The sequence below is a fragment of the Indicator indicator genome, chromosome 3, assembly GCF_027791375.1.
Source record: "Indicator indicator isolate 239-I01 chromosome 3, UM_Iind_1.1, whole genome shotgun sequence".
In the NCBI taxonomy this organism is placed as follows: Eukaryota; Metazoa; Chordata; class Aves; order Piciformes; family Indicatoridae; genus Indicator; species Indicator indicator.
In genome coordinates, this window is record NC_072012.1 from 6,965,713 (window position 1) to 7,037,484 (window position 71,772).

Below are 71,772 nucleotides of genomic sequence, written 5' to 3' on the forward strand. Positions count from 1 at the left end.
TTGCACTGAAGAAAGACAAACAGCATTTTTTTCTTCACACAGAAAACAGAGACTGTTACTTCTGAATATTTCAGTCTGGGTTACAAGGCAACTTTTGTATTTCATATTATGGCTTAGTATCAAAGACAGAAAAAAAAAAAGGGGGGCCCATAATCTTGCTTCTTTGATGTGAGTAATTATTCAGCGTAACATTAAGGTGAGGCTCAAAACATCTCATTCCAGAGTTTCTGGATCAACAGTTGTAGGTTAAAATGCTATCACATCAAGTGCACAAATGAAGCAGACAGCTGCAGTCCAAGTACCAGCCAGCTGGCTAAGGCTCCTAGGAAGCTCTAAGGCTCCTAGGAAGAACCTTAAACTACTCATCTATCTCTTAAGATTTTAGCAGACAACATGACTTTCCATATAGATGCAGTTAGTGAATCATATTGAGCATTTTGCATACTGTTATTGTGCTCTTCAGATTGCAGTGAAACAAAGCCAGACTTTCTCCAAATTAATATCCTTGTTCAAAGGCACTTCATCTGCCTTGTGTCCAACCTCATGATACAAAAAGGCCAATTTGTGTAAGTGAAGCATAATTGGAACTTCCATTAAAAATAAGGATTAGTTATCATTTGCTTGTGGTAACAAGAAAGCATATCTGCTGTCAGGTTCATTTGCTTTTTGGAGCACTCAGCAAGAGCTTCCTGCAACTGGGGAGACACATGGGTGAAGAGAGTTTCATTTTGGCCAAGTTGCTATGGGGATGCTGCAGCTTGAGCTGCAGAAGAGCGGGTTGTCACTTGCCATTAGCTTTGTTTTGATCCCGCAGGTCAGTATGCACCTCAGATACCGCCCGGTTTAACTCCTCTGCTGCTTATGGGGGGAGGGTCAGCTGCTGAGGAAGACAGCCCATGAGCTGGAATATATGCCCTCGGTTCCTGCCTGTGATTCTAAGGTTTGTACCTTAGAATCTTTGAGTGCCAAAGACTCAAAGTAAGAAAAAGCTGTAATAAGAATTACTCATTGTGCTTGAAATTAGGAATCCATTGCAGCCAGACTACAGCATCCCATTGCCAGTACCCACTCTCATTTAATGCCACGCAGTGCACTGGAATAGCATGGTTTTAGCAAAGAAACCAAGGGATGACTAAATTACTGTACTTGGTGTAAGGAACAGTAGTACCTCTTTATATTATTTTAATAACTGTCAATTCTTAAGGCAGACTTGAAAACTTTTGCTTCCAGGTATGCTCCAAGATGTTTCCCTCTCCTGTGCCTGGTCAGAAGTATGTCCACATAATCTAGGAGCTGCTGAAAGAAACATGGCACATAATTAGATGAGAATACTTGGGCTTGCCTTTTACATTACTCATTTCAGTTCATTGTAATTGTGTTTGACACTCAGTGCTTTGTGTGTTTCTACACCAAGACTGGAATGGACATGGTGGACATACCATGGACAACAAACCTGGAACTAAAGAATTGCCAGTGTGGCAGAAAAATCCCAAAGAATACAAACAAAACTGTAAGTATTTTGTCATCAAATTAATGTTTTGTTAAGTACTCTGCTTGGTCTGTACCCAGTCTAAGTCTATGTGGGCATATGAGTAAATCCAGAGAACAGCACAGGATTTTAGCACATAAAGCCCTGTTCTGAATTATATAAGCAACACAATTTTCAAAGATGCTTCTTATATTAATGCTAAACTGGTCTCTTGTGAAATATTTGGCCTCTTCTTCTGAGTAAAAGGTAGGCAAAACGGGGGGAAGGCAGGAGCCCTGAGCAGCCTAAACACAGGACATGGGGCTTTCCACTACTGGCCCTACATAAGCCAGGCTTCCAGCCTAGCTGTACGGCTACCTAGCTATACGGCTGCACAGGGAGCGTCCACTGACTACAGATACCTTGCTGCCCAGCCATTTCACTGTACAACTACCTCGCCCGCTGGTTACAGCTGTATAGCGGGCTCGCTGGCTGGCTACCTAGCTGTACAGCGACCTAGCTTGAGTCCTGGCGGGTCCCCACCTGCGGGCTGCGAGAGATGTCTGTGAAGAGGGCTTAGTGGGAAAGTGACTGAGCAGGGGACACACGTCCATTGTCTGGTCCCCTCCCCTCTGGCCCCCAAACCCAGCTCATCAGGGAACCCGAGGGGAGCGGCAAGGCCAGCACGGAGAAGCTGAGACACAGGAGCCCTGCCAAAAGCGCTTCCCAGCTCACTGCCTCCCAGCAGGGTCCGCCCGGCTCTGCCGGTGAGCAACACGGACTGAAGGCAGCAGCCGGCAGTCACGACGCTGATACGCTTCAGCGTGCGGCCACTGGCGCCCCCGCCCGGCCGCGCGCCGGCGACTGGAGCAGAGAAGCGGTGCCCTTAGCAGTCATGACGCCGGGCTGGCTTCAGCCGGGCAGCGAACAGAGCCAATGAGAAAGCGTCAGGGCAAGGAGCACGCTGTGATTGGCTGGCAGCGGTCGGGCTGAGCGGTTGGTTTGAGAGCTGGTGTGCGAAGGGCAGCGGCAGAACCTGGCGCTGGCATGGAGCGAGCGCCCAGTGCCGAGGCTTGTTGCTTTCCAGCATGGCCTCTTTAGACGAGCTGGTGCCGTACCCCTCCTGCCACCTCTCCCGACTGTGTCTGTGCCTACTCTTGGTCCTGTTCATCAGTCGAGGCTGTCCTGTGTGCCCCAGCAACCTCTGGCATCAAGCGCAGTCATTGCTGTGCTGCTGAGCTAGAGCCTTTCCTCCTCTTTGCTTCTGGTTTCTGCCCTTGTTGATCCGTTGGAGAAAAATGTGCTGGCTCTGAATTTGAACAGCTCTTTGCAGCAGGAACTGCAGTGAAATTTAAGGTTAGGTTGCTCCTATTTTTATCTTACCAAATTACAGACTGTTAGCAGCCTGTAGAGTACAACAATCCCCTCCTGCTAACCCTCAACTTCCCAGTTGCCCTTATGCAACACAAACTCTAAAACGTATGGAAGGGGCAAAGGATGATCATAGAATCAACCAGGTTTGAAGAGACCTCCAAGATCATCCAGTCCAACTAATCACCCAGCCATAAGCAATCAACTAGACCATGGCACTAAGTGCCTCATCCAGTCTTCTCTTAACCATCTCCAGCAATGACGACTCCACCACCTCCCTGGGCAGCCCATTCCGATGGGCAATCACCCTCTCTGTGAAGAACTTCCTCCTAATATCTAGCCTATACCACCCCGGCACAATTTGAGATGATGTACATGCTTGCGGATGTACATAAAGATCCTTCCAGGGGGTTGCCTTGGGTGAGTCAGTCAGCCCTACACATTATGACTGCCTCTGTTAAGAACAAGGAGGCTATCATAAGCAATTCCCTTCTGATGGGAACAGAGGACCAAATTTGCCAACCAGTTCCATCCCATAGGGAAGTCTGCTGCCTCCCTGGGGCCTGGGCTAGAGATGTCACCAGGAAACTCCCTGGTCATCTATTGTCCTCTGACCTGTGCCCACTATTGGTTATGCAGGTTGGCAGCAAAGAGGTTGCAAAGTCCAAATGCAATCAAAAGGGACTTCAGGGGACTGGAGTGACTGGTTGAAGGATCAGGAGCACAGGGAGTGTTTTCATCGATCCCTTCAGTGGCAGGGATGAATACTGAAAGGCACAGCAAACCACACCTACTGGCAATAGATGGAGTCCAGCTATCACAAAGGGGGGAAAAGGATTCTTGAGTTGGTGGGGCTCATTAAGAGGACTTTAAACTAGGTTCACAGGGGGAAGTGGTTAAAACCAGGCTCACTAGAGATGAGCATACCAGTGTTGGGGGTGAAATCAATAGCCCAGCTCAAGTACTACATCTAGAAAAGCTCTACCAACAGCTAAGACAAATGCCACAATTTTTATCATTGCAGCACTCTTACAGTGCAGCAAAGAATGCAGAAAACTCAGTGAAAGATGTGTACTGGAACCATTGTAGCAGGATAATTCTTTACAGTAGCAGGAAGTAAATCATCATCATAGTGCAGAAAGCTTCCACTTGGAGTTTCAAACCCTCAATTTTACAGGGAAATCACCACCTGTAACAGTTTGGATTCAGATTCCCTAGGAGCATCAGACAGCATAACTTTTAAGTTAGCAAAACTCTAAGGTAGTCCAGTTAATGCAGCAAGGCAGTGAATGCTTCCAGTGAGATTCTGCAGCTGGAACAGAGACAAAGCACAACAGCATCCAGTTTTCCTTTTGCAGCTGCCTCACACACACAAAAATCCTTGACAGTTACCCCTTCAGCATTCCTGTGGATCAGTGTGTTTGGTTATTACCACCGTTACTCAGTATGGCTTGCAGAACACGGAGGAAAATGGCCATACCATCTCTTAGTGTGGGGAAAAAAAAGACAAAAAAAAAAAATCTGCAGGTCAGGATCTCATGGGGGAAAAAAAAAAAAAAAAAAGAAGTTGAAAGCCCACTTCTGCCATAGACTCTACAGAATTTCAGACTATTTTCTAGTCAAGAAGTAGATGACAACCATTTCTTTGTTCCCTAGAACCTCATTTAATGAAGCTATAAAAAGTAGTGCCGCAGCCTCTTTGGTCCGTGCGCTTCCTCGCTATTTTCACTCAGCCTCTGGGTGCCACTGCAACTACAGTAAGGTCTTACAACAGGTTGGCTAAGCTCACATTCACCCTCAGAGGGGCTAAAATGTTGCAAAATCCACTATGTCTACATCACCAAGACAGAAGCTAAGTTTTCTAAGCATCACTGAATTCAAAGAGACCTTTTTAGTTCCAGTACTCTTTCAAAAGATGTCTTTATTATAAAAGATATAGAAAATTAGAGTTCAACTTGTTTCTTCCACAATGTTAATCACAGCAGTTACAATAAAATGTTCCAACCCCTAAAGTAAACATGTTTAAGAGCATTTGTACACCAAGAAGTGTTTGCTACTTGCCATTGAACACGGTGCGGTCAGAACAGGCAGCCAGCAGCCCAGGAAACACCTTCTCAGGCACCCCCATGTGCCACACAACAGCACAACAATGCACAACCCAAACTGACAGATTTCAGACTGACTTTGCTGTTTGAAACAGAGGTTCTAGCACTGTGGGATTTGTTCCTCTAAACATCAGATAAGCCTAGTCCCCTCAAACAATAGGTCACTAGGCCTTCACTCCTTAAAAGAAAAATGGCCAGTGAATCATTTCAAAGCCATTAATTCCTTCATATTGTCAACGTGGTTTAACTTTTGACTAAATTCCCAGAGAAAGTTATTTTGCCAGTTTCCTTACAAAGAGTCGTTTCTTACCTACTTACTACCAAGAATTTGAAGTGGTGCCCAAGAACTTAAGTTTCCACCACTAAGGTAGTTTCACTCAGGTAGCAGAACAGCCATTCATCTTCAGGCAGGAAGGACTCTGCACTTAGCTGCTCACACTGGAGGTATAGAGATAATGAGAAGAATGAGTGAGTCACCATAACCTGCATCTAGACTTCAACCATCATTGTGTGAGTGTGTAAGCACTTATATGAAGACCACGATCTGCCATGAGGGCAGGGGTATGTAAAACCATGGACAGCCTCAGGACCGCTTGTGTGTTTACGTGAGCCAAACCCACCATGCTCCAGTTTGCATTTTGAATATGGCTGTTTGATTCACTTTTAAGGAAACAATAAAGCCATCACAGTTGATCACAATCCTCTACTTAACACAGAAGCAGTCCCTTATCTGTTTTTACAACTACATAATGCTTTGGGCACATGCAATCCAAACTGGTAAGAAACACGTTCATTCAGCAAACAAAGTCAGTATTTTGCTAGCTGGATGCTGTTTTCACTCCTTAAAAGGCAAACTTGAAAGACAGATTGATTAAAAATTGTTAGTTTTTCAACCAATTCCAGCAGAAAAAACAAACAACTTGCCATTGCCTACACAGAGCTTATTTAGTTCTTCTATGACAGCACCATCAAAAGAAAGATTATACCAGAGCAGAAACAAGACACAGGCTGTTCAGAAAGCAAACAAGGAGGCAAACCTATAGTGCTCTCTTAGCAGTCATTTCTGCACAGAGACCAGATGACAAGCTTGCTACAGAACCATCCAAAAGCAAGGGAAAAAGTCTTCTTGTTTTGGATCAGGTCCAATTCCTGAGACACACCGTGCATACTTAAAACGGTTAATTCAGTGCAGTTTAAATTCAAGTCGCTTAAGCGTAGCTTGCAAGGTTCAGTAATACTTCTTGGAAACAGTTTTGTCTGCAGCCACACATTTTGTACCTACGTTAGAAGGTGATACTTCAGTTCCTACAAGAACTCCTGTGTATGACCCTTGTCTCACACCTCACAATTTGACGGACTTGCTCCCAAAGGTGAGCTGTATTTCAGCAGCAGTTTCCACACTGTGAGGGAAGGAACCAGCGTTGTACACATGGCTTTTTAAACAGCTGGTCTGTACCTCACACAACCGAACAGCAAGATGACCAACGATAAATACCTGTACATGACCACGAGTACAAGTTTCTGCAGCTAGGCACATGTGTTGCAGCAGACTGAGTGGGCCGCTGAGGAAAAAGTCACAAAAGAGCATAGAGTGTAGCAGACTGGGAACTTCTCTTCCAGGTTGGGTAAATGTGATCCTCACATTAAAGCAGTGCAATTTGGCAGTGGGAAATCCTGCACCACTGGCTGGTTTACTGATGATCACTCATCTCACCATTTCTAGATTCTTGCTCTCTGTTCCCACCAGTTATTTGGCAGGTTACAGAAGTAATGGAGTTCTCTCCCCAGCTGGCTGCTCTTTGTGAAAAAACTCTTTGATATGCAGCAGCTTGTTACTGATCCTCTCTCTTAGGGGAGGAATATGATGGCTAGGGTCCAAGACATTGGTGCTTCTGCGCTCCCTTTCCCGCTTCCAGGTGAGATAGGGGTGTGGTGGGAAGGGCACCTTGCTTCTCTCTTGGCGAAGCTGCACAGTTACTCCACTGAGGGCCAGCATTGTCCACACTGACAAGATAATGAAGTCTGAAAAAAGAGAAATGGACAGATTGTATGTTAAAGGAGAACATCCCTTCCCAAGTACAAACACTGAACAACTTCAGTGACAGAAAGTATTCTCTCTGTGGGCCTAGAACAACTCCCTGCAAAGGCAAGAATGCACATGGAGTTGACATGAACCTGTTCAGTCACTCGACTAGGCCTTTTGACTGCCCACCCTGCAAACTTATCAGCAAGGTGGGAGTCCAGGCCTGAGAACGCAGGGCTTTAAGTCACATAACACCTTGTGCAAAGCTGGTATATTTGAGTCTGCTCAGTAAGGAGGGCTTTAAGCTCGAATTGGAAGAGTAAGGGAGCCACAATCTGTTCCACTGTTCCATTCTGAGGCCAGTGCCAGTTATAGATGCCCTGGGCCTGGAGAAGCATCACAGACCGCCAGCAAATAACCTGCAGGGCACAAGAATGAAATTCAAGCCAGTAAGTCAGCTTCAACAGGGGCTCAATTTAAATGCCTCTGTACTAATGCACGCAGCATGGAAAACCAACAGGAGGAGTTAAGAGTCACATGCATCCCTGCAGGGCTATGACATTATCAGCATCACTGAGACACTGTGGGATGGGTCCTGTGACTGGAGCGTGGGAAAGGATAGATACAAACTCTTTAGGAAAGAGGGGCAGGGAAGATGAAGAGATGGTGTCACCCTCTACATCCATGACCAGATGGAGTCCACAGAACCCCATCTGAGAAAAGACAAGGAACTGAGAGCTTATGGGTCAGGGTTAAAGGCAAGGCAGAGGTAGGTGATACAGTGGGCTTCTGCTACAGACCACCTGATAAGGAAGACCAAGTGGATGAGGCCCTCTATAGACAAATAGGAGCAGCTTTGCATTCACAAGTCATGGTCTTCATGGGGGGCTTCAACCACACTGGTATCTGTTGGGTGAACAATACAGCAAAGCATCAGCAGTGCAGAAGGTTCCTAGAATGCATTGATAATAATTTCCAATTTCCTTGAAGTGGTACAGGAGCTAAAAATGAAAGGTGCTATGCTGGACCTTGTTCTCACCAACGAGGAGGAGCTGGTGGGCAATGTGAAGCTCAAAGCAATCTTGGCTGTGGTGACCATGAAATGGTTGAATATAGGATGCTTAGGACAATAAGGAGGATACACAGCAAGCTCACTAACCCAGACTTCAGGACAGCAGATTTTGAACTCTAGGGACCTGCTTAGTAAGGTACCATGGGATAAAGCTGGATAGTGTTCAGGGATCACCTCCTCCAAGCCCAGGAGCAATGCATCTCAACAAAGAGTAAGGTGGGCAAGAATGCCAGGAGGCCTGCATGGATGAACAGGGGACTCCTGGACACTATGAATTGCACAAAAAAAAAAAAAAAAAAAGACTAAAGTGTGAAAACAGGGACAAGTAACCTATGAGTCACACTAGAGAGAAGGGATGCCACCCAGAGGAACACTGACAGGCAGGAATGGTGGGCCCATGGCATCTTCATGAAGTTCAACAAGGCGAAGTGCAAGGTCCTGCACCTGGGTCAAGACAATCCCATGCACAAATATAGGCTGGATGATGAGTGAAATTGAGAGCAGTACCACAAAAGGACTTGTTGGGGAGCTGGTTGATGAGGCACTTGACATATGCCAGCAATGTGTGCTGGCAAAAAAGTCAACCGCATCCTCTACTGCATCAAAAGATGTGTGGCCAAGCAGGTCAAGGGAGGGGATTCTGCCACTAACTCTGCTCTTGTAAGACTCTACCACTGCATCCAGCTCTGAAGCCCCCAACTCAAGAAAGACATGGATCTCTTGGAGAGGGTCCAGAGAAGGGCCACAAAGATCATCAGAGGGCTGGAGCACTTCTCCTATGAGGACAGGCTGAGGTAGCCTAAAGAAGAGAAGGCTCTGAGGAGACCTTACAGGGGCCTTTAGTACCTGAAGGGTGCCTACAAGAAAGATGGAGAGGGATTGTTTATAAGGGCCTGTGGTGACAGAACAAGGGGCAATGTTTTTTAACTTGAGCAGGGTCGGTTTAGATTAGATACTAGGAAGAAGTTCTTTACAATGAGGATGGCGAGACACTGGGATGGGTTGTCCAGAGAAATTTTGGACACCTCATGCTTGGAAGTGTTGAAAACCAGGCTGAATGAAGCTTTGAGCAACCTGGTCTAGCGGGTGGTGTCCGGGCCCACGGCAGGAAGGTTGGAACTAGATGATCTTTAAAGCCACAGAATGGCTTGATTTGGAAGGGACTTTACGATTGCTTTTAGAGGACTACAATTTATCATCTGGTTATTAAATCTCACTCCATACTTACTGTGTTCTCTGTTTTTCACTTGTACCCTCAATATTCACAGTTTACAATGGAACCAAAGAGGCAGTGGTTTCTCAAATAAGCTTTTTTCTTTTTTTTTTTTTTAAAAAAAGAACAACAACAAAAAAAAAAACACCACAAACCACCAAACCCAACAAACACTCCAAAGAAATCTTAAAGACAGTACTCACCATTTCTTTGAAAAGGCACATTGGTATAAGCTCTGCTGAAGTAATCATTGAGAATCCTTCTGAGCAGGTCTAAGGTGATGTAAGAAAGGCTTGTGTAGACATAACAAGCAATAGCTAGAACCACTGTGTAAGAGCCTACTATTCCAGAGGCCATTATGTTCAGCTAGAGAGGAAGGAAAAAAACCCCGCAACTTTAGGAGACTGATACACACTCTTCATTCCCCACCCCAAAGCAGCACTTTCTATCAGTTCTTTCCCAAGAAACTGGCTGCACAGACCTGTCATGCAAACAACACAAGCAGACTAAATGCAAGTGCGAGTGGATGCAATGCACTGCAAAAAAAAAAAAAAAAAAAAAAAAAAATTCCTTTGCTTATGGACCATTTAATACAAGCATGGCTGAACAGGAACTTTCCAGAGCTCACCCTGTGCTGGGCTTCATGAAGCTGTGGTATCTATCACACATATGCCACAGGATGATGTTTTGCATTAGGAAGTCTGACACCCTTTCCTCCCTCCTCCTGAGGTGACAGTGCAGAGTACTTACAATTCTTGGACAGCCAACAAAAAGCACTGGAATCATCACGGCTACAGAAGAAAAGGTCACCCAGAACACAACATCATCACGGAAGACCCTGTAATCTCCTGCAAAGATACCATATTCCATATGTATTTTACTACTTAGCAAAACATTCATTTTTGTAAGTGGTTGGGGATAAGCTTTTTAGCTCTCAAGATTCTGTAGATTCAGAAGTCTAGAGTCCAGTGTGGAAAAGCTTAGTCATTGAGCTCAAATGCTCATTACAAAGCACAGGTCAAAAGAACAGAAGACTGCCACAGCTGAGTGTAGGTCATGTACTCTAAGTTGGGACAGTAGATCTTGTGCACACAATAAAGATTTTTGATCAGATCTATGTTGCTCGTGCAGTACGTTATGGCTTGACTCAAACACAGATGACTGGAGAATGAAAAACTGTCCCACCAAAACATCCAAAGTAGAAAAGTTTGGGGATTTTAAATCACAAGAGAGAAAGCAGTGTGCCTGATGCTGTGGTGTCCCAGGATTCCAGCTCAGCAGCCTAGCTTGCTTTAAAAGTGTTTGCTTCTCTCTAGTCATTCTAAACACCCTGATGCCAGTCCACTTACAGCGTAGTGCTCCCAGAGCCTTGCACTGTAGTATGGTGAAAGGTAACAGCAAGAACTCCTCTTAATTCATAATGACTTTATGCCTGAAGCCTCCAAGTTAGACTACATATCTTTTTTTTTTTTTTTTACTGGGACTTGTTCTGGATAGAGAACAAGACAGACAACAAGTGCATGCCTGGAGCAGATACGGTGTCACAGACTGCTGAGAGGGCCTGCAGTTTAGGTAGAAGAGCCTCAGCAAGTTCTCTGCAGAACAAGCAGTTTTGTTTTCCCACCCACACAGACTCCCTGAGTAGTTTTAATTACAGCACACCTGAAAGAAGGCTTTAGGTACATCTCTATTGCTCCCAACACTGAAAAGGGGAAGTTAAATACCACACTATGATAAGATAGCAGCCTTGCAGTGTCCCTGTAATACAGTAGAAACATATCACTCAGTAGCTAGAATGTTGCAGTGGAGTATTTCAGTGCATACCTAGTGGAGTAAAGAAGACCACCGATGAAAAGAGAAATCCCAGCACAAGTCCAATAAAATACATACAAAGCAGGACAGACCCAAATCTCCACCAGCTTGCAACCAGCAAAAGCCCTCCAATAATTCCAGCTACTGCTGTCAAAATAAGACGCACTGCAAAACAGAAGGGGAAGTCCAACACTTAAAACTTCAGTTACTGCTATAACACATTTAGTAGCTTTACTTACATGTTTGATTGCTGCCTAATGAAAACTGTCTGCAATAAGCCAAACAAGATTATCAGGATTTGCTTCATGCACTTAATTTCAGCTGCAGCCTGCAACTGAGGATGTGCCACAGGGCTGGAATGAAAGTCTAGCTACTATGTACATTAGTACCTGGAGTTCCCAAGGCAGTTGCAGTTGCAACACCTTAATGCATGCACATCAAAAAGAATGACTATGATGTAGGACAAAAAGGAGTGAAATCTCACTACTCTAACAAGCAGGGTGATCTGAAATTAAGGTCCACCCATTATGAAGGGAGTAGGAAGTAAGTACATTGTAAGTTTCCAGAGCTTATAAAAAGCTGTATCTTCCTTGGACACATGCTCATATTTGTTTTGTACGGTTGAAGCTATTAATTCTGCATCACTGTTAGATGTTGGAAGCAAGATTTACTCTGTTTATTCAGTTATGGTAAACAGAGCTCAGTTCAAGTACCTAGGTATCATCCTCTTAAGCTTCCTAAGGTTGGCCAGCAACAAGGAATTTGTAAAAACAATACTTTGGGAAGAGGATTGGGTACCCTGACATGCCTACTCACCATCATAACCAAGGCCAGTTACCCTTGTAATCAATATAAAGAAGAAGAATGCTGCAAATATGAAGCCCATGAAGAATAAGTCTAAAGAATAAAGGAAAAAGAAAAACATTTAGTATGCTGCCATTTCACTTCCTACCAAGCCCACTTCAGTCCATCTTTGGACATCTTTGTGTTACAACAGGGAAGAAACATTAGCTCACTGGCTAAGAAGCACAAAAGGAAAGACAGCACTTTTTTTGGAAAGAGGTGCCTTTAAGCACAACAAATAGTAAAAAAAGTACATATTTATATCACCCAGCTTGCACTCTAGGTCTACGTTTCTATTCTTTGCATACCATAAGCTTCCTGCTCTGCACTTAAAAAGCTAAGATCCTGTAAAAGCAAAGCAGTGGAATTGGCACAGAATCACTATTAAGTGAATCATAGTAATAACACCACCATTCTAAGTTACAAGTTACAGTTATGAAACTTCAACTTATGAGAAGGGAAAAAAACCAACCAAACAAAAAACATTTAGTACCTGTTTTCCAGAATCTGTGTCCTAAAAAACAAGTGAAAAGACCAAGAACAGCAAGCATAGTGAAGAATACTTTGGTAGAGGGTTTGCCTACAAGGAAAAAGAAAGGGTTACTGGAACATTCCTCCAAGTGGTCTCAACAATAAGACTAAGGGTGCTGTCATCAAGTCTACTGATAATTTAGCTGCTGCTCCTTCAGACACACCATATGAGCAGATCCACAATGCCTGAACTACCTGTTCACATGATAGAATCTCCAATAGAATATTAAAGTAGTTCCAGACTGGTTAGGTAATCAGAAGACTGAAGCTTCCGTAACAATTAGTTAAGAAACTGTAACTAGCTGTTTAAAAAAAAAAAAAAGGACACTTGATAATCAGGGTTACAGGAGCAGTGACTCAGGCAGGGGCTATGGACTTTAGCACTGCAGCCTTTGCCACACTCCCTTTAATATATTTTCCATGCAACAGAAATGACCATCAGCATCCCAGTATGGTTTACCACTGTTCTTATCAAAATTCTTAATGGGTGTGTAAGCTACTTGGAAAGAATGAACCACATTTTTCTACTTTTCTGAATTAAAATAGAGAGCTTTAGCCTAGATAATTTGTCTGACATTGTCATAAGACAACGCTGAGTTTGACATGTTACTTCTTTTATAGTATATGATAGTCATGGGAACAAATCCTACTTTATGAACCATATTCTACTCATTATTCTTGCCCCTTCAACAGTAATAATGAGAGTGGCAGCTTTCTTCTTTCTACTCAAATTCCATCATTATAAAACTCTGCATCTTAGCACGACTTCATAGTCATTCCTCTATTGCTGACGTTATCTTTATGCTTATTTTAGGTGACAATCTCCTTTTAAAATATTTGTAGGTTACCAATTCCTGCTAGCAACAGCACAGCTAGAAAAGTCAGGCTGGATCCTAATCTAGTTCATGTTTTATTACCTTAGTTTCACATGCAATATCTATAGTCCTACATGCAATGTAAGATTATGCTTCCAATTCAACTGGAAAAAGCTACAGGCTCTAGGGAGTTGAACGTTAGATATTTGCAAGCCACATACTAAACTACTATGAAGTTAAAACTTCAATTGCAAGTAGTTCTCCTTAGTCTTATTTTATCACTCTAGAATTTCTCCTCAATCAAGGAGACTCCACTGTGAAGTAAGAAAATACAGATGCTGTAAAACAAAGAGCTTTTTCACACATTTCCAAACCCTCAAATCTCAAAAGCACCATTTAGCATGTTGGAGCACAACAAGCTCAAAAAGTTGATGAGGACATACAAATCCCAGCTTACTGAGAGAAGAGCAGTTATCCACTAAGTCAGCAAAGCTGCAGGCATATGTATGTACAGGTATGTATGCAGCAGAAGTATTCCAAAGAGGATCCCATACTATGACATTGTAGATTACACCTTGTCCAGGAAGTGAGGAAAAGTAGACATTGGTCTTGTCATCAGTTGTCAGCGAAAGCATCTGGAACAGCAAAGAATATTTTTAACTGCAAGGAACTGCTTGTCACTGTTACTGATGGTGTGTTGATGAGGCCATACAACTGAGGCAGCTCAAAGAAGATGAGCAAGAACTCCAGGAAAGAGCTCCCAGGAAGGTGTTTGAAACCCTGTCCCTAGATGTATTTAAAAGATGCAGAGACAGGGTGCTAGGGGACATGGTTTAGGACCACACTGTGATTCTATGCTGAACTCTCAGTATCACCAATTGAAGCCAATTTGCTCACCAATTTGCTCACCAATGTGAGCAAAGGCTCACAGGACAGACTCCACTTCCTCCAGAATTACTATTTTCTGATGGAGAGGAACTTCTCTCATGTTTTGCTCCACCCCCTTGAGGACACAGTTGAGGCTTCCTGCTTAACCTTGGCCTGGCCTCTGAAGCAGGAAAGGCTGCTACTCTACTCTCTATCAAGGCCAGGCAGGTTATGCCCACTAAGACTCTCTCCACTCCATCCTTTCAAGTCTCTTTGCTAGAGGGCAGGTAAACACACAGTGTTCACACTTACATATCAAATCACAGAATCATTCAGGTTGGAAAACAACACAGGGATCATCAAGTCCAACCACTAACTCTACTCTGCAAAGTTCAACTCTAAACCATATCCCCAAGCATCACATCCAAACAACTGTTAAGCACATCCAGGAATGTTGACTCAACCACTTCCCTGGGCAGCACATTCCAGTGTCTGCCCACTGTGAAAAAATTCTTCCTAATGTTCAGCCTAAATTCGCACTGTTGCGGCTTGAGGCCATTTCCTCTTGTTCTATCACTAATTACCTGTGACAAGAGACCAGCAACAATCTCTCCACAATGTCCTTCAGAGAGTTGTAGAGAGTGATAAGGTCTCCCCATCTTTCTCAGACATTCCTCACCAGATTTCTTCTCCAGGCCCTTCCCCAGCTCCATTGCCCTCCTCTGCACTCACTCCAGCACCTCCACATCTCTCTTGTACTGAGGTGCCCAAAACTGCAAACAACTTTCAAACTGTGGCCTCACTCAAGCTGAGTACAAGGGGACAGTCACCTCCCTGCTCCTGCTGGACACAGCATTTCTAATCCAAGCCAGGATGCCATTGGTTTTCTTGGACACCTGGGCACACTGCTGGCTCATATTAAGCCACTTGCCACTTAGAGCCCCCAGCCCCCTTTCTGCCAGACAGCTTCTTCTCCAGGCCTGTAGCATTGCTTGGGGTTGTTGTGACCCAAGTGCAGGACCTGGCACTTGGCCTTGTTGAAGCTCATCCCATTAACGCTGGCCCACTGATCCAATCTATCCGAGTCCCTCTGTAGAGTCTCCCTACCCTCGTGCAGATCAACATTCCCACCTAATCTGGTGTCATCTGCCAATTTACTGATGATACAATCTTTGTCCTTATCAAGATCAATACAGATGTTAAACAGAAGTCCCAACACTGAGCCCTGAGGAACACCACCTGTGACAGACCACCAGCTGGATTTAACTCCATTGACCACCACTTTTTGGGCCCATCTGTCCAGCCAGTGTTTTATCCAGCAGATCCTGTGCTCATCCAAGCCATGAGCAGCCAGTTTTCCCACAAGAATTCTGTGGGAAATAGTGTCAAAGGCTTTTCCAAAGTCTAGGTAGACAATATCCACAGCCCTTCCTTTCATCTGATAGTTGGTCATCTTGTCATAGAAGGAAATAAGGTTTGTCAGTCAGGACCTGTCTTTCATAAGCCCATGCTGACTGGGGCTGATGCCCTGGTTGTCCTCTAGATGGCATGTAATGGCACTCGAGGTGATCTGCTCCATGACCTTCCTTGAGGTCAGGCTGACAGATCTCTGTCTTTCCAAGTGGCACCCATTTCTAGTTCAGTTCCACTATTTCCTGCCGAATCCTCCGCATCTGAGGATGCTTAGAGCCCAGCACCTGTCAGGCATTGTAAGAGACTATCCATCTTTGTCAGAAGTGGCTTTACTTCTGTGCCTACAGACACTCAGTGGCAGTACAGCCACAGGCAGGCTTGCTTCAGTATAACTGAAAGAGCACTGTGGCTAAAGCAGTATTCAACAAACAGAAAAATACCACAGGAAGGATTCGTTTCATTTGGAGAAGTTTGCAAGATGTAGAAACATCTCACAGACCAGTTACTAACATTTACTTAATATCAAAATCGCTTACGAGAAGGCTCAATTCTGCTATGTTTTGGACTGTGCTAAACAGCCACCTCTTTCCTAACAGACAGTGGTTCCCACTTCGTACTCATCACTCACTGTGCACGTTCCAGCTAGCTATTCCAGACACAAGCAAGAAACCTGAACCATCAGCAGCTGGCTTATTTCACCACTCCAGGAAGATAAGCACAGAGGAGAAAACATAATATATTGCCACTGGCACACACCTGGTACACCAATGCTTCAGACTTACTTTAATGCCATTGGCTTTGATACTTTGCACCTCAGACATCTTCTGTATGTGGCTCATAAGCACCATTTCAGAAAGATGGTTCTCTGGTAAGAAGTACTGGTAGACATCATAGTGCAGTCGCCACCTTGAGTTCTGCCCAGTCCCTGAATCACAGGATGGTGGGTTTGCTCCTCTACAATTGAGGGGAAAAAAAAAAAAAAAAAAAAGGAGATCAGCTACACACCCAGCATAAACCCCCAGATCTTAACATTAGTCTTCAGAAGTTACCCGAATTGGCAATATTTGGCTTCTACTCTTGGGAAGTTAACATCAGCAACTAATTCAAAACTAGAGTGCAGAGGTTTGTGAGCACAGACTACAGCAGAACCACCCTGATCCAGGCAGTGTCTGTACTGGTGCATATTTACAGAAGCTTCCTACGAGTTGTCACAAGGAACTGGCACAAGAATTCCAAGAGGTCACAACAGTCCAAGATCACTGTTTACTTTTCCATACATGCTATATATAGACATAGCCTTCACCATTCCCTGCCTATCACTGATGACACCGAGCACCATTCAGGAAATACTGCTTTAGAACTTGAAGACTCAGTGCCAAACAAAAACTCTAGGCATCTTCATGCTTCAGTAGCAGTAAAGGAATGAAACTGGTTGTAACACACAATTGCTCCTCAAACAAAGTCATTAGGAGGAATGGGAAGATACAGTATTTGCTGATTGCTTGCACATCTAAAGTTGTATAACTTCTCCCACACGATGGAACTCTCAAATCTCTATCATATATTACTGGTCTCTCTCCTCCTCTGCTTAATTTACTTCAAGTTTGTTGCAACAAACATGATTTCTGCCAGCAGCAGGATGGTCTGCCATTACAGCAGAATGTTTTCTGATCTTGGCCAAATACAATACAAAGAAGGTCTCGCTCAATGCACTGAAGTTTTTCACAAACCTGGCATATCCCAAGTTCGCAGGGGCAAACTTGATGTGTATATCAACCAATGTATAGTCTAGGTAAATGTTTGGATCCACCTCCAAGTCAAATTCTAGATTGCAACCTCCAGGAATAGGATCTAGAACACAAAAAGTAAGTGCAGTAGTTTTTATTTCCTCCTTAACACAGCATGAAAAAAGTTGTAAGGCGTCAGCAATGCATGTACTTGCAGGCATTGCTTGCTTGCTGAGCACATAAAATTATCAGGTTCCTGTCTTGCAAACAGCACAAGTGGTTTCACTACAGTCTAAGATAGTCCAAACTCATACACACAACAGTTTTCTACTGTAAGGCTGAAGTCATGGTAAGTCTAAACACAAATCAGTGATACTGAACTTTTTCAGCCCACGTCAAAACAATTTCTTGCATCTCCATCATACGTTTGTACCACTTAAAAATACCACCTCTGAAAGCTCAACACTATTTCATAGTTAACTTGTAACAAGAGAAGCAGGTATTCCTAACAACTAAGAACATACCTTTCTCCATATAGGGAATGGAGATAGCTGTGCTGAGCACCTGGCTAGCATCCAATGACCGCAGGTACCATGTACACACAGTCTGCTGAAGCCGAAGGATGGAAACCAGTCCTTTGTCTACTCCAATTCCTGAGCTGTTAACAGATGGATTCTGGACAGAAACAAGCAATATAAATAAGCAGTTCTTCTTGAGATTTCTACCACAGCTTGACGTATTGCACAGCAGTCACATTCCTGCCACAAATCTGCAGAACACACATTTCAGTGCCAGCTGCCACAGAGAAGGCATTCAGCCCTTACCAAGCTGGTTAAAAAAAAAAAAAAAGGAAGATGGAAAAAAGCAGCTGGAAGAAAGGGAGTGGCCTCTGACATGCCTCGCTCAGGCTCAAAGACCCAAGTGACAGGTTTGAGACTACTGAAGAGTTAATAATCACAAGAAAGTTGAGATAAATCTAGCTAGCTGAAGTGTACTGCTGCCTGGCAATAGATTGACTAGTAAAGGTGCAAAGGATTGGAATATCCCTGACAAAAACTTGTGAGATAGCAGTAAAGAGCATTCTGGGAACCAAAGTTCAGAAGCAATCCGCTATCTCCACCACAATGGAGATTACTGCGTGACAGCTGGCGTAACACTAGCCATACCAGACAAGTGCTTGGGGCCACGTTGGGATGTGACCCAATCCCCACCATCACCATCTCTTTCAGAAACAGGGTTCTTGAGGAAAGACCAGGCAGCAATAGCCACAGCTGGAACAACCAATTACATGGAAAATGGAAAAATGTGCTTCTATCCAAGAAACACCACGGTTATCTGAAGCAACACTGTAAAGAAGCGTTTCAGACACAGTGGATTTTTAAGGTCTGGCTCAGATTTGTATTTCCAGAGGCAGGACAGCCCCAAAAGCAGCATAGCCATATTTACACATGACTGTCCTTGACCTGAAAGGTCCATGAATGCAAGGAGGGCCTGAACTGATAGCAGAAGATTCTACCAGTAGCAACAGATATAACAGTAATGCCTTAGCCTTGTAATTCTGTCTGTTTCACCAGATAATTGAGTTGGATAAATTGTGCTATGGTTATTCATCTTCTAAGCTTCCCAGGATAGTTCTTGGGACTCAGTATATTCTTGTCTGAAAAATACTGATGGAGAGAGGGGAAACTGGATGGCACCTATGAGACCTCCATCTTCACCTTCAGCTTTGCATTCTGCTCAGATACCACTCAGGGCCTTGAAGCATCATAAAAAGAAATTAAAATCAGTATTTAAGATTGCATCCCAGTAACAACGGGACAAACTGAGGCTAGTACACAGCAGTAGGAATGCTTAAATTATTGACTAGAAGTAGAAGCCTTCACTGCATTACCATGGAAGAATTTTTCCAGGGGTTACCAAAGGAGAATTAGACTCAGAGATGGGATGATAATACATGAGAGAAGTAGCACGTAACTAAACATTCCAAAGTGATCGTGTTTAGTGTATAAGGCAAATATTTTTTCATCTGTTTTTAATTTGAGCAGCTGATAGTAGTCAGCAGTCACATGTCAAATGCACTACTTCCACTCAGAACAAAGAGCATTGAAACATTTTCTAGCCAGCTCTGAAATTCCTTTAGCATTCAGCCCTTCAGGACAGCAGCTATGACATAAGGACAAGAAAAGATTCCTGAAGCTAAAAATAACATCCAAGAGCCATAGACATAAGATATTCACATTATTTCTAAGGCTTCACTTATACATTTCTGCATGTTCGTGAGCCAACTCCTTTGCTGAAAAGGAGCACTTAGGAACATTAGTGACACCCTTCCCATACCTTATCAAAGGATATCACCACATCACTCTGCTGGGCATGCACTTGAAAAATAATGACAGTCACATTGCTTGCAATGTTCCTGATTACAGCTTCCACTGGATTGCTCTGGTTAAGTATCACATTCCGGAATTTTCCCAAGGAGAGCTCAAGAAGACCTGCATTACAAAAGGAAAAAAAAAAAAAAGAGGAAAAAAAAGGAAACACTTTTGTGTTTGTGTGTGAGGGAAGCAATTACCAAGGGGAGCCTGGAAGCTTCCAGAAAATAAGAGCAGACACTAAGGACTACTGGCTCTTTGGCAAAGAGACTTGTATTAGCCAGCCAGCTTGCACAATAGCTCTAGACCTCCTAGGTGAATTCCCATGGAAACTGGAGTCAACTTCTGTAACAGAGTCAAATCTCTAATTTACATATGCTTACCCACTTTTAGCTATTTCATGTAGGTCTTTAGCTCCCACACTACTCTGAGTTGCTGGGACTGTTGGACCCTGACTTCAGTATCTAAAAACCTGACTCATTTTTCCAAGACAATCCCAAGACCATTTCTTCTTATAACACGTATAACCCCATGATCCATTGTCATTTTCATTTCAAGAGAAGCACATGACTTCAGGTATAAGATTCTCTGAGAATCAAGCTTTGGCTTGTCATTCAGGTCCTGAAAAAAAAAAAAAAAAAAAAAAAAACAAACCCACAACACAAACCAGCCTGGTTTCTCCCTGTGCTGGGCTTTTGAGGAACAGGGGATGTTAGGGAAGGAAAGAAGCAGCTATACAGAAGCTACAAGATTCTCTTTTGTTGGTTGTTAACAGGTAGACTAGATGCTTGCAGAGCTTGCACAATGTCTTTCAAGGTTTTCCCTGAATTCCCCTGTAAACATAGTAGCCCTTCAGACTTACTGAGTCACCAATAAAACCACAGCTGAAATATGGGAATCATAAACCACCTACAAGGAAAAAAAAAAAATTACTTTTTTCCTGTCCCATCATCTGCAGTTCGGTTTAAGATAGAAACTTACCAAGCCTAAACACATACACAGTACTTCCTCAATAACCTTGCCTCTTCCAGTGTGAAGGGTTGATATTATCAGGTACTCCAACAGAAGCACAGTAATCAATGGCACCATCCCATATACATTGTTGCTGATAATTCAGGTAGCTTCCTCCCCAGAAAAAGGAAGGGATGGAGTCTTCTCATCCAAAACTGTATCTAGGACTCTGTGACTCCTTTCCTGTTATTTTTCACTCTCCCCTGACAATGACTGGTATCTTTGGCCAGCTTCTTGATGGTATGTAAGCAGAGGTGAGCTCCTACCTTCACACCTCCTGCATTCATCTCAGTAGAGAAAGCAAGCAGTGGAAAGTCTAACTCATCTCATCTTGCTAACTTCAACCTTTGTATGCTCACCCCCAAAATTTGTTTGATACCAGTACTGAGTCACCAATAAAACCACAGCTGGAATATGGGAATCATAAATCATCTACAAAAAAATACAAAAAAATTCTGTCCCCTCATCTGCAGTTTGGGTTACAATAGAAAAAGTTTCTACTTCAAGTTTTGAGAGAGTATTTAATATAAAATTAGAGCTACAAAAGAGCTTGCATATGCTTCAGTTTCCGATAAAGTCCACTAAGCAGCATTCAGCTGTCCCCCCCTTCACAAGACCTCTTTCTTCCTCAGCTCTTAAGTTCTACCAGAAATGCAACTAGCAGTACAAATGCAACAGAAAAGCATTCAATAGGCACAGACTATACAGCAATGCACTTAGAAATTTGGCGTGAAAGCTTAGAATGCAGGAAAATATGTTTTTCTTTGATCTTGAAGAACTTCAGCACAGTTTGCTGAACCATAAGATGTTCACACTTAGATGTTCTTTTAAAGGGACAAGCTGAAACTATATACATCTTTCTCTATACTCTCCACCAAGGGGAAAAAAAAAACCAAAACCAACAAACAACTGCTTTGCTCTCTCAACTTTGTACTCATATCCAGAGGCCTCTGCATAAATAAAAGTGGATTCATCATCAAGATGTGCAGCTACTACTTCAACATGATCATGAGACTCTAAACATCAGAGATACTCTCTCAAGTTTAATGTAGTAAATTAAGTCATGGTTTCTACATTGCTTTACTGTTTGCATAATTGGTCCTACAACTGTGCACATGACATACATTTTAAACCCAAGTCTGGACAGAAGATCAAGAATTACCACATTTATCAGACAAGTATTTTTCAGCTTGTTCATAGATGACTGAGAGCTCACAAGTACTGCAGAGTGGAACCTTCTAAGAAGTTTGCTGGAAAAACAATTGCTACATGGCCACAGCCTTCTCTTTTTCTATCATATGAACGAGTCACTGGCAGAGCTCAGAGGCAGAAAGGGTACACAGAGAGCAAGTTAACCAACTCAAAATTCATCAGGCCTATTGCTATCACAAGTTCTCAGAGAGGCATTAGACTACCTCAGCTGTGCAGAGTCCACTGTTGTCAAGATGCTTTGAAGGACAGATATTGCAACCTCCATGAACACACAGTACTACTCTTTCATGCAAGCTTGATCTCACTGAAGGTAGCACACCAAACAGGACTGCAGGTTCAGCAACAAAAACAGTAAGGGTAACATCACAACGTTAAGTGAGGTAGTTGACCCAACAAGTCAGCAAAGCCAGGAACAAAATCCAGGCATCTCAGCTTTTTTCATTGCTTCACTTGCTTCAAACAGTGAAGGCCTAGAAACACCCTGTAAGATGACAGGCTATCCTCTCTTCCCCAGCATGTAGGGATAAGTAGTCAGGGGCATGTCAGAGTAGCATTAGGTTTGATACATAAGAGGAACTCTCACTACTACAGACATTATCAACTGAAAACACATTTAAAGGATGTCAACATTGCTGAAACTTAGTTAGAGCAAAGCAAAGATGGAGTATTGAGCATGTTATTACTTGGTGTACTAGTACCAACACTGTAACAGGAGCACAGCCCAGCGTAAAACAACTGCTGAACAGAGGTGGACAACAGCCCACTCTTGTCACTCCATTTTGTACTCATGTGAAGGGTAAAGCCAGTAAAGGCAGCAAAATAACAGAGCCTCTCACAGCTCTTCGGATATCAAAAATCCTTATTCCTAAATCTAAGCATCAAAGATATCAACTCTATACACTGAGGTGCAGCATTTACAATCCCTGCCCTGTGCCATGCAGTTTCCACAGCAAGCAACAGCCACCTTGAACCATTTCCCCTCTGCTGATTCAGTGCCAAGCTCTGTTCATTTAATGCTTTAAAGTAAGCCATGTTTCAAGCTTCAACAGTCAAGCATCATTCCCTACCACCAATAAACAGTTAACCATACAAAGTCCTTGATGGTAGCTAGCAGTCTAATTTCCATTAAGACAGACAATGGAAGAATTGCCATTGCTGCCCACACAGAAATAGTCTTTACCTACAGAGCCATGTTCAACATCATGCTTGCCTCAAAGAGGTTCTCTACAGTCAGAGAAAGTACAGTTCTACTCTGAGCTGATAGAATTCACAGTGCATATACAGAATAACCTTATGCAAGCTTTAGAGGTAAGAGAAACCAAACCTTCCAGTGTAGGGAGTATGTCAACAAGTAGTCACATGAAGGCATTTAATGGAGATGAAATGCAAGCTCAGACTGAAAACTAGTTTGAGCAGTGAAAACATGAGCATAGAGCTACTTAACAGAATAAACCCAGCAGCCATATTATATCAGACCTCTAAGGCCATGCAGAGATGGATGCAAAGCAGAGTCCTGCTACAAGGTGTGTCTTCCCAAGCCAGTAAAACCCCAAATAAGGACACCGCCCACCCCTAAAAGCAGCAAGAAGATTTATGAAAGCTTCTAAACTTTAAATGCATGCATACTGAGAATCATGTTTGCAGCAGAGTTTGAAGCTTAAAGAGATAGTGCCACAGAATGTAGCTTGTCAGCAACTGCACCACTCTCATTACAGAAGTCTATTCTGTTCACCAAGTTAGAGGTCACGAGGTCTTCTACAGTCTTGAAAAGCCAGGGAAGAAGCACCCATCTCACTTGCTTACGGTTTTACCAATCTACATCAACTGTAAGTCAGAACACACAAGATCAGGCCTCAGTCACATTGCTGGCACTGTTCATTAAGATGTCACCAAGCTGCCCAACGTGTTCAGACAGATAAATAGCTTTGTATGAACTGCTTATGTTAAAACATTTCCTTTGCATAGGCTAATCAGCAAGCACAAACCAAGTTCATCCAGGTAAGCTTCCTTTATGAAAAGAGCACTGCTTGATCTCAATTACACTACAAATTTGCTTCAGCTTTTCTAACACTAAACAACCTGGTTGAGATGTATCAAACAAGTCCAGCTGCACCCCTGCTTCATGAAGATGAAGCTCCATGGAAGGTAACAGACATGACATAAACCAGTTCTGCAGGAATACTGAATTTGAGGAGCTGCAGCCCATCAGAACCCTAGAGAGATAATATACACTCATCATACACAGATCTTACTCATCAGCACTTTTAAAACTAATCAGGATCTTCCAGTACTAGGAGGAGAGCTCATCCCTGCAAACCCAGGTATTCAGGATTTAATAACCACAGGACAATTTTAAGCAAGTGAAACGTTAAGCAAGCATGCTTGTTTAATGGGCCTAATGACCAGGTAGACATTGGTATACAAATTATTGAGCTTATTAGTTTCTCATGAGGAAAATACTTTGCCCCTCCACTCTCAATTTGGCAATGAAATACTGCAACTGGCTTCTTCAAGGCAATGCAGTTAGCTTAGTCCCATATCCATTCTGCTTTTTTATATATTGTAAAAAAAAAAAAAAAAAGACCCATTTTTAATCAAGTCTGAAAGACATACTGCTTGTCAGCATCTTTTATTATAAGGGTGTAAGAAGGAAGGGGGGAGGAAAGGATGTCTTCTACACTTGAGATTGATTCCAAACATTGTCCTTCAGCCTTGCAAAGTATCCCAAGAGTAGATCTCACCTTTTGGACAAGTAAGCCTAATTCGAGGCAAGTTTAAATGTAAAGAAAACTAAGAAGAGGAGGCTTAGATCAGCCCTAACATAGGGGAGTGCTTGCTTATCTCTGAAAGGAAATGGCTTGGGTTTTTTTCTTCATTCAAACAGGTAAGACTGTACCCATAAAAAAGTAAGCAACTGTTAAGTCTTCACAAGCTATACTCATAATAGCATGCTTACCAAGCTCCAAGTTCCAGGTTTCACTCATTTCCTTAATTTTACAGGGACAGTGATTTTTCAACATACAATTCACAGGGTGCTGGAAACCCAAGACCACCTGTATGTGGCTATAAACAAACAACCAAAACAAAAAACCCCACCCTTGCTATTAATATGGTTACTTTTCTCATATAAACTCAGAGGTATGAAAGCCACCTTGCAAGAATACAGCTCTACACCAACTCATCAGCCTGCCCTGTAACAGCATGGTAAAAACTAAGCCAACAAACTCATATAAGAGTTAAAACGATGGCATTCACGACAATTAAGCTGTAAATAAAATTTTATAAAGGGGGGGAAGGCGAAAGAGGAATGGGTCCTCCCTGTCTACACTAAAAATTAAGAGAACTGTCACTATATCGCTTCAGCTTCACAAGCAGCTGCAGCTCCACTTCGCTTTTCACTATTGCTCAGCCCTCCAAACAGCAGCACGTCTCCTGGGCTATTCCCTACAAACCCTTGCAGGCACCCCCCAAGCCGCACCCCCTCCATCCTACTAGATACTGACCCAGCAACAACAGCCCTCTGGCCGCTTAATGGCGGCCACAGCCCACAGTCCTCCTCCTCCTCCCTCCCTCCCGCTCCCGTCACCGCGCTCACCTGAAGCATCGCCGTGGCGTAGGATCCCCAGAAGCCCCAAAAGTACCACGGTGCGAGGAGAAAGCCCCATGCCACTGTAGAGGGAAGGGGAGAGGAGGCTGAGAGCTGGCCAAGGCGATTAGGAGGAGCTTCGGCCGAGCAGACTCTATGACGCAGCTCAGGACCCGCGCAGCGCCGCCTCACAGGATCCGCCCACTCGGAGGCCATTTCTCCTACTGCTCACCCACCTGCCTGAAGAGACCACCTCCAACCCTCCCTGAAACAGCTTTTATCTTCCCAAGCCTCGTCCACCAGCTCTGCTGCAGTTACTGTGGCGAGTATGGAGCTTCGGAAAGCCCTCCGGGTCGAGATGGAGAGGAGGACTGAATTGAATACAGTTTCCAGTCAAAAAGCAAAAGGAAGCAGAGTCTGGCATTAGAAGAATTGAATTAAAAAAAAAAACAAAAAAAAACAAAAAAAAAGCAAAAGGAAGGTGTCGGTCTGTTACAAAAAACAGGGATGATTGCTGGTCCATGTTCTTAGCTATTTCAGATAAATGGGTGTATGTTCTCCCTGCTTTCCACCACTGTGCTTAGGAAGGCAGCCTTTCTCCATCTAGCTTGCTGAAGTTATTTTTGTTCTGCTCAGCAAGGTTCCTGTAAGTCAAAATCCATGGGTTATTATAAATCTCTTTAGTGTCTGGCACTGTAGTAATTGTCTTAGTGAGACCTCAGTCACGCTTGTTTTGTGAACTCCTCACCCGTGACTTTCAGTCACAGACTTGTCTCGTGCCATGAACCTCACTTACTCCACCAGTCTCAGTCCAGCACCCATCTTGTCTGACCAGCTTGGCGCTGGAGTAGAGCATCCCAGCAGTGATCCTGCCTTCATCCAGTGTCAGAGTGACTGTTTTACTGCAAAAGCTGCACAATCCATGGCACACCGACCTTCTTTTGCCGCTAACCGAGGAAACAGGAGGTTTTCACCCTGCTCCATTTGTAACAGGCTGCCCAGGGAAATGGTGGAGTCAGCATCCCCGGAGGTATTTAACAACAATGGGGTATGATTTAGTGGTGTACTTCGCTGTGTCAGGTTTACAGCTGGACTCAATGATCTCGAAGGTCTTTTTCAACCTAAACGTTTCTATGAGCATGGATAGATGTTTCTGAGAGTTAATAGCGTGAAATCCCAATTCCTCCAGAGGAACCCCCTGGCAATGCCGTTCCCTCCTCAGTCACAGTCTCCCCTCTGGCACAGCCCATAGCACTCCGTGGGCCAAGCTCGCCTCTGCCACAGCACCACGTTACTCAAACCAGGGCCTGCCTGACCCCAGCGAAGCCGTTCGACAGCTGTCAATCCCAGGCAAGAGAGCAAAATTTGTCAGCGGATTCCTGGCGCTTTGAAACAGCGGAGTCCTCTCTGCAGCCACTCCGGCCCCACCGCCTGACCGAAGGTGGCACCGGGCCTCCGCCGAGCCAGCAGGGAGCGCGCCAGGCCCACCTTCACCACACCGGGAAGAAGCCCTCACCATGCCCCCGACACTCCAATATCCAGGCGCCCTATTGGCTGCGGGCTCGGTCAGGTGGGCGGTGGCATCATGGCGGATCGTTTAACGCAGCTGCAGGATGCCGTGAACTCGGTGAGGTGGGCTTTGCCCTTTTCTCTTTCTCAAAATCCCGTCGTTTGTCTTACTGGCGGGGAACGCTGCCTGGTGCTGTGTTACGTCCTTTTCTGCCCCGCGGCTTCTGCCGCCACGCCCAGGCCCGGTGTTGGCCGTTCTGTGTGTAATGGTGTGCGATCCCTTTTCCCGTCCTCGCGGGCTTCTACTCGCTTCTCCCAGTACTGGCAGACCCCCAACAAGAGGTGCGGAGATGTACTCGCACCTACACGCCGGGTTGGAGGTGAGCTGCTGCGTGGGATTTGATGGGGGAATAAACTAACGGCCTCCACTTTTGCAGCTCGCAGATCAGTTCTGTAACGCCATTGGAGTGTTGCAACAGTGTGGCCCCCCAGCCTCTTTCAGCAACATTCAGACAGCAATAAACAAAGATCAGCCTGCAAATCCAACGGAAGGCAAGTTTATCTTTCTGCATTTCCTAAAACGATGTGAACATGTTCTGACATAGTACACTTTTATAATACAAAGTTGGTACTCTGCAGCATTATGGAATCATGGAATGGTTTTGGTTGGAAAAGATCAGTCCAATTACTGTCTAACTCTACCAAGTCTGGTCCTAAAGCAGGTCCCTCAGTACCACATCTCTGCCTCTCTTAAATGTTTCCAGGGATGGGGATTTAACCACCACCATGGTGACCTCATTCCAGTCTTTGAGAACCCATTCAGGGATTTTTTTTTTTTTTTTTTAAATATCCAATCTGAACCTCCTCTGGTACAATTTGAGGCCATTTTATCTCATCCTATCGTTTGTTACTAAGGAGGAGAGACCAACATCCACCTAGCTCCAACCTCCTTTCAGGTAGCTGTGGAGTGCAAGAAAGTCTCCCTTCAGCCTTTTTTTCTCCACACTAAACAACTGCCGTTCCCTCAGCAGACCTACAGACAGTAGAGTCTGTTCTCCAGACTCCACACCAGCTTAGTTGCATTTCTCTGGATCTGCTCCTCCACCACCTCAGTGTCTTGTAGTGAGGGTCCTAAAGCTGAACCCAGTACTCAGTGTGTGGCCTCGACAGTTGCAAGTCCATAGGGACAATCTCTTTCCTCATCCTGCTTGTCACACTATTCCCAATACTTCCAATCCTTTATGATTTCTCAGGGGCAATTGCAATTTTTTTTTCCTGTGGCTGAATAGGAGTTAATTTAATTAAAAAATTATGATCTGTTACTTTTCATGATTTAAATAATCCATCTGTTTGAGTTATCTTTACATTGTAGTGTTCTCTTTTTTACTATAGTGGTAGATTTCAAGGCAAGGATCGAAAAGTTAAATGAATTTTCTAGTTACTTACCAATACTTCATGCAGTGACTAGGACTCTTGTGTTAAGTCTTGGTAAAATGGAATCAAACTACTTTCATTTTCTGATATGGTTGAGTTCCTATCAGCTGTTGGTTTCTTCACACAGAATTTTTAATACCTGCATGCTTCAAGTATGTTGAATTTTCTGTGCTGTATGTGAAGAATCATGCTGATTTCTCATGATGTAGCCTGACTTTCCTTTTTTTAAAGAGTATGCCCAGCTGTTTGCAGCACTGATTGCCCGAACTGCAAAAGATATCGATGTTCTGATCGATTCCCTGCCTAGTGAAGAATCCACAGCAGCTTTGCAGGTAAGAGTTTTCTTAATTGAAAGGTCAAAACATAAGGCAAACATCTCCTTTTTTGAAAGCACTTGTTTTTACTCTCTTGGCCATGTAATCTTGAAAAATTAATATAAGCCTGACTTTTTTTCATGAGCCTTGGAAATGTTGACCTTGCATCTAGTTCTAAATAAGATTATACACAGTGAGACTATTTTAAACTTAGCTTACTGGGAACTGCTGTCCCTGTTATTTTCCACAGTTGTTCAGATTATAAACATTAATGTACTATATTAATAATATGTAAAGGGTGAGCGCCATGAGGATAGAGTCAGGCTCTTAGTGATGCCAAATGACAGGACAAGGGGCAGTGAGTGGAAGTTGAGGCATTGGAAGTTCCACGTTAACATGAGGAAAAAAATTTTCACTTTGAGAGTGATGGAACACTGGAACAGCCTGCCCAGGGTGGGTTGTGGAGCCTCCTTCTCTAGAGATATTCAAAACCCACCTGGATGTGTTCCTGTGTGATCTGCTCTAGGTGATCCTCCTCTGGCAGAGGGGCTGGACTGAATGATGTTTCGAGGTCCCTTCCAACCACTAACATTCTGTGATTCTGTGAAATTTGGAGACGTTGTTAGTAGCAATAATTGCTGAGCATAGTAATGGGGCCTGTTAACATCAGCATTTTTTTATGTCACTATGTATTTAATAGCTGGACAGCTCTTTTTTGTTTTTTTTTTTCTTCAGACAAGCTGCAGGCTTATTTTGTGACTGAGCAGGGCCTGATCACAATGCCAGCTGATGCAGGGAAAGCAGACTGCTCCAGATAGTTATTTATCCAGTAGGAACATGTTTTTCTTGGAGGTGATGCTCGGTTGCTTGGTCTGTTAACGCAGAGTTTTGTTTCACAAGAATTTCAGACCTTTTTCATTTGATGTAGTTTTGAGCTTGAATTCCATTACTAATCTTGATTTTTATTTTCTGTCGTTTAATTTGGTGCAATATTGAAGATAAATATTCTGACATTCTTTAAAAAAAATGTTTGAAGGTGCTAGAAACGCTCTAAAATAGGCAGTATAGGTTTTGTTGGCTAATAGAGATGTACTTAAGCCAATCTATGTTTTGGGTTTGTGGTTTGAGGGTTTTTTTTGGGGTGTGGTTTGTTTTTTTGGGAGGTCCTTTGCTTTTTTGTTGTTGCATTTTGGGTTTTGTTTTGTTTGGATTTGGTTGTTTTGTGGGGTTTTGGTTTGGGTTGGGTTTTTTGGTTGGTTTTTTTTTTTCTTTTTATACTAAGGTTGTCTTGGTATTTGTTTCAAATCTCAGGATTGTTTTAAACAATAAAAGGAACTAATGCCCAACACAATTTGCTTGTCCTTTTTGAGTTCTCTTGCAGTGAAATTGGCCGTGCATATTCTGCTCCAATCTGTGGCTTACCTGCAGTTAACTATATAACAGCTGAGCTGGATTCTAAATTTCGCACTTAAGTTTTATCTTCTTCTTTCTCTAGCCATTCCTCCAAGGTCCTTAAAGCCTTCAGTGTTGCAGAACAGGAGGTGAATTATGTTGATAGAATTTGCCAGTTAGGTTAAGAATGATTTCTTAAGGACCTGTAAAACTGCTTTAGAAAAATACCAATATGAAACTATTTTCTTTTGCCTTTTCTGTTATCCACTTAAAACAACTTTGGGTGCTTTTAAATTTGGAATGTTAGAATGTTGCATTTCACAAAATGTTTCATTTTGTGTAACTTAAAAGCAGTTTGTAACAAAATATTTCGGGGGGGGGAGGGGGAAGGTTAATTAGTACAGTTTTATCTGAAATACGTGATTTAATAGAGAAGTTTAAGTTACAGTGCTTGCTAAGCATCTTTCAGTAAGCCTTAATATGAAAGAAGCTAACCTCTCTATTTTATAAAATCATGGAGTTGTGTCCATCAGGGGTAAAAGCCTGTCTCAGAGCCCAGGACTCTTGCTGGAACTATTTGGCAGAATAAACATTTGCCTCCACTTTTTGGAGGTCAGTAAGGACTTATTCTAACATAGCTCAGAAAGTTAATCAAATAATTTAATTGTTCAAAGTGACAGAACAGATTCAGCATTGCTAGTGATAAATGCACTAACTGCAAGATGATCTCAGGTAACACTTGACAAAGTCAGAGATGCAATAGCCCTAATAGAAATGTAACAAAAGTTAAGCCATATGTTGAAGGTGCAGTTCTCACCAAGAAAGGTGTCCCTATCTTGGAGTGGAGAAAAAGGATGATAGCCCATTGACCATCCTTCTCTCTGTCCTATCCAGTCTCAGCTGCTGCTGCAGCTGGTGGTGATGCTGGCTGATGCTGCACCCCCACCCGGCTTGCTGACCTTGGTACCAGTGCTAGCGGCGTGCACGCTCCACAGTGCCACAGGCAGCATCCCAGAGATGTCCCTCTTGTGGGTTTTATGCCCCAGCCTTGATTATCCCTGCCTTCTAGGTGATGTTTAGTATGGTTTGGAAGGAAAGTTGAGTAACGTAGTCGGATATGTTAAGCATGTACTTGATTTTCCTCATTAGCATAGTGAAGGGTGTCATCTTTAAAATTACAGTAAATTAAGCAGAAGTCTTCACTCGGGTGCTAAACCATGTCCCTCAGCACCACATCTTTGCATTTTTAACGCATATACAGGTATGGGGATTCAACCACCAACCTGGGCAGCCTGTTCCAGTCTTTGAGAACCCTTTGTTTTCTCCATGTGGTTGTGTGCTGTTTTAGGCTACAACTCATAACAAGATGTTTCTAATTCTGAGGCTAAAGAGAATCTTTCTCTTTTCTAGGGAGCGCTCCCTGTTTTATCACCATCCTCTAGCAGCTAGGTCAATTTTGTATTCCATTTGAAGATCCTTACCTTTCTCCCTTTTATTTTACAGGCTGCTAGCCTGCATCGATTGGAAGAAGAAAATCATGAAGCAGCTGCCCGCCTGGAAGAGGTAGTTTATCGTGGGGATATGCTGCTGGAGAAGATCCAGAGTGCCCTGGCAGACATCGCCCAGTCGCAACTGAAGACACGAAGTGGCTCTCACAGCCAGCCCCTGCCAGATTCATAGCACCAGGTGGCAGAGCAGCCCCACAAAGCCCAACTGCCACTTGGTATGGGGGGACACACAGCTCTGAGTCCAGCCTGGCTCCTGTGGGGCTCTCGAGTGCTCTGGTTGCTGTTAACATCTTTTAGCAAACCTCAAACTGCAGGTTTTGTGTGAGGAACACTTCTGTTGTAGAATTGGTGGTACTGGTCTAGAACTACATGTATTTATGTATGCTGCATTGACTTAAAATACTAATTTCTGAGTTTTCTGTTCATAACTATGTCTGAGTTCAGTCTGGTTTGTTGCCTTGATTATACAAACTGTAGTCCCTAAAGGGAATTCAGAAGGAAAATATTAATCACAGAATGGTAGGGTTTGGAAGGGGCCTCTGAAGATCATCTAATTAAACCCCCTGCTACAGCAGGGTCACTGGAGTAAATCCAGGTGGATTTGGAATGCCTCCAGAGATAGAGACTCCACAACTTCTCTGCACAGTCTGTTCCAGTGCTCTGCCACTCTCAAAGGGAAGATTTCTTTTTCTTCAGGCTTATATGGAACTCTGTGTTCCAGTTTGTGTCCATTGCCCATTGTTGCTGGACTCCACTGAGAAGAGCCTGGCTTCTCTTCCTGACACTCACCGTTTAGGTATTTGTAAGCATTAATGAGATCCCCCCTCAGTCTCCTCCAGGCTAAACCACCCCAACTCTCTCAGCCTTTCCTCATAAAATAGATTTTTCCAGTCCCACTCAGCATCTTAGTAGCTCTCCACTGGACTTTCTCTACTAGTTTCTTGTCCTTGAACTGGGGAGCCAAGAACCCAGTGCAGAATTCCATATGAACTTGAGAGTATGGTAAAAAGGAGGCTGATTGGAGATCTTGCTCTCTACAACTCCTCAAAAGGAAGTGGTAGTGAGGTGGGTGTTGGTGTTTTCTCCCTAGTAACAACAGGATGAGAGGAAAAGGCCTTGGTGCACTAAGGGAGGTTTAGATTGGATACTAGAAGAAACATTTTCCCTGAAAGGGTTCTCAAAGACTGGAATAGGGTTTCCAAGAAGGTGGTTGAATCCCTGTCCCTGGAGGTGTCTAAAATAGAGGCAGAGATGTGGTGTGAAGGACATGGTTTTGGACCAGACTTGGTAGAGTTTGAGGATGGTTGGACTCAGGTGGTATTCATCTTCAGTAGCAATAGAGTTCTTATAACTTCCTCGCTTAACCAGGGAGAATCAATGCCTTACCCGTGTCTAGTGTAGTGAGTGTTGCCAAGTTTAACAGAGATGTAGTTTGGGGTGCAGTTAAAACCAAGTGATACAATAAGCAAGAGAGCCAAAATTGCTCATTTTTCTTGAGACCTTATGTAGTGTTTTGGTGAGTGAGTAGTACTGCAAGATGCACAGCCCCTCTAGTTCTTGTATTTTGTTTTGCTGGACTAGCAGTTGTAAGGCTTTACCTGTTCTTTTACAGTCTGCAGCTCCTCTATGAGGTGCTCTGACTCAAAGGAAAAACACTGATTTGCTACAGCTATCTAATGTACAAAGCATCAGATTGGGGTTTGGACATGGTAGTTCCTTTCTCCTCTTAGATATGCTGATTTGTCCCACCCCTGCTGTTGAGGTTTAAAAATCTTTGTTTGCAAACCATTGTGTAATGGTAGTGATCTCATTAGGGGGCTATTCACGCAAGATTTGTAGGGCATGCAGGATTACTGGGTCTGTACCATTTAGCACTCCACTTTCAGTAAAAAAAAAAAAAATAGGGAAAGGGGAAGCAAATGCCTCTGGAAAAAGGTGTTTTATCTTCTTTGAGGAGTCTTGACTGCCTCCAAACTTTCAGTGTTGGGGTAAGCAATCTGATAAAACAGCTGCTAACAAGCATATCAAGCCACACATGAGAGAGCAGTAAAAGGAAACTTTGGTTGAAACAGAAGAATAAATGGAGATAAAGCATCATGGGAGGAAAGGGATTGAGCAAGATATAAAGCAGTTCTGCATGTTATGGTAGACAGGGAGTGCTGCTCTGTTACAAATTGTGCTTTGTAGAAAGCACAGAGCATAATCCATTGAAAAACATTCTCAACCACTTCAAATGAGCAGGAGCTTCTCATGCTGGGAACACATACAGCCCACTGTCAAAGATGTTGGAATCAGTTTAGTAAATACAAGCAACTGATCAAAGCCTGATGTTCTTTACTACAAACAACCAGGCTTGGAGGAAAAGAACACCTCGCAGCAGCTGGTCTTATTTTCAGATACAAGAATGCAGCTACACTTGTTTTTAAAGATGATGGTTTTTAAAGATGATGAAAAAGTGCATTGACAATGATTTCAGCTTCCTGTCTCTGTGGAGTTAATCCTGGCTTCTTAATGCAGATGGTCTTTGGAGAGCTGGAAACTTAAGCTTTGTGTGTAGCATGAGCAGGGTCTTGGCCATCCCTGCAGAACTGATACTGAAAGACTTTGGGACTTTGCAACATAAAGGCCAGAGACTGCCTGGCTGGGGAGCAGCAATGCTCAAAAGGATCTAGGAGTCTTGGCAGACAGCAAGCAGAACGTGAGCCAGCAGCTGGCCCTGGCAATAAAATCTGGCCAACAGCATTCTGGGTTGCATCAGTGGGAGTGCAGCCAGCAGATCGAGGAAAGTGATTACTTGTCTCTGCTCTACACTTAGTAGACTGCATCTATTGGGCCCCTCCGATATTGGAATGATGTGGATAAACTACAAGTTCAGCAGATGCTACCACAAGGGCATAAACTGGAGCACCTCTTCCCTGAGAAGAGGCTGAGCAAGCTAGGCTGGTAGAAGAGACGGCTTTTGGAGATGTAACCTGCTCATACTTACAGGAAAGTTATGGACAAGACAGGACCAGCCTCTTCATGGTGGTGCAAGGCAGAAGAATGACAGATGGTAGACACAAATTGAAACAACAGAGGTCCATACTGGTCACAAGGAAAAGGCTTTTCAACATTAGGACAATTAAGTTTTGGAACATAGTCCTCAGAGATGTTGGAAATCCCAGAGGTTTCTCAAGGCTTGATAAAACTCTGAGCAACTTCATCTGACCTCACAGCTGACCCAGTTTTGCACAGGAGGTTGAGTTGGACACCTGAGGTCCCTCCTGGCCTGAATGGTACTATGGATACTAGGCATGTTAGCTGTTTCAGAAAGAACCAAGAAAATATTAAGGAATGTCAATGTCCCGTTTCTAGAAAGGCACATCTGAAGGACAAGAAAACTTGAAGTATCTGGTATCAGCCTCATTCTTATTGATGAGAATTTCGTGATACAGATCTCTACACTGGAAGCCCATCAAGTTGACCTTATGTGTGGTGTGAAATTCCATGCTGTAGTGAACCAAGTTTCCAACAGGTGCCCATGGAGAGCCTGATATGCAAAATCCACATCCTACACTTAGAGAAAATTAATCTGTCAGATGATGCTGACTTGCTGTTAGACAAAGCCACACTCCTTTAAAGAAAGAAATTTTAGCTTTGCTTTATAGAGCATGTTATGCAGTCTTATGTAAGAAATAATGAAAGCCCTATTTTCAGGCACCAAACCTGAGACTAGTACAAAAGTTTTATTCTACTTTTTCTTTCAGATCTATGGAAGGAAGTTTAAATTACTTTTATTGACTTAAGAACTAATTGTTGATTGACTGACAGGCCCTTTTTACCTCTAACCCATAGGACTATGTTCTAGAAACAAAGGGCACACAAAGCAAAGTTTGCAAATGAGGTGGGGTTTTTTCATAGAATCATAGAATCAGTCAGGGTTGGAACGGACCACAAGGATCATCTAGTTCCAACCCCCCTGCCATGGGCAGGGACAACCCTTAAACACCTCCAGGGATGGGGCCTCAACCACCTCCCTGGACAACCCTTCCAGGCTCTCACCACTCTCATGGTGAAGAACTTCTTCCTCAAGTCCAGCCTGAATCTCCCCACTTCCAGCTTTATTCCATTCCCCCTAGTCCTGTCACTTCCTGATATCCTAAAAAGTCCCTCCCCAGCTTTCTTGTAGGCCCCCTTCAGATACTGGAAGGCCACAAGAAGGTCACCTCAGAGCCTTCTCTTCTCCAGACTGAACAGCTCCAACTCGTCTCAGTCTGTCCTCATAGGAGAGGTGCTCCAGCCCTCTGATCATCCTGGTGGCCCTTCTCTGGATATGTTCCAGCATGTCCATATCATGCTTCGCTTATGTCAGCCATCCTGTTTTGTGTGCATGCCATGAGCAGCATCCACGGTGGAAATGATCTTCAGGAAGTATTTTTTCTGCTTTTCACAATCATTCCACGCTGTTTGTGTATGCTTTCATGCAGATTTTACGTTTGCTTTTGTTTCTTGGAAAGCATCCTAGGAAGACTTGCTTGTTAATGGTAGCTGAACAAGCAGACCAAGAATTTTGTATTCTTGCTGCTGCTGTACTTAACCAGCACGTTCAGCTGCTCTGAGCACAAAAGCGCTGTCTATTGTAAAACTGTTTAGATCATCACCATGCTTCTTCCGAATTTCTGTTTATAGCTAACACTCAGGTAACATGACAGTACCAACAGATCTTCCCCTGACTATCTTAACTTGGTATTTACATACTATAAATATTACCAGGTTCCTGGATTTAGCCTCATTAGCCTTATATGCTTCGATGAAGGTCTAAATGAATTAATGTTGTGAAGTGGAAATTTGTAGCAGAGTGGGGATGGTGCAGTTTGGCTGCACAGTTTACACTGGATATTAGAAGAAACTTCTTCACTGAAAGGGTTCTCAAACACTGGAATAGACTCCCCAGGGAGGTGGTTGAATCTTTATCCATCATTGGAGGCCTTTAAAAGAGGCATAGATGGGGTGGTGAGACACATGTTTTAGCACCAAATTTGGTAGAGTTAGATAGTGGTTGGACTCAATGAACTTAAAGGTGTTTTCCAAATGAAGCAATTCCACAATTCTCTTTCCATCCACCCAGGTGCTTTGCTGCTCGGCACAGTGGTTTGTTGGTGCAGTCTGAGCCAAGAAGCAAGGCTGCCCTCTCAGCAGTCTGAGCCTCATGTGTCAGGTGGGAATGGAGGCAAGCAATGTATTGTCATTGCTAACAAACTTTTTGCAACGTACATATCTTCCCCATCCATCCCTGAAGGCATATGAAAGAAGCAGAGATGTGGTGCTGAAGGACATGGTTTAGCACCAGACTTGGTAAAGTTAGAGTATAGTTGTTGAACTGGATGATTTTAAAGGTCTTTTACAATCAAAATGATTTTATGATTCTATTCTATACTTCATTCTCTGGCTGTGGAAAAGCAATTTGCTATAGGTTAACTTTCCACAAATGCTAAAGAAAAATGTTAATTGTTTCCCAAGGTATGATCCCAGGGAGAGAAGCCATATTCATGAAAAAGACAACAGTTTTGAAGCTGAGAGCTCAAAAAGAAGAGGGCTCTTGCACTGAACAGAACAAGGGCTCTTGCATTAAGCAGAAAAAGAGCTCTTGCACTGAACAGAACAACGGCTCTTCTGTTAACAGATGGCCTGCCATTTTATTTTGAATGCTCACATGCACAAACACTCAACATAAGCAAGTATTAACTTGGAAAATTGGGCAGTTTTGAAATTCTGCAGTCAGATAAACCTCTTTGCGTGTGCCAGTGAGCACTGTATGTGTTTAATGAACCTGGGACTGATAGGAGCTTTGGCAATGGAGGTTTTCACTTGATGGTGTTGTAAAAATTGCAATAAGCTTTCTCTTGCATGGTGACGGAGCAGTAATGATTTATCCAACTTCTGCTGTAAAAAAGCCAGCAGAATTGTCCAGCTGTTGTCCAATGGCATTTGAAGGAGAGGCTCTCTGGAGGCCCCTTCCAACCCTTACCATTCTGTGATTCTGTGATGATACACAACTGGGAGGGGTGGCTGACGCACCGTCAGGCTGTGCTGCCGTACAGTGAGATCTGGACAGGCTGCAGAGTTGGGCAGAGGGGAAGCTCTTGAGATTGAACAAGGGCAAGTGTAGAGTCCTGCACCTGGGAAGGAATAGCCACCTGCACCAGTACAGGTTAGGAGTTGACCTGCTGGACAGCAGCTCTGTGGAGAATGACCTAGGAGTGCTGGTGGATGAGTTCACCATGAATCAACAGTGTGCTCTTGCAGCTACAAAGGCCAATGTTCTCCTCAGGTTTATTGAGGAGAGTGTGGCCAGCAGGTCAAGGGAGATTCTCCTCCCCCTCTATTCTGTTCTCGTGAGGTGACATCTGGAATACTGTGTCCGGTTCACGAGAGAGAGTGAAGTACTGGAGAGAGTCCAACAGAGGCTACAAAGGTAACTGGGGGACTGGAACGTCTCTCTTACGAGGAAAGACTGAGACACTGGGCCTGTTTGGCCTGGAAAAGAGAAGACTAAGAGGGAATCTCATCAGTACTAATCTAAAGGATGGATACCAAGAGGATGGAGTCAGACTCTTTTCAGTGGTGTCCAGTGACAGAACAAAGGACAACAGGCACAAACTGGAATGCAGGCAATTTCACCTTAACATAAGGAAAAACTTTCCTTTGAAGGTGATGACAAGAGCACTGGAACAGGCTGCCCAGACAGATTGTGGAGTCTCCTTCTCTGGAGATTTTCAAAACCCGCCTGGACGCATTCCTGTGCAACCAGCTCCAGATGAACCTGCTTTAGCAGAGAGGTTGAACTAGATAATTCCCAGAGGTTCCTTCCAACCTCCACCATTCTGTGATTCTGTGAAGCAGATCCTTTATTTCAGTGGGACTAGGTATGTGTGTATAAAGCGACCTCCCCTACTGCCCAGGGTTGGCTCAAGATACCAGGTCATGACATATTTCTTACTTCTTATGGTGAGGAAGTGGATTATTTCTTAGGATTGTCCAAGCACTTAACCTAAGAAATTTCTTACTATTTCTAACCCTCCATATACCTACACTGAGGAGAGAAGGGTGTCAAAACTGATTGCAAGGAGACACGTGGTTGTGACCATGCTAGGTTGTCCCAAGGGGCTGGATTCCTTTCTTTCATAATCTTCAGGTCAGTCCTTTGAGAGCACATCTACAGGTCTTTTAGTCTAGAAGTACAGCATTTTGGAGTGAAAAAAGACTACAGTACAGACTGTATTTAAACTGTAGTCACCCTTGCTTTTAGTTTTTAGGGGATACTACTATGTAAAACATTCTTGAGCTAAGTTTTTCTCTCAAAAATGTTCTACATCACCTGGAAGCACATAAATTGTCATCAATCCAGAAAGACAGATTGAGAACATATAGATCCAGTTTATACTCTAGTATGAGTCAATATATCCCAAGGGAGAAGGAAATACATAGCTTCCAGTCCTTGAACAAATGAATACACTGAGTAAAAGTGCACCATCAAGAAAAGGGATGCAAAGCTTCACCACTCCAGAACAATCTGTAGCCCTAAAGTAAGGGCTTTGTACTGTAAGGTAAGTAGCCAAAGTTCAAATCTCAAATCCTCTCATTTAAAATGGATTTAATATAATACATAGGAAACTTTGGGGCTAGACAGGGACAAGGAAAGGATTGCTGTGTGGGATGGAGATGACAGCAAAAGAGTAGTGTGGCAGCAAGATAATGGGGATGTAGTAGTCCCTTACTGATAATCAAACACTTGAATTACCCATTTAGCTGAATTGTGTGTCCCAACAAGTGAAATATCTGGTTAGTGTCTTTCAACAGGAAACACATTCATTCTGGAATAAAGGGACAGAGGATTGTTCTCCATAGCTCAGATGAAACAGCCAAGTATAGCTGTGACTCCCTCTGTCTGCTATTTACTTTGCCATCCTTTCACTTGCTTTTTCTCTGAAATGAGGTTTTCGTACAAGAGACTGTCCTGTCAACTGGATCTCATGATTCTCTGGCAAGAAATGAATGTAAATAAATATTAAGTAACTGGACAGGCAATGATGAAATAAATATCATAGGTCCTATACAGATACTGAGTTTGTATTTGACAGATGTATATTGTTTACCTGTAGAAAAAAGGCATGCTGCGGTATTACTTTATTTTCATAATTTGTAAGTTGATACAGTTTTTGAAGTAGTTTGTAGAAAGAGATTTCCCTTATGTCCTTCATTACAGGGGCTTTAAGTAGATCTACCCAATGAAGCATGTTACTACTTCTTTTCATGCCAGCCACAAGATGAAATGATGTCAACTTTGGACAGAACTGCCACTCTGCTCTGGTGAGACCTCATCTGGGGTACTGTGTCCAGCTCTGGGGCCCTCAACACAGGACAGATGTGGAGTGGATGGGGAGGGGCCAGAGAAGTGCCAAAAAAATGATCACAGGACTAGAGTACCTCTCCTGTGAAGACAGGCTGAGAGAGCTGGGGCTGTTCAGACTGGAGAAGAGAAGGTTCTGGGGAGACCTTATAGCAGCCTTCCAGTACCTGAAGGGGGTCTACAAGAAAGCTGGGGAGGAACTGTTTACAAGGTCTTGTAGCACTAAGACTGGGAGCAATGGTTTTAAACTAGAGAAGGATAGATTTGGGTTGGACATTAGGAAGAAGTTCTTGACTGTGAGGGTGGTTTAACACTGAAACAGGTTCCTGAGGGAGGTGGTGGAGGCCCCATACCTGAAGGCATTCAAGGTTACGTTTGATGGGGCTCTGAGCAACCTGATCCAGCTGGGGATGTCCCTGCTTAATGCAGCAGGGTTTGGACTAGATGATCTCTAGAAGTCCCTTTCAACCCAGTGCATTCTATGATTCTGTGATTGTATGAACTGGCCTTTGTTATCAGGGAGGTTAGCAAATGGATATGTCACAATGAAGGATGGCACAAGTCAGTCTAGCAACGTATCGGCCAAGTCCCCCGGGCAGACAGTGTCCACCACCCACCAGCTGTCCCTGCAGTGTGACAGGATAAAAGGACCCAGGGAAGCACTACTCTAATCCAACAGAAGTTTAATGAGGCAGGTGAGTCCCTTTGCCACTGAGGATAGATGCTTAAGGATGTCAAAGCAGCAGTGTTACTTTGGACATTCGATTACAGCATGAAACCTGTGATTTTAAAGAGTTTCCTGTCTGATGCTGTTAGTGAGGTGCTGCCAGCTTGCAGGTGGCACAATAACATTCCAAAACTAGTGAAACCATTTAATTGGGGTTTTTAAAGTTGCATGCCTTATTATTGCAAATTATTCATATATACAATAAATAAACCTTATTAAATAGGAACAGCCTGGGTGATTGGAAGGCTGAGAGAACCAGGATATTGTCAACACCATGCTTTAAGTGCTCTTTGTATTAGTGCCTCTGTCACTGTTACAGCTTTCAGAAAACTGGCTCAGTAACTGTCTCTGAAGGAAGAAAAAGCAGTCTAGCTGACTCACAGGTGTCTGGAAAGGCCCAAATACTTGTCTCATTGCATGTTTCATCACAGTATTTTCAAGAAATTATTGCAGAAAGATGTCAGCCAAGGAAAATGTCATCCCGCAAGAACTGTCCACAAGTTTGCCTTTAGTAAGAAAGTTGAATAGTTCAGTCTGTGTTTACAGTGAAGCTGACCAGATATTCCTCACTAATCACAACATTTTCATTAATGTCTTTTTGGAGAGGCAGTTGCTCAGGTTTTGCAGATATACACCCTTCCCAAGGCTGATATGTTTACTTATGCAAAGGCTTGTAGATACCTACATTGGCATAGCAATGTTAAGAACTGCTTCAGGTGCTGAGGAGGGAGATGAATAATAACATTTGAAAAGCTTCAGGGAGTTCTCAGATTCACTCCACAGGCACAGACATTCCAATAAGATACAGTTCTTCTTGTCTTTCTCAATGGTAGGCTGGCTTGACCTAAATATGTAACAGAGTTTAATCAGGAAGCCACTAGAAACAGCTAGCTAGATTTGGCAGCTGATTAAAATAAATGAAGGGCAGATAATAGAAAAAAAATAAAAGAAAAAAAAGTGACAACATTGTGTGCAGTGTTTTGTTATTGAGTACTAGGGTCACCATATCACCCTTTAAAAACTTCTCTCCTCCTAAGGCTTACTGCATGCCACCTAAGAACCAGGGTGGGTGTCTATATGGAGGAGAATCTGGTACCCTCTACTTCTGGTCAGGGAATTATGTGCTTGTCCAACACCTCCTGGGGCTATATTTGGATGATTAAGGCTATTTACAGGCTCATGAGAAATACAGGTTCAAATATTTCAAAATGATCTCCCACTATTCTGAAAAAGAAATTTATTATTCTAAACCACGGTATGTAATTACAGCAAAATTACTCTGAGTGTCAGATGTCAGATAAAGGGAGGTGAAGAACTCACCTGTAAATGGCATATATAATAAAATACTGCAGATGTCACACAATTGCTTGTAAACCTACTCTTTCTGTACCTTGTCTTAGCAAGCCATCATCCTTTCTACCTTTAAAGTGAGTTTAGACTAATGCAGCTGGATTCACCACCTTGAGCTCTTGGCAGAGAGATCCATAAATGATCCCACTCGACCTGACCTTTCCTGCAGCTACTCTGCAAAGCTTTTCTCTACAATCCGTATTTGCTTGGCCTCAATGTATTTCTACCAGTTTGTGGGTGTCTGACTGGTGCTGTCTGTGTCTGCCAATCTCTAGTGACACCCTCACCCTCGTCACCTCCTTCAAAGGCTCTCTGGCCTTTGTCCTCCCATCCTACTGCCCTCACAGATGGCTCTGCTGCTCAAAGCCTCTTCATGCTGCTGCATAAGCACACCTTTCTCCAGAAAAAAATATGAGCTGCTGTCTGATGAAAGAGAATCTGTAATCAGGAGCTTCTAGAGGAGATCAGAAACACGTTAGCCATGGGCTTTATCACCCTATTGAGAAGGTTTGGGGAAGGAGATTCTATGCCTAAGGGATATGGAGAAAGAAAATAGTTTTGATCTTCATCACTCTTCCCACACCTTTCCTCTTCCTCCCCACCAAACCACCTTCCCTCCTTCCCCCCCACCCCCCATAAGTACTTATTTTTGCTTGTGAAGGTCCAAGTTGATGTGAGTTCATAGTTCCCGCTCAGACAGGATATATGCTGTCTGCACAGTGGGTTATGGGGTAACAGTGATTTAAAACTGCTTTAAAACATGCGTGTGAAGCTTTTCCCCCCACTGAGATTTTAAGCACAGTATTTTCCAGGTCTCCTTAAATGGCAGGCAAGGAGTTTGCTGAACTTTGTAAAGTACTGCTGGATTTTTCACAATATAAAACCAAGCCTGCCTTGACCTATTTTGAACTCACTTCTTAACAACACAGAAGGTTTCCAAAACCTTTCAGGAAGCATTTTAAGTACAGTGCATTAGACTCAACCTTCCTTATGGTCCTATGTATCAGCACAACCTGATGGGTTAGTGCAATACCATTTGCTCCAAGTTATGTTTGCTCTGAACTGCCTCTGCTGGGAACCAATGGATCAGCCTTCTCATCATGCTCCCTGTCTGCCCCCAGACTTGCTGGAGAAATTAAGGACCCAGGCAAGGACTAAATCAATTAAATCCAGGCTATAGTCTTCTTTATAGAATGCTAGTGTCAGCTGGTATCAGTTGTTGCCAGCTCCATATTTTTGTCCCATGCCACGTAAGAGTAGATGCAAGCCTACATTTAATGCACCCAACTTTCCTTCAGCATTGACTGAACACCTTCATTACTGTGCTGGAGGGGCAGAGAAAGCCAGAGGAACAGCACTCAGAAATGTAGCTAGTTCCTTGCTCCACTTGAAGATGCTGTGGTGTTGCCACCACTCAGATAAGACCATTGGCCATTTCCATAATCTAGTATTTCTGTACCTGAACAGGAAATAGATAAGTGTGACTCTCCCTGGTCAAGTGCTTTCTAGGTTCTCAAGAGACATCTGGAGCCGCTGTTACAAGAAAGATCTGGATGTGCTGGAAGGTGTCCAGAGAAGGGCCACGAGGATGATCAGAGGGCTGGAGCACCTCTCCTATGAGGACAGGCTGAGAGAGTTAGGATTGTTCCATCTGGAGAGAAGAAGGTTCCAAGGAGACCTTATTGTCGCCTTCCAGTATCTGAAGGGGGTCTACAGGAAAGCTGGTCAGGGACTTTTTAGAATGTTGGGTAGTGATAGGACTGGGGGGAATAGATCCAAGCTAGAGGAGGGTAGATTTAGATCAGATGTTAGGAAGAAGTTCTTCACCATGAGGGTGGTGAGACACTGGAACAGGTTGCCCAGGAAGGTAGTGGAAGCCTCATCCCTGAAGGTTTTTAAGGTCAGGCTGGATGTGGCTCTGGGCAACCTGATGTAGTGGAAAGTGTCCCTGCCCATGGCAGGGAGGTTGGAACTGGATGATCCTTGTGGTCCCTTCCAACCCTGACAATTCTATGATTCTATGATTTCTGTACACAGTAAAGGTCCTTTCCAAGCAGCACACACAGTTATTACTGGATTTGATCCATAAAGCAAAAAGCAAGTCAGGGTTGAAACTTGAAGTAATCATGAAGTAATGAGTTAACTCCTAAGCATCTTTTTCAGCTCTATCCCTAAATATCGAAATATCCTCCTCTAACTCTGTGCATATAAACATGTATAAGGTAGACAGACACCTCATGCCCAACACGTGCAACATTTCTCAATGAACACAAATTTGAAGTTGTATTTAACATTTTCATATTATTCTGTGTGCTACTGAAAGATAACGTCTTAGAAGATGCCAAGGAAATTATAATGATCTCACTGTCCTACCACTGTGTTCTCAAAATTATGACAATTTTCTCTAGATTGTGCCAGCAAAGGACAGAATAGCTGAGAACCACTTGTCACTGATTGTCATTTCATCTCCCTCCCACTCATCCTCTCTGTCTTCTTGGATCCTCCTCTTCCCTTTCGTCTCCTCACAGGATATGAGTAACTGTCACTGAAGTGAAACCGAGTTACTCATTTCCTCCATCAGGGAACTCAGATGCCTAAAGCATACATTCTGCAAAATCACACTAACATTTGCATGCCTGCTCTGGAGGGGCAATGAGCTCTGAGAGAACCACCTTCTAAGGTTTCTAGCACTTCGTGGTGTAAGAGACCAGAAAGATATGTGGCTCAACATCGTTGGGAGAATCATTTGGGATAATCATTTGGAATATGGGGAGTTTGGCACTTAGCCCCATGGGGTCAAGTAGGGAACTTTGAACTCAGGAGATTCGTTGGTAGGACTTTAGAGCCCTGGGGACACCCTGGTGGAAGAGGAGATGGAGATGCAGATTTTGGAGCCTTGGAGATTGGGGGCAGATTTGAAAGCCCTGGAGATTGCATTGGGCATGTGCTCCACTGACAAATCAGGCTGCTCCTTGGCAACAGGGTGTGAAACCATAAAAACGTCACTGTATGGCGGGAGGACTGGAACTGCTTGGAGAATCTGCTAGGGCATCTGCTAGGGAACTGGTTGGAAGGAACTGCTTGGGGTGTCTGCTAGGGAGTCTACTAGGAATCTGCTAGGGGCGGGTCACTGCCTACCATGAGCAGCTGCTTGTTATGGGAAAGCCATTTTGCTAGGGAGCTGCATGCAAAGAATCAGTTGCTGAGAAGTCAGCAGCTAGAGACCAAGACCATTGAGAACTGCTGTGCTACCTGCCTGCTGCCCTGCCTGTCACAGAGAGATGTAGAGGGAGAGAGAGAGGGAGGGAGAGAAGGAGAGAGAGAGAGAGAGAGAGAGAGAGAAGATCCTAAAGTCTAGCTAGAGTGTAATTTGCACTTCAAGAAGACTGACTGTATCTTTATATGTTTATTTACAACTTCCTCTTGACTTACAAACCTCTCTGAACCATGACCTTAAAACCCCTTCTGAAATACACTGTAAAACTGCATCCAGGTCTGAAGTCCTCAATACAGGAAGGATATGGACCTGATGGAGTGGGTCCAGAGGAGGGCCACGAATTTGATCAGGGGGTTGGAGCACCTCTGCTACGAGGACAGGCTGAGGGAGCTGGCGTTTTTCAGCCTGGAGAAGAGAAGGCTCCAGGGAGACCTAGTAACGACATTCCAGTACCCTACAAGGGGGCCTACAAAAAGGGTGGAGAGAAACTGTTTACAAAGGCCTGCAGTGATAGGATGAGGAGCAATGGCTTCAAACTAGAGAAGAGCAGATTTAAATTGGATGTTAGGAACAAGTTCTGCACCATGAAGGTGATGGAACACTGGAACAGGTTGAGGTTCCATCCCTGGAGATACTCAAGCACAGCCTAGGTGCTTCTTCAGCAGTAGCCAAAACACTGGTGTGTTATCAATACACAGTCTCAGCACTGCAAAACACAGCACTAGAAAGATGCTCTGGGGAGAATTAACTTCAGCACAGCCAAACTCAAGACACCATTTTACCACCTGACTAGCTGCCCTCAAATCTAGCCAGTCCAAGTAAACCTTGCATTTGTCTCCACTGTTATGTTTTGCTATCTTTCATATATTTATACAAATACAATCAAAATAATTTCTACAACACAAACTCTTCTAGACTAGTCAGGAATCTGGGGTAGGGTCCCTACACTGTGTTAGGGCTGACTTGCCTGATAGAGGTGTCCTGGCACATCTCCAGACAAATTTGTCACACATAGGATGGGCACTTAAGAGCTTGGTTTGGGGTTTTTGATATTGATCCTTCAGAGTCTGAAATATCAGGGAGAAGATTCAGATCAGATATGATTGCTTTGCTGTTATTTTAATATGGGCATACAGGTGAGACTGCATCTTAAGACATCCTTCTATCATTAGGTAAAGGAGGCAGAAGTGTGGGGGGGGTGTGACTAGTTTGCCATGTTTGCAAAGCAGATAAAGGTACAGTCACTCTTTCTGATAGGAACTGTGCTCTTCCCGTCACCCCATAATCAGCTCCTGTACTTTAAGGAAGCTTTAAAAGTATGGTTTGCTTTTGCTAGCTGTTAATACACATGAACTTTCCTACACCTGTGTTATTCCTGCTGCCCTCTGAATTGCACCTGTGCCTGCAAGAAGAGTTTGTGCCTGATTTTCCAGCCACTTAACCAATCTGTTCCCTCCAGAAACCTTTTCTAGTCCAAAACATTTCAGTGTGATTACAATACGTGCTCCTATTTCTATCCTGTTTCCTTGTTGGCAGTCACAAAGGGTGACCTTACGTGCACCAGGACAAACAGATTTCTTAGTCATCTTGCCTACAATTCCTAGAGTATGTCAGTATCACTTACGAAACGTAGGTTAGCCTCAATCCCTTCATCAGAATAAAAGCCTCATCTCCAGTCTTTAATCTGAGTTCTCCTTCTTAACTAATAAAGAACACACTGCTTCTGCAGGAGGACCACTCCAACTCTCTTTTTCCCCTAGAAGCTCTGCTGCATGAACTTGTTGCACAGGCTGGAGTTTCAGCACATGCAAGTGTTGATCCTGGAAGATGTGTACATTGCCACAAGTTTGTTAGCAATGACAATACATTGCTTTCTTCCATTCCCTCAACTGACACATGAGGCTCAGACTGCACCAACAAACCAACCACTGTGCTGAGCAGCAAAGCACCTGGGTGGATGGAAAGAGAATCGTGGAATTGCTTCATTTGGAAAACACCTTTAAGTTCGAGTCCAACCACTATCTGACTCTACCAACCCTGGTGCTAAACCATGTCCCTCAGCACCACATTTCTGCCTCTTATAAATGCCTCCAGGGATGAGGATTCAACCTCCTCTCTGGGGAAATCTATTCCCATGTTTGAGAATCCTTTCAGCGAAGAAGTTTCTTCTAATATTCAATCTAAGCCTTCCCTGGTGCCACTGGAGACAAATCCCAGGCCCAAGGGAGATATGCTGCCAGCTTCCCTGGCACCGTGACTGCGCTGCTCTTCCACACTGATGGAGATGGCAGAGGCTGTAAAAGCTAGGCATTTGGCAGAGCCTTCAGTAATACCTGTGTTCCTTGGGCTAAGATCATAATGGAATGCAACCCTGCAGCCAAACTTTTAGATACATCTGTTTTATGGAGGAAGTCATAAGAGAAGAAGCAGCCCTTGACCTGGATGTGAGCAGTGCACAGTATTTATAGAGGCCAAATATCCATTAGAGGTATGCTCAGCTTCAGAAAAGGGAACTGTAGAAAAATGAGGAAGCATTTTAAAAGGAATTCAAAGGGGCAGATATAAGAATTAAGTTCCTGCAAGCTGGATGAAGGTTAGTGAGACATGCCATATTGGTAGCATAGTGCCAATCCATGGGACATGGTTTAGTGAGCATGGTGTTGTTGGGTTGACCATTGGACATGATGATCTTAGAGGTCTTTTTGAACCTTAATGATTCTATGATTTTACACCTTGACTTCTCAGAATGGCTTCAAGAAAGGGCAAAAGACAGCTAGCTTTGTTAGGCAGCAAAGCGAGGAAAGCATTAGAAAGAAGGAGCCTAGATTTTTGTTCCCAAAGGACAGAAGTTTCCTAATGTTTCTTTCCCATCCAAGCAGTACACTGCTCTCCTCCTCTCAACCTGGTGCAGCTCTTCCACTGTGTGGGAAATCCCTGGTATGTGCCCAGAGTGAGCGGGAGGCAGCAGGATATGACTCAGTGCTTGCTGTGCTGGAGCTGTTCATGTGGCTGAGGCAGCTGTTCCACCTTCCTGGGACAGAAGGGCTCAGGACAGCCTTGCCCACGATGTAGGGTGTATTACAAAGAGTGTAAATGTGTTTACACCCATGTCCCCGTGGCTTCCCTGAATGACCCACCACCACTGCTGCCTTCACCCTCTGCTAGCCCCTCTCCTGCCACATTCTATCTCCGCTCCAAGCAGTCCTGTTTGGCAGGACTTGGCTGGATCTGCAGTCTGCATACTGAAATTTGAAAGCACAAGGAACAGAAAATAACCTGCAACCAGAGGGTTGATCTTAGGTCACTGCAGGTACTGTGTACCATTTTAGTGTCTCCAGAGGTGAAAAATGAATGCAGTACATGTGGAGGACCAGCAGCTGCTGGATGTCTACTTTGAAATGTGTTGCTGTAAGGCAAATTAATGAAAAAATTTCTAGCTCTAAGGTCCCTTTGTCTTACAAAAGGTGATTATTCTGGCTAAAGCATTTATCTTTTTTTTTTTCATCTTTTTGTCACTTAACTCCACAGGCAGCAGAAGCCATAATATACATCCCTGAGTCATTATGTCTCTTTTAACATCAATGCAACTGCACAGCACTAAGAGCTGTCTTGACAAATTCTCTGCTAAGGAAAGGGAAGGTGTAGCTCACTATTTCTGCCTGCCTATAAACCTAGTTAATACAACATGAAATCAGTATTCCTCCAGAAGAATTAAGTCACTAGCAGCTTTGCTTCTCAGAAACGGTAATATGGCTAACTAGAAACAGTGACATTATTGAGTCTGCAATCTTCCACATGAGTCAAATATTCCAACCTTTTCCACTTTAACAAATGAAAAAGGAGTTTATTTTCCACAATGAAGAGAAGGAAAGAGAAGGACACTTTTCCCGCAGCCTCCGTTAAGCAGATATTAAGGCATGTTCTGACAAAAGTCCTACTTCCTACCAGTTGGCTTTAGGAAATTGGAAATAAATATACAGGATGAGAAATTCCAGAAATGGATTTAACTATGTCAGCAGAAGGAATGTCCAATAGACTTTTTACCATATTGGCAGACCAAAAGCAAATCTTATGTGATTCATATTCTGTTTCTAGGCACAACATATTTCAACCCATGCAGAGCTTCACAAGAGATGTCCTCCAAAATTCAAGAGACTTATCAAAGCATAAGCAAGAGCAGGACACAGACATTTACATGGCACCCTGGCCCTTGTAAGCAAATTCAGGCTTCCACAGGAGTCTGGAAGGCTGTAGGTTGCAAAACCATACATACGAATGAGGATGTTTATAAATCATCCTGAGAGTGGCAAGTTGTTTGCTCCAGAAAGGGCTTTCAGTCATTTTAAAAGTTAGTGATTTTTTTTCCAGATATATTCACTTGCCTTCATGTCCCCATGCTTTATCTATATGCCAAAAAAAGTGCTTTCTGAAGATAACTTCACAGATCTGGCAAGCTAGGAGGAGTCTCAGGAGATCATCTCATACAATGTTCTGCACTGAAGCAGACTACAAGTGCCTGGATACCATCTCTGAGACTTTTATTTTCTTCACATTAAGAAACTAATATCTCTTGACAGTATGTCCTAATACTTCACTACACTTGCAGCTAGAAAGATTTGTTGGCTTTGTTGGCTATTTCTTTTCTCAGTTTACGGTCATTTAGGTACTTAGTAAACTTTTTTTTTCACAGAATCATGGAATTGTTAGGGTTGGAAGGGACCTAAAGGATCATCTAGTTCCAACCATCTTGCCATGGGCAGGGACATCTCACACTACATCAGGTTGCTCAGAGCCACATCCAGCCTGGCCTTAAAAACCTCCAGGGATGGAGCTTCCATCATCTCCCTGGGTAACCTGTTCCAGTGTCTCACCACCCTCATGGTGAAGATCTTTTTCCTAACATCCAATCTGAATCTACCCATTTCTAGTTTTGCTCCATTCCCCCCAGTCCTATCACTACCTGATACCCTAAAAAGTCCCTCACCAGCTTTCTTGTAGGCTCCCTTAACAGCTTGTGGCAGACACTTTTCAGAAATCAAAGTTATACTGATTCAAAGTTGCAAAATTCAAGCAAGTGAACATCTCCCACTGTATGAAAGTACAAAGCACATGTCCACCCAGTTTCCCAAATCCTCATAGCAGAATGCAGGTCTCCTCTTTCACACCCAAATCATTGCTACAGTTTGCTCAGAACTTCAGTTGCCACCATCAAATCAATAAACTCAACAGAGGCTCAAGTGTGACAAGAGTGACATTTCCAGGGTTTTCCATTGTTAAGCACCACTGAGTATTTACCAACTATTTTCCTCAAGGGTTTGTGACTATAATGTAATGGATGCTAAAAGAGATTTTACACCAAATGACTGGCCTGGACAACCTGGTCTAGTTGGGGATGTCCCTGCTGACTGTGGGGAGGTCCCTTCCAGCCTGGACCATTCCATGATTCTATGAAATGCTGCCCCAGATCAGACAACAATGTCAGAATCTCTCTGTATGTGAACAAAATTTATGTTTTTTTAAAATTTCCTAGCTCCAGTCTTGAAATTTCTGAGTTGTTTTGAGAAAGAAAGAAAATGCAATTATAGAAGGATAAAAAAAGGCTTCCTGAATGGAAGCCTGCAACACCACAAGCATTGTGGTTAGAACTCTTCCTGGTTGTGCTACATGGAAAATGAACTATGTGTCCCCACTGTATCTTCCATGTGAGTGAACCAGAAGAGCTGAGCTAGGTTCACATGATTTCTGTGAAGCAGAAAATATTATTACTGCCTTCTTACAGTTAGGAAAACATAAAGAGGCCTTGTTCAAGAGTGAGTCAGCAGAGAGCACAGGATGAAACTAATCTAGTCTCACATTCTAATCAATGAGGCAATAGGGTTTTTTTTCCCTTTTAGACAATGTTTACCTGCATAATCTTATCTCCAAACCAGAAAACCTCCTTGGAGGTCTATAGCTGAAATGCTGGTAAAGGGCAAAGTGTAATGAGTTTTCTCACTAGACAACCACCTTGTTTTGTGCTCTAATGATTTTCAGTGCCTTACAGAAATGTTAGAGAGTAACATGTGACCAACGGACAGCTACTGAAGTTAGCTCCAGCAAGCACATACTTCCTTCCAAAAATAGCTTTGTAAAATAGAGATCTCCTTTATAGATCCATTTATGACACGAACAGTCCCCTGCATTCCCTGGTTTTATTTTTTTAATTTAAAATATAATGAAAGAAGAAAAATCAGAACTGTGCTAAAGCTGGGCTGATGGTGATGCTAGAACAGAAACATAGAATTGTTTCCATTAGAAAAGACCTTTAGGATTGTTGAGCCCAACCATTCTCTGACTTGACCAAGTCTGGTGCAAAACCATATTGGTCAGCATCACATTTCTGCATCTTTTAAACACCTCCAGAGATAGGGATTCAACCACCTCCCCAGAGATCCTATTCCAGTGTTTGAGAACCCTTTCAGTGAAGGAGTTTCTTCTAATATCCAACCTAAGCTTCCCCTGGTGCAACTTGAGGCCATTTCCTTTCATCCTATCGCTTTTTACTAGGGAGAAGACACATCTGTGAAGTTGCTCCACAGAAACTCTCAGCACATTTTATCACTCTGGAACCTGACCAAAGATTCAGGTCTCCCTCAGACAAGTACCCATTGCTCCACACAGCCATTAGGCCCTTGAACTGACTCGTGTCCTCACTTGAAAATCTGCATCTCACTACAGCTGGATGATCCAGAAGAGAGTAGGCAAAAGCCTATGATACACTGGGACTGAAGGAGAACTTATAGACAAGTTCTGAAATGTGTCTGAAGAATGAACAAATTACTACATTTCTCTGCCTACACAGTCTGATCAGTGAATGTATAGATTTTCTTCCCTCATTCAAAAGGTAGAGGGTGTGTGTACATTCCAATTTTTGGAATTTCTAAGACTGCCAAAGGCTATTGTGTGGATAAATATTCATTGGAAAAAAATAAACTGAAAGCACCATTCTACCCCTAAGTTGCTGAGGATCCACAAGATAGAAATGAACCTGCCTTCAGTGATGTAGGCATCACTGAAAAGAGTCCAGCCCTATCCTCTTGACCTCTGCCTTTTAGATGTTGCTAAGCATTGATAAGATCCCATCTCAGTCTCCTTTTCTCCTGGCTAATCAGCCGCAGCTCTCTCAGCTTCTCTTTGTCAGAGAGATGCTCCAGACCCCTAACCATATTTGTGGCCCTCATTTTCCTCTTGAGGAGAGCTGGTGGGAGAGCAGGCAGGAGGCCCTACTTGCACTGGTCAACAACATCAGCCTTCTGAAAAGCCAGGCACCCACACGGTATGCCATTGTACAAAGGAGGATGCAGACATTCATCCCCAAGAGTTACTCAGATGTACTGCCACCCATTTCCTTCCCAGCCGGGAATTAGAATTTGCACTGTAGTTTTATTTGAGATTCTAATTACCATGCAAACATTGACTATCACTTAAAGTGTGCAGCTCAAATGGATGAGTGTCTCTGAATTGCTGTTATTGTAGTCACAAGAAGTCCCACTTCCTTGTGAGATACGGTGTGAGCTCACAAGGTTCATGGGCAATGGGCACAAGATCTTCTTTCTGGAAGCAGCCTACAGTATCCACTGGATAGAGGTTGAGTTCGTACCTTATGTTCCTTAGGAGGAAAAGGATTCTCTTCTCTTCCTACACAGGCCATCTTCTAAAAATAAAAGGACAGGAAAAAAATGTTTAAACACACCAGCTGATATCAGCCTATATAAAAACAAACAGATAAAGATGGGCATATTCAGCTGGCTTAAATACCACCAAGGGTCATCTTTGTCTCATGTTTTCTGCTGTCTGAATCAAGACATTCTCACTCTGCACTGCCCTCAGGCTTTCTGAATTGCTCTCCACACGCACTAAAACCACTACAGGCATGGATATTTCATCTGAATTTAGGCAATTTGAAAACACAACTTAGAAGACAGAAACACAGAAAAAGAAAGAAATGTTCTTGTTCACTGATATTCTTTCCTCCTTGAAGACTTAATGTGAAGGTCTCAGATTTCTGGGACACTGTTTCCCTGTATTCTTTTATTAGGAATTTTTCTTGCTCTGTTAGTTTTCATTTTGGGATCAGATCTTGGCAAACAACTCTTGTATAATACATGGTATATTTTCTTTGTAGTGATAACAGGTTTTTCATCCATTGAGTTCTCAATAGCTACCCCAGAAAGGACTCTTTCTCTCTTTCCATGCAATGAAGCAGACTTTATAAATCCAGCAGTATTTCAAAATACGTCCTCTGGTGAGAGAGAAAACATTTCCTTTCTTTTCTTTCCCAGTCACTCTTTCTGAATTCAGTTTTTATCTTGGTGAACAAAGCCTGATGTGTTTCACTCTTACAAGAAAAAAGGAACAAATATTCTTATGGGTCTACATCCAAACACCAAAGGTAACAAAAGGTCTCCCAAACAATTCAACTAGCTTTCCATCAAGCTCACCAAAGATAATGCAGACTGCAAAGATAAACAGTCTGTGTAAAGAAAATAAATGAGCAACCAGATTTTCAGCCTCTGCCTGCCCATCTGTTGAAACCCAACAAGGCAGCTGGTGTCAATTTCTTGACTAAACCAAGCTAATAACGCTGTGAAAGTGATAAGGAAATCAAGCTGCAGTTATGTCCTGCTTCTGAGTGGCATTAGAAATAGGCAGGGAAGAGTATCCTGGCACAACTGTGTGAGCTGGAATACAATTAAGCTGGCTCCTGTTATGCTGGTCTGCTCTGAGGTGGTGATTGTGTTCCATCTTACAGTGAAAGCAGACAGAAGAGATGGTAAAATGAGCAGTGTGTTACTCTGAAATGCTATACTGAGAGAGGAAGAAGCTCCATCCTAAAATAAGCCCTGAGGCAGGAGACTGGTCAGGGTCCTAATGGTTTACCTGAGGAAAACACAGTGCAGGAGAGACTTGCAAGAAAAAAAATGCTCTGTGCTTGACAAAGCAACTGGATGAGGCAGCAGCCAGCTCTCTTCCCTTCCAAATCTCTAAAACAAATACCTGAGAAGAATATCCTGCAGCTCTGCACTCCTGCAGTACTCCTTCCTTGGATGAAGGTAGAAACTGAAAGTCCCGACCCACTTGAGTGAGACCACTGGTGATGAGAACTGGTCATGAAAGATCCTGTAGTAGCTTCAGCTGGAAGAGAAACATCGAATCCCAGCTGATGATGGCACTGTCTGTCTCACTGTCCCTTCTCACTCCTCTGTCCAGCTTAAAAGGCATTCAGCAGTCCTCATTTTCTGCATTTACACTCTCCGGGCTGCTCATTTTCTGCTGTTTCCCATACCAAAGAGAAGTTCTTGTCAGCAACTGCCAATTTCTGTCACCTACATACATCAATTGATTGGGAAGACCTTGAAGAAAAGTATCTAACATGTTCAGAAAACTCCTCTGATTGCTAGTTCCAAAGTTTTAACTCCAGGTGAAGTATTTCCAAGTGCATTTTATTTCTGTGCTGGCTGAAATAAGGATTAATGCCACACAGTACAGAAATCCTAGATGAATTAGGTAAGCTAAAACAGCACAGAAAAGGGCATTCTGGCATAATTCAATAACAAGTTTTCTGCCCCTTTTCACCCAGTTCCTGCACCTGAGTCTGTTGGTAAAAGTGATTGGATTTGGAGAGCTCTGCTCTCCCCAGACTTCCCCCAGCTGGCCCTAAGGTCCTTGACCAGCAGAGTGAAACACAGCCTTGGCAGAAGATGACTTGAATGGATAACTGTAGAACCTTAATCTCAGATACTATAATTTACTGTAAGTTTTGATTTGATTTATAATGCTAATAAAGGTGGCTTGAGTGGCTGGAGGAACTGGGATTGTTTAGTCTGGAGAAAAGGAGGCTGAAGGGAGACCTTCTTGCTCTCTACCTGAAAGGAGATTGGTCTCTTCTCCCAGGTAAAAAGTGATAGGATGAGAGGAAATAGCCTCAAGTTGCGCCAGGGGAGGTTTAGATTGGATATCAGGATAAAATTACTTACTGAAAGAGTGGTCAGGCATTGTATAAGCTTCCCAGGGAAGTGGTGGAGCCACCATTCCTGGAGGTGTTCAAAAAGCATGTAGACATGGCACTTCAGGACATGGTTTAGTGGGCATAGTGGTGTTGGGTTGATAGTTGGACTGGATATCTTCGAGGTCTTTTCCATCCTTAATGATTTTACAATTCTAAAAGCCACTTCCAATGAAGCCAAGCTGCACAGAAGTGGCTACTGTTTTACTGGGAAGCTAAAAAAAAAACCTGACCTTCGTGTATTATAAGAAATCTGAGCCATCAGATGTGGTCTCTAGCATTTGTCGCCTGGTTTGCTGTGCTAACGGCTAGTTATTCTCATTAGTTGTTCTCTGGATTGATACAAACTGGTTTCCTGCACTTGGGCTGGGCAGCCTGCTGTATAAAGGTACTTAGCATGGGGCCTGTGGATTAACTGGAGAATCCAATGTTGGCTGTGTTTCCATTCTCTAGCAGTGGCCAGAAGGAGATGATGCTTCTGCAGTGCAGAACCCCTGGCTGACTCAAAGGCACCGATGTACAAATAGGAAGGCAATTGCTGCCCGTATGAATTTGCACCAGGGACAGACAAGACAAATAATGTGGAGATGAAGCAGAGCCACAGAGATTAAGGTATTTGTTAAACAAGAATATGCCAAGTGGGAGACAGGGCTCTGCAAACATGCTGCTTTGCGGGAGAATGCTAGTTTTTAAGCAGTTTTACCTGGCTGCTCCACTTGCTGGGATAGATCCCTCCCTCTGTTAACTAAATACTATCCGCTGTGTTAGGAAATCTGTGAAAGAATGATCACTATCTATACCAGAAACAATAAAAGATCAAATGAGAGAAAATTGTGGACAGCTACAAAAGCAATTGGGTCAGAGCAACTCTTGTCTCATGAGGCCTGACATTTAAGCGCACAGACATTCTTTTGTTACGAGGTAATGCCGTCCTCAAAGGCAAAGTCACTTTAAGTGACTTAGTACTTCACCTTATTCTAAAACCCTCTGAGAACAGAAAGCCTTATGTTTTGTTCTTTTCTAGCAGTGGGTGCAGGGGAGAAGCTGGAAATCAAGAGCACAAGACACACATACATCTGATGCTTTCTTTACAGCAGGAACAAAAAGCTAACAGACATCAGTTCTCTGGCATAAAATCCTTGTCCAGCCTGCATGAAACCTTTCTGTTGCCACAAAGTACTACAAAAGGTAGGCCAGATCTTAGAAGTCACCTGAACACAACAACCTCATGCAAGGCACAGGCTTGGGGATGAGTGGCTGGAAAGCTGCCCAGCAGGGAAAGACCTGAGGGTGTTGATCAGCAGCTGGATGAATATGAGACTGTGTGTGCCCAGGTGGCCAACAAGGCCAACAGCATCCTGTCCTGTATCAGGAATAGTGTGACAAGAGGGAAGAGGGAAGTGATTGTCCCCTGGACTCAGTACTGATGGATTCAGTTTTATGGCCCTCACTACCATTGAGATCCTGGAGCAGATCCAGAGAAGGGTAACTAAGCTGGTGAAGGGTCTGGAGAACAGGCCTCGTGAGGAGCAGCTGAGGAAACTGGGGTTGTCTAGTGAGGAAAAAAGGAGGTTGAGGGGAGACCTTCTAGCTCTCTCAAACTCCAAGAAAGGAGGTTGTAGTGAGGTGGATGTTGGTTTCTTCTCCTTAGTAACAAGTGATAGGATGTGAGAAGGTGGTCTCAAGTTGCACCAGGGGAGGCTTAGATTGGATATTAGAAGAAACTTCTTGACTGAAAGGGTTCTCAAACACTAGAGTAGGCTCCCCAGGGAGGTGGTTGAATCCCCATCCTTGGAGGCATTTAAAAGAGGTAGAAATGTGGTGCTGAGGGACATGGTTTAGCACCAGACTTGGTAGAGATAGATAATAGTTGGACTCAAAGATCTCAAATATCTTTTGTAATGAAAATTATTCTACAATTCTATGATTTTTGTGAAAACAGATAGGATTCATCATGTGCTGCTGATGGATGAAGCAAGGCTGGTAATAGCAGACTGACTGCACAGCACAGCCAAAACCCAAGTGAAGAAAGGCAAAAAAAATAGCACATACTAAATATGAAAGGTGAATTTTCAGGTTAGAGGAGGAAAATGAAAAAGAAAAAGAATAAACTAAGTATTGGCAAAGCCAAACCTAGTGGCTCAGCCTGGGATCTTAAAAAGAGCCTTTGAGTATGAGGCCACAACTTGAGTATTGTGTTCAGTTTTGGGCACCTCAGTACAAGAGAGATGTGGAGGTGCTGGAGTGAGTGCAGAGGAAGGCAACAAAGCTGGGGAAGAACCTGGAGAATAAATCTTATGAGGAGTGACTGAAGGAGCTGGGGCTCTCTCAGTTTGAAAAAGAGGAGGCTGGGGGGAGACCTCATTGCTGTCTACAACTACCTGAAAGGACATTGTGGAGCGGCTGGTGCTGGTCTCTTCTCACATGTAATTAGTGATAGAACAAAAGGGAATGGCATCAAGCTGCGACAGGGTAGGGCTTATTGGTGTTCAATGTGAGGGATATAGCCAAGAGAAGGATGTTGCTGCATTCACAATGGCATCTGACGGGTCACTGGAGAGGCTGGTCAGCTGAATGCAAAGGTGCAGACATATTGTGACAAGTAAGAAGAAAGCTGCTCACTGACCAGCCTTGGCACCCATATTGCCCCACGTCTGGTGTGTCTGGGGTAACATCTTTCCATAGCCACTTCTACTGCATGCAGCTTTTACAGAAAAATCTTCTGACTGTATGGTAACATGTTACTATTACCAACGTGAAAGTGTAGCCCCCTTAACTGCTAAAAGTGTATCTACAACTATGTTCTGGTCCTAAAACTAGCTCTAACTCATCTCATTAGAATGGCCATGGTGTGGATGTGATCCTTCTGCTTTGAAATTTAAAAAGGCTAAAGAATTATTGGAGACAGTTAATGTGTGCTGTGACTCCACCTAAACAAACCATCCCTATGCAGATCTACCACACTGACTGCCTGTGAGTTAACAGATGCTTGAGATCTGATACACCACAGGCACCAACCTAAAACATTACTGGGTCCTTTTAGAGCAACCACCTAAATATAATGCACTATATTCAGAGAATTAATCTACTTCATCTATAAAAATGTTCTGCTTAGCAGCATCATGTATTAGTATGCCCTCAAAAGGGAATACCTGTTACTGTGCCCAGGCTAAAGGATCCTAAAGATGTGGGGCCTTGAGTAACCTGGTCTAGTAGGAGGTGTCCCTGCCCATGGCAGGCATGCTCCTTTCCAACAACAACAAAAAACATTCTCTGAATCTTTAATTTGATCTGTAATGATGGTTTTGAAGATGTGTCCAATGTATCAGCTGCTGCTAGCAAACTTGGTTTGGCCATATTTGGGAGATAACGTAGGTCCATCCTGACAACAGCTGATTACACATTCACTTCAAACAGACCACTCTAAAAAACCACTACACAAGCAGAAGCCAACAGAAAGAAGCTGGGAGCTGGGGGGGTGTGGTGTGTGAATTTGGCTCTCCTGCAGCTGCCCTACAATGGCATTCTCATTGACTGCAGGAAAGACAGAAAGAAAAACCATGTGCCAGTACATTGAATATGCTGACAGTGACAAGGAGGAGTAAATCCTGATCCACCTGAGACAGGAAAAATACCAGATATTAAAGCAGAGGGTGATAGCTATAATTAGGCAAAAATGCTAAACAACACAGCTGTACTCATCCTAATGCAATCCCTCTGCTGCAGGTAATCACTCACCCTCTGGGCCATTACTGAAGAAGTAAGCACTGATGGCCTGCAGAGCTGTCTTACATTCACGGTCTTATAAACGTAAATCTTCAGATGAAAGCATAGGGTCAGGTCAGCACACCACAGATTTTGTTTCACTTCTCTGTATGAAAAGCAAATCCCACACACGTGTACCACATGCACTTGCAGTTCAAGCAAGTAAGAAGATAGTTCATGGTGCCACTGATCTAAGCACACAGGTGAATCACCAGGCAGGACACATTTGGGATGGCAAGATCCTGCTAGCCATACTGGTATGAGCCACCGTGTTGGAGCTGGGTACAGCCTGGGACCCTTGCCTTCCAGAAAAAGTATTTTTTCTTAAGTGTTAGGAAGGTTATCAGGAATAAAAACAGGGCAAAGGTTCAAGGGATTTGCTTTTAGAGCTAAAGGAGGATTTGAATTTGGCAAAGAAGCCATCAAAAGGGCAGCCTTCTCTACCCCTGATGGCAGGAAGTTGATGTGATTGCCCTCTTTGATTTTTACCTTTGAGAGTTGAATACAGACAGAAAACCCTGGTCTTTCCCCAGAGCTAAGTTACAGAAATGGGCTAGGGTGCAGCACTTCAAATTCCAGACAGATGCTATAATAAAATGTGGAAAGTGGATGCAAATTATTTACTACATTTAGGATACCACATTATTTTCTGGCACTGCAATTTGGTAATCACAGCAATGACTTTTAAATTACCTTTGCTCAGCACTCACTTTCTTTTATGAATACTGAAATGCTTTCTGCTCTTAGGCTGAGAGGATTACTAAGATGTCCTATGCTCCTAAATTGATACAATTTGCAAATAGCTGTGCAGACTCAATGAACTTAAGACTGATTTTCAAGGGCACAAATGACAACAAAGCATTATTTCTTTAAAGACAACAAATGATTTGTTGCAGACCACACATGAAGTCTCACATAAAACACTGAGTTGGATTAATGACTCCTAATGGCTGCCAGCTAGTGGGAAAAAATAAACAAGAGACCACCAAACAAACTTTCTTCTTCTCACATTTGCTTGATTCTTGTACACAGTGGTTTGCCTTTAGTCTGTATCTGAAGAGCATGCATGTTCTCGAATCCAGTATAGATGAGGTGATAACCTCCACCCTGATTAGGATGTACCCTGGGACATCTGTTCTGTATTGACTTGCTTAGGTCTAATTGTTGGTTAGGGGACACTGTAAACCAGGACATCAGATATGTGCTGGGAATAGGTGGAAGATCAGAAATATGATCCTGGGAGCCAGTATCTTGGTGTACTACATACCCAAGAAGGAAGGACACCAAGTTGACTATGAACAGGAAAATTTCCTTTCCCATTAAGTCAATGATCCATTAATGAATTAGCCAGAACAGGATAAGACAGGTCTCAGTACTTTAAACTAGACACAGCTAGGCAAGACATCATGAGTCTCACAATCTTCTAAGAGATGCTCGGGGAGGACAATCTCACAGAAGCTATCGTTCATCAAAATGATCTGGCTCAGTATCAGGAGATGGAACAGAATTACAGCAAGGTGGTCATCTTACAGTGTGCTTTTCTGATGCCTTCCTGGCATAAGGGCAGAAATGGATTAGTTAACAGATGAGGCACACAGTGTATATTTTTATCCCAGACCATCATTAAGCAAAATCCCTTTTAGATGCTTATTATGTATAATGCAATAAAAATAAAAGAAAAGAAAGAAAGTAAGAGAAAAGAAAAGCAAACCCAAAACAATGAATCACTTCCCTGAACTTATTTTGCTTAATCACGTGCATGGTCATGCTTAGTGTTGCTGCTGTGAGTATGCTGACATGTCTTCAGCTTAGTTTTCTCATTGATTAAGAGTAATATTTGTGAAGTACTCATTCACATTAGCAATTTAATGTATTAGCTCATTCTTGCGTTTTTGGTAATTGATGATGTTGTGCACCACAGAACAAGATAGCAGGCAGCAATCAGATATTATCTGTGCTTCATGCTGTGCAATATATCTGGCACAGATTAGTAGACCAGGAAAAGTCTGGAATAAAAACACAGACTTGCTCAGTGTGCTTTCTGAGGTCACCTTTGAACATGACGTGACTAAAAGCGATGGGCCCTTTTACACACCTTTGGATTGCAATGTTGGTTGTCATCACACTGTGATGAAATTTATCTCACCTAATTTATCATCCTAAAATAAAGGTGTCTGGGCTACTTTTATAGCCTGCCTTTCAGGCTACTGAGGGAGAATGAAGCATCTCCTTGACCACATGCCTCCTGTAAGAGCAGTCAAAATCTTGTGAGCAAATCCCTCTATGCTTCTGTATATATTGAGGTGCTGGAGCATGTTCAGAGAAGGGCAATGAGGCTGGTGAAGGGCCTGGAGCACACGGCCTATGAAGAGCATCTGAGGGAGCTGGGATTGTTCAGTCAGGAGATGAGGAATCTGAGGGGAGACCTTATTGCTCTCTACAGCTACCTGACGGAAGGTTGGAGCAAGGAGGGGGCAGCCTCTTCTCCTTGGCAGCAAGCGACAGGACCAGAGGAAACGGTTTCAAGCTGTACCAGGGGAGGTTCAGGCTGGATGTTAGGAAATATTTCTTCACAGAGAGGGTTCTCAAACATTGGAATGGTCTGCCCAGGGCAGTGGTGAAGTCACTGTCCCTGGAGGTGTTTAAGCAGTGTGTGGACCTGGTACTTAGGGACATGGTTTAGTGTTGACCCTTCAGTGCTGGATCGAAGGGTGGACTGGATGAATCTTGGAGGTCTCTTCCAACTGGATGTTTTCTGTAATTCTGTGATTCTGTATTCATGCAGGCTTTTGAGAACTGCACATGCATCAGAAGGAGGAAGTAATAGTGCATCTCAGGAGAGACTCCTCACTGGTGCCAGAAATACCTAGAATTTGCAGACCTATTTGAAGCATGAGAGCCAGATTCTCAGGTCATATATACTTGAATCCATTTGCAAGTGCCGCAGAAGCTTGCAGGTATTGAGATTTCCTAGGGATGAAGCAGTCAGGAGAGGCAGTGTGTCACCATAAAATGTAAGTTAGCATAGATTTATTGTAGCACCTTTACTCTGGTATTACCATCCTTACTGTTACTGCAAAGTCAAATTTGCTCCCTATAGAATCTCATAATTGTTTCAGTCAGAAAAGACCTTTAAGATCATCGAGTCCTTTCTCTAATTCTTCCAAGCCTGGTGCTAAATTATGTTCCTCCTTCATCACATCTCTACCTCTTTTAAACACCTCCAGGGGTGGGGATTCAACCACCTTCCTGGGAGCCTGTTCCAGTGTCTGAGAACCCTTTCAGTGAAGAAGTTTCTTCTAACAGTATATGTAAATCTCCCCTGGTACAATTCAAGGCCATTTCCTCTTGTCCTAGCACTTGTTACACCATGAAACCTACTGGTCTGCAGCATCCACTAGTGGCTTCTCACCCAGCACCTCATTGGGCTTTCAGTAACATAAACCAGTTGTGTTTAACAAAGTCTGGAATAATTTATGTATTCAAATTTTCTAGCTGTTTGTTCTGGAGCCTGAGCATTTCACAGGAGACTTCTTACTCAGCAAGACTACCACTTGCAGTATGACAAAGCAGCCTTTTGCTCACAGGGCAGAGCAGACATTTATATTTCACAATCTGCATTTATTTGACAGCCTCACAGTAAGGACTCTGTTCTACTGTAAACACAGGTTGTCTTATTTACAGGCAGGGAAAAAAGTAGTTATTAGTCTAGGCAGACAATTAGGCAAACACCATTAATTATCAAGTGTGCAAACAAAATAGATCTACATCAGCACTGACAAAGATGAAAAGCTGACCCTTCCACCCTAGCAAGCCTTTGCCTTTTATTTTCTGCTTTTCTTTATTTGCTGTTCCAATTGTGAGGTTATAACAGACTAAAAGATGTCCCTCTTGCTGTCAACCCAGCACCGTAAAAGATGGTCTTATGCTCAGATGGCTCAGAGGAAGATCCTGCCTGGTATCCCAACATGCTCTGCAGGAATGTGTCAGTGTCGAAGAACTTCTGTGGAAGCTCAGGCAGGTTTCTGGGGGAAAGATGCTTGTCAGGCTGATTTACACTGTAAGACAGCCTTTTTATGCCAAGAATTAGCTTTCAAACAGTCAAGCACTGTGTTTTGTGTGACTAATAAGCCCATTTGAATTTTGTTACCTACTGAGGCCTTCACACTCCCTGAAGGATCTCCTCTGTTTACCAGAACTTTGCTTGATGGAAATACTTTTCAGTCTCCAAGTCTAAAAAGTGCAGGTTTCAAATACACCTGGTTTTCTACTGAGTATATCTCTCACTGTGAAGCCCCAGGGAAAGATCACATGCAGTGTGTTTGCCTAAGTCTACCTGGCATTTGCTAATCCGCTGGATTCAGAACTGGAGCTAGTGCCCATCCAAGAAATGTCTTTCATGACCTACTTTTTGAACTATAAATGAACCTCTAACAGCATTACCCAACAAATGCAAAGCTTTCTAAAGGATCTTTTTCCTCTTCTTGCAGAGGCCAAGGCTACTTGCTTCTGCACTGGTAATTTCCTGAAACACCAGCATTTTACCTACAGCAGTGGTGAGTCTGCACTTTAGCCCCAAAGCCTGTGCAAGACAAAGCTGCTTCTGGCTCTTTCAGTTTCAGTTCTGGAAAAACAATTAAATTGAACCCGGAACCACCCAGAAGATGATGAAAGACATGCTTCACCTACCTTTGATAAATATTTGGTCACCCAAAATCTGTCACAGATGGAAACACAGACTAGGTTTCAGCTCTCCATGCACCTTGCCTTTCGCTCTGTTGCCCTCCCTTTTCTTGACAGTTCCTCACTCCCCTTTTTCATGAAAGGTACAAATGGGAGCAACCACAACAAAGTGAAACCAAGAAGGGCTCAGGCTCAAACACACACAATTCTGTCATTAGAAGACTTACTTTAACAGCCCCACTGCAAACAAGTGAACCTGTTTGCAAAGCAAATATCTGCCCTAACTGCCTCAACATACCACTGAAATATGGTGCAGTTTTATCCAGGTCCACAGTCACTGGGGAGCCCTGGTTACAGAGAGGATTTGGAGAATGTTTCCCAGCAATCGGAAGGTCATACACAGTACATCCACTCATAGATCAGCTCCCCAAAGTTGCTGCAAGAGGGTCCAGCTTTCTACATTTTTGAATAAACAAGTTTACATGACTTCAAATGCGGAAACACCTGACTTCATCTTCCTCTTGGATTCCCCCCACAGCCTGGCCAAGGGAGTGTCGTTAGCTGTTTGGCTTTGACTACATACCCCTCACAAGGCCAGACAGGGTGATGATCTGCTCAAGGGTAGGAAGGCTCTACAGAGAGATCTGGGCAGGTTAGATCACTAGGCTGAGGCCAATAGGATGAGGTTTAACAAGACCAAGTGCCGGATCCTGCACTTTGCTCACAACAACCCCAATCATAGAATCATAGAATACAATGGATTGGAAGGGACCATCAAAGGTCATCTTGTCCAAGCAACACTATGGGCTTGGGGAACAGTAGATATAAGGCAGCCTGGTGGGAAAGGATCTGGGGGTGTTGGTGGACAGCCAGATGAACATGAGCCAGCGGTATGCCAAGGTGTATCAAGAACAGTGTGTCCAGCAGGAGTAGGAAAGTGATTGTGGCTGTGTACTCAGCCCTGCTGAGGCCACAGCTTGAGTGCTGTGTTCAGTTTTGGGCACCACAGTATAAGACATTGAGGTTCTAGATTGTGTCCAGAGAAGAGCAAGGAGGCTGGTGAGGGGTTTGGAAGAGGGATGGCTGAGGGAACTGGGGTTGTTTAGCCTGGAGAAGAGAAGGCCAAGAGGAGATCTTACTGCTCTCTACAATAACCTGAAAGAAGGCTATAGTAAGGCCAGTGTTGGTTTCTTCTCCTAAGTAACTAGTGATAGGATGAGAGGAAATTAACTTAAGTTGTGCCAGAGGAGGTTTAGATTGGATATCAGGAAAAATTTCTTTACTGAAAGAGTGATGAGACATTGGAACAGGCTGTCCAGGGAGGTGGTGGTTTCCATCCTGGGAAGTGTTCAAGAAGTGTGTAGATGTGGTGCTTCAGAATATGGTTATAGTAGTTGGGTTACAGTTGGACTTGATGATGTTAAAGGTCTTTTCCAACCTTAATGATTCTATGATTCTATGACATCTGACTTCATGGCTTTGATGGTCTGCCTCTAAATAAGGAAAATTGAACATATTCTCATAGCATTTCATCCTCACTAATAACTATATTTTGTTTAAACTACATCTTTCACTAGTAATCATACATTTGTCACTAATAAGCACACATTTCACGAATGATCAGATACTAGCAATCGATCATAAGCAGCAATCAACTACTTTCATCACACATACTCCATAAGGAGTTACTGTATAAAGTTCATAGTTAAAATGATCCCTAGTTCCCAGCACAAATTGAATTTACAGAAATCTTGTATTTCTTCCTTGCTGATTTTTCTGAAATTGTATGAAATTACAATGATTGGATTAGCCAAAAGTAGCATCCACCCTTCACATCCCCTGATATATCTGCAGAATTCTTCCCTCCAGGGATCAGGTCACCTACCACTTGACTGAGCAATGACAGTTCTTAACTTTTGGCAAAAAAAAACCACATCAGCAATATCAAATATTTAAGTTTCTATGTCAATTTAAAGACCACTGAAAATGTTTTATGGTCCTTGGAGAACACTTGATACAAATGAAATCAGAACAATCTATACACAATTTTTCATGTCAACTCCTTTCCTCTTTCAGGTAAACAGGAGAGGGCTTCTGGGAGCTTAAAAAAATAGAGCTCAACATTTTTTTTTACAATTAATTCAGTAAGGGGTCATGGGTATGGAAAAGAATGAACACGCTTCAAGCACTTACACCACCTGAACTGAAACCCAGTATCATGCTCCAACTTTCCCCAGACTGGAACCAGACATCACCTTCCCTCTGCTTCATGGTTACCATCATCTCTGCAAGTAACCCATGGTACCAACCACACCTATGGGTCAACATCCCCAAGGAGTCAGGCAGATGCTGCTTCAAACCTAGAGATACACAAGCTACAACAGGAGAGCCCGTGTATTCAGAGGAAAGCAGCTCACTCTGTTGGTTCTCAACAAGGAGGACCTACACATCTTCTAAGGACATTCACACATTCTTCAGAACATCCTCTGAGGACACATGTTAATTTCCTTAGTGCTGGTCATGTCCCATCCCAAGGTCAGGTCAGTTTTAAGAAGCTGCTTTTGTGAGGGTGTTTGTAGGATTGGCATTAAGTACATGTATTGTCTGTTATTGGTCTCCTCCATGTAACATATATCCTGCATTTTCAGCTTCTCTGGACAGGAAGATTATCTCTGACATCTAGGAAAAGGATCTGTCTATAGGGAGGACAATAAACAAAGACAACTGATTCAAGCCAGTGCTTATACTGTGTTTTCTCTAAACAGATGGGGAAAAGAATGAGTAATGAAAATGTGGGCAGTGGTATTTCTTAGTAAGTTGCCTTCCTCAGTTACTGCTGCAGGAGACCCACTGCTTCACGCCCTTCTTCCTCTCCTGTCCTTCCAAAAATAAGCTGCATTGAGGCCAAAAGCTCTCCTACTTGTTCCCAGCCTGCAGTTAGGAAAGGGTGATGAAGATCCATTCCAAAGAGAGAAAGGGTTCTTCTGTGGCAGAACTTTCCTTTCAGCCCATAGCAATGATGCACTTAATGTCCAGGTCAACAATTCCCATCCCAGTTCCACAACAGAAAGAGGATTTCTTAGATGCAGCCCCAGTACACTGACATTTCTGATTCTAAATGTTGGACAGCTGGAATGACAGAGAGATCCTGAAAGCTTTCACTTCTCAGCTAACAAATGTGTGGAACCTCTTGCTTCATGGTGTGAACAGGGTGTTTGGTGCATGGAAGCACTTGACAGCAAGAGCTGACTTGCCCTCTCCATAAGCAGTGGGGTTCTGCCATAGAGTGTCATTTCCCAGACACACTTTTAGCCTGAAAGCAAGTGCACTGGGGGAAGACGTTACAAAATTGGGCTAATTAGGGAAAAACTAAGTAAATAACTTCTCCACCTAATTGATCTCCTTAACTTCTTAACACCTTTTTTTTTTTGTCCCCCAGATGATTCAACTAATTGATAATTAATAATGATCTCCGGAGGTCCCTTCCAACCCCCACCATTCTGTGTGATTCTCTGTGTGACTGAATTTCAATTGTAAACTGTAACTAGGTAAGTGTTTCCATGGTTTTTTTTCATTAACCGTTATCTGTGTGGTGCCTGCTTGTCTTAACACATTACCTGAAAAGACCTTATTTTGGCAATAATTAAGAATAGTTCTGAACAGTTCTTAAGAGAGCTTAGGAACTGGGTTGAGAACTTTAGTGCCAGTTTTAAATATTAGGATAGCTTGACCTTTTGTCCATCATTTTCACATTCAGAAGCTGTCTCTTTAATGGCACTCTTTCCTGGCAGATCTCAAAACTAGTTCAGAGGAGTCTCTTCAAGAAGGGTATGATGAAAATCTCACAAGCAAATGGGTGCAGTCCTGTGTGACATACCTGACTGAGATGCCTTTTTTTTTTTTTTGCTTTTGTTTTTGATTGCCTCACTGATGTGACTGCACACCTAAGAATACTGTTACAGCCAAGAGCAGCAGAAATTTGTCACCTGCTTCATGCCATTGCACTCAAGTAGCCACTCCATCCCTGGGAACCTAGCCTGGTTATAACTGATGCATTTTATCAATGGCATTTTAATCTTGCAGATCTCAGGCTATTTGCCTTGTCCTATCAGTGCTTGTATCTCTCTCTCCTTTAAGACATAAATCCATACCTGGAATGGATGTGGCAATTACCACATTGCTACACTGTTCTTTAAGGAACTGGTACATTTGGTACTTGCTTTGGCTTAAATAATGCATTGCATGGTGCTTTAGGCATGAGGGGAGAAAATCATGGCCACTGAAAACAAAACTGTTGGACCAAATGCGGCAGCACTCTAAGCATGAAGTAGCTTTACCAGTAGGTTACTCCTGTATTATTCCTTGGTAAATGTACTCTTTTTGATTTTTTTTTCACTTCTGTTAAATTCAAAATAGTTCTTGGATGGGATAACAGCACAATGGCATAAATTCTGCCTTCTTGCATTTATTTGTGCTGCATCACTGTATTTTTGAAAGTTCAGCTAGTTAAATGTGATTTTTATTGGCAACAGAAGCAGCTTTTCATCTTCTTTGCACCTAATCAAGAGTAATAGAGAAATCTTGCACTAGACTGCAGGCAATTATTCATAAGGTAGCTGAAAGTTTGTTCTTTGACAAGATTAGCTCTGTTCACCTAGGTGGTAGAATACAGATTTCCTGCTTAAAACACAGCATGTGAACTTGAAATCAGATGAAGAATGGATACAAAAAAGCAAGCTCACTTACACACAAATGTAGTGATCACTTGACTAAAATTAGTGATGGGGCTTAGTCTGATAAAACAGAATGGTAGTAGGATAAAAACCTTGCTTGAAATGTATTTTTTTTCTTGAGTGAGGGGTTGCAGTGTTTCAGTTTCACAACATTTTGTAGAAGACTGCAAGGAATTCTTCCAGCATCTGGGTTAATAAAATAAGGCCTTCAAGAGAGGAGAGATCAAGCAGAGCACTCTGATTATCATCTTTTGTGATGAAACTTCTACTACTGTGCACCTGACATTAGAGTTTTGGATTTTGGCCTAAGCACCCCAAACCACTGCATGCCTCAGTGGACCAAAAACATTCTGTGAGGTTCGATTTCACTAAATGTTTTCCTAAATACCTGTTTACACTAAAGTATGTTCTGTGCCTGTTTTAGCAGCCATGGATGTCTAACAACATTCACACTAGTAAAGGAAAATTAGATGATTCTAGATGAGGGCAAGACCAACCTCACAGACAGCGTAAGAAACACATTGGCAGTAGTTCAATACCTGTCTGCAATTGCCAGAAAACCAGCTAACAGTGTGTTCATTTCCAACACCACAGCTCCTGAATGAAACTTTAGCCCCTACAGCAAATTCCATCCACAGCTTTTTTAGGAGTGTAGCTGCCATATAAAGCTGAAGAGCATGGAAACAAGAACTGTCCTACTCACATCCCAACAAAAATTTACACTTTCAGCTGTGCTTTTACCCTTAGAAATGCTGGCAATTTGGTCATGGAGTCAAAAACTGTTTTTATCCCACCGTATCCTGTCTTGACAAGGGTCTTTTTCTCCCCTGTCTCTGTTTGGCAGGAGAGAAAGAGAAGGAAGATCTTGGCAGGGCCCTCAGGGCACCTTCAAGCAGATCAACACTCCTGCTAAATTTAGTGTTGTCTGAGGGCGCACTTAATCCTTTCACATCCAAATCATTGATAAAGATATTAAACAGAACTGTCCCCAATACCAAGCCCTCAAGGCCACTGCTTGTGACCTGTTGCCAATCTGATTTATCTCTGCTCACCACAAATTTTTAGGCCTGGCCACCCAGCCCGTTTTTAATCCAGCAAAGAGTCCACCTGTCTGTGCCATGGGCTGCAAGTTTATCAATGAGAACGCTGTGAGAAATGGTGTCAAAGGCTGTACTAAAGTCCAGTCCACAGCTTTCCCTCATCCATTAGGTGGGTCACCTGGTCACAGAAGGAGACGAGGTTGGTCAAGCAGGACCTGCCTTTCATGAACCCCTGCTGGCTGGGCCTTATCCTGCCATCAGCCTGCATCTGCCATGTGAGCATATCCAAGATGAACTGCTCCATAATCTTCCCCAAGGTCAGGCTGGCAGGCCTGGAGTTCCTTGGATTCTCCTTTTGACCCTTTTTGTAGACGTGTGTCACTTCAGCAAGCCTCCAAGGACTGCTGATGGATATAGGCTTGGAATTGCTGTTTTCACTACAAAATACTACAGTTCCAGGGAGACAGAAGGCTAGATAAAATCATAAGAAACCTAAGAGAGGTTTTCATCCACAATTACTCTTGATTCTTTTTGTTGTTGTTGTTGTATGCTCTCCCTTTCACCAGGCTTCTTGATTTAATAGACCCACACAAACCTAAGCTAGATATTTGACTTGACCTTCCAAAGCTCCTCTCTTTTGTCAATAAACTGAGTATACTGATTTTTTTCAATAGTTTTGAGTGAAATCAGGTGGTCAAGCTGTGGCCATGCATGGCTAATTACAGTGAAAGAAGAGAAAAAAGAGTTCATTGATTAACATATTGTTCCCCTTGGAGAGACTGTGAAATGACTTTGGCATATCCAGATTCACTGACACCCTGCTGGCAGCCTACTGCCTGTGTTTTCTGACTTGCAATTATTCTTGAAAAATGTGGCTGATCCTTGACTGCTGACTGGGAGGGTGAGAACTGACTTCTGGGAATTTGATGTTTGATGCTGGTTTGAAAAGTTTTCCTCCCCTGGGCTCCTAGTGGCCTTTCTGCACAGCTGACTGAAGTGTTGCAAGCTTAATTACTTGCCCTGTTTCCATCTGTGAACAGCAGCCACTGTGCAGGGCTCTGCGCTCCTGAGGACTCCAGAAGAATTTCATCAGACAGAACAAAAGTCAGACAGATCAACATCCTACAGCTGGCCCCTTCAAATTGTGGCTGGGCTGACTACTCTGTTCCTCCACGACACTGTACTTATTCAGGGCCAATGCAGAGAGGGCTCTGGGATAAGTGTACAGACACCAGGAGATCTTTTGTTGCCTGATATTAAGACCTTAAACACTTTTGGGGTTTTTTTGCTTTGTTTTGTGGGTGGTTTTGGGTTGGTTTGGGGTTTTTTTTTTGGTTGTGGGGTTTTTGTTTGGTGGTTGTTGTTTGGTTTGGTTTGTTGTTGTTTTTAAATTTTATTTCGTTGATTTTTTTTTTTTTTAGGGTTCTGCCTCATCTTTATCAGACCCAACTGTTTCCTCAGAACTGTAAAAACTGATTGGATTATTTTAATCTAAATAGCCAAGACCAGAAAATAATTGGAATAGAATTGTTTTCTTTTCTTCACTCTCCCTCATCAGTAGTCTAAACAAGTGTGAGGCTGCATTAAGTTTGTAACTCTTTTGTGAGCTTGGAAGCAGTTTCTTCTCTTCTGCAGATGGAGATAGTGCTTAGATCGTTATATCATTTTAGGACAAGAGGAAATGGAAAAGAGTTCTCAAACACTGGAATAGGCTCCCCACAGGGGTGGTTGAATCCCTATCCCTGAAGCTGTTTAAAGGAGACAGAGATGTGGTGCTGAGGAACAGGCATGGTTTAAGACGAGAATTTGGTAGAGTTAAATAATGGCAAATTTGTTGCAAATGCCCTCAAAAGGCATCTCAGTTAAAAACTAGTATTACTTAGTTGCTGACACTGCTTAACTTGCTATGCTACTTAAAAATAGTAACAAATGGTGTATTCTGTCTTCAAATTAAAAGCTGAGGCAAGAACTCCTGGGGGAATTTGTGGTTCATTTGCATCTGAAATCATGAAATTCTATTGTTTTACTTCCAGAAATTTAATAAAAAGGGAAAAAAATTCAGAGACTGGCAACAAGGATGATGAAAAGTAAGAAATGGCTTCCAAGCTAGGACTCTTTAGTCTGGAATAAAGACATCTGATGAAGTACAGGATATATATTAAAAAAGAAACAAGAAACAAGGGGAAAAAAAAAAAAAGAGCAGCACTGCCAGGACAAACATGGAT

The 71,772-nt window shown here is 43.2% G+C and overlaps 2 protein-coding genes across 3 annotated transcripts; one reads left to right on the forward strand and one right to left on the reverse strand.

The window, feature by feature from the left end:
* Positions 1-6,630: 6,630 nt before the first annotated feature.
* On the reverse strand, positions 6,631-25,520 carry TM7SF3 (transmembrane 7 superfamily member 3). Its single transcript, XM_054399450.1, has 12 exons — positions 25,451-25,520; positions 19,598-19,752; positions 17,785-17,935; positions 17,264-17,384; positions 16,316-16,487; positions 13,711-13,888; positions 12,401-12,487; positions 11,881-11,961; positions 11,077-11,229; positions 10,003-10,100; positions 9,456-9,618; positions 6,631-6,966 (listed from the first exon to the last, which is right to left on the reverse strand). The coding sequence occupies exons 1-12, from the start codon at positions 25,518-25,520 to the stop codon at positions 6,704-6,706; spliced, it is 1,692 nt and encodes a 563-aa protein (XP_054255425.1). The 3' UTR covers positions 6,631-6,703.
* Positions 25,521-27,026: 1,506 nt separating this feature from the next.
* On the forward strand, positions 27,027-31,978 carry MED21 (mediator complex subunit 21). 2 transcript variants are annotated; one of them, XM_054399650.1, is made up of 4 exons: positions 27,027-27,068; positions 27,388-27,502; positions 28,616-28,716; positions 31,594-31,978. In XM_054399650.1, the coding sequence occupies exons 1-4, from the start codon at positions 27,027-27,029 to the stop codon at positions 31,768-31,770; spliced, it is 435 nt and encodes a 144-aa protein (XP_054255625.1). In that variant the 3' UTR covers positions 31,771-31,978. The 2 variants fall into 2 exon arrangements, with proteins under 2 accessions (XP_054255625.1, XP_054255626.1); XM_054399651.1 differs by lacking the exon at positions 31,594-31,978 and having other exon boundaries at positions 28,618-28,706.
* The last annotated feature ends 39,794 nt before the right edge of the window (positions 31,979-71,772 follow it).

Excerpts from the sequence above, each read along its gene's own strand:
- MED21 (XM_054399650.1), top strand. The coding sequence starts at position 27,027 with ATGGCGGATCGTTTAACGCAGCTGCAGGATGCCGTGAACTCG. Across the intron at positions 27,503-28,615 it reads GCCTGCAAATCCAACGGAAG|AGTATGCCCAGCTGTTTGCA; the intron begins GCAAGTTTATCT and ends CTTTTTTTAAAG. Across the intron at positions 28,717-31,593 it reads AATCCACAGCAGCTTTGCAG|GCTGCTAGCCTGCATCGATT; the intron begins GTAAGAGTTTTC and ends TTTATTTTACAG.
- TM7SF3 (XM_054399450.1), bottom strand. The coding sequence starts at position 25,520 with ATGGGGCTTTCTCCTCGCACCGTGGTACTTTTGGGGCTTCTGGGGATC. Across the intron at positions 17,936-19,597 it reads TGGTGATATCCTTTGATAAG|AATCCATCTGTTAACAGCTC; the intron begins GTATGGGAAGGG and ends GTTTCTGTCCAG. Across the intron at positions 12,488-13,710 it reads GGATAACTGCTCTTCTCTCA|GCAAACCCTCTACCAAAGTA; the intron begins GTAAGCTGGGAT and ends TTTTCCTTGTAG.